We start from the raw sequence: 72,089 nt of genomic DNA, 5'->3' as shown, positions 1-72,089 counted from the left end.
TGTGAATTTTTATCTTTCTTTTGGTATATGAGTGAATTTGATGAAAAAATAATACAGAGGTATGCAACATGCAATGCAACGTGCTGCAATGAGTTTCCGCGCGGCGCTACGGGCTACAATCCATGTTTTCCCCCCTTTTTAATTATATATTTTTTTTCCTTGGTCTGTCATTAAACTCTAAGGTTCTTTCTCATCACTAGCTCAAAAAATGGAAAATTTTACCACTCACTATTATATTTTTATATTTATCCATAATATATTTTTTTTTCATAAATCCAACAAAATACTCTGTATCCGCCTCAAATGTCTTTTTTTTTTTAATATATTTTATTGATTCTACACAGTAGAACACTGGTTTTTACTTTGAAATATGGCGAAATATGGTAAAATTCGAGTACATGGATTTATGACCCTGTAAAAATGACGTAACATTGGGTAAACAAAGCAGCCTGTTTACACAATCAATGAAATTAAGTAAGGGAAACCATGTCTGCCTTTTTCTTCATATCCTGATGTATATATCCTGTGGATATCAAGTCCCTAGGTGGAATAGGTAAACTTAAAAACAATATTTAAACTTCATCGCTTGATATCTCAAAACCATGATTTTGCACTTTAAAAATACATCTCCTCCTTTGCACTTCTTGTTATACACATATCTTTCACTGCAGCTCATAAAAGTATGTATAAGGAATAAAGGCTACTCTCGAAACTATTGTTTGAAGTTGATTTTAATTTTTGAGAAATATTTATATGTCAATTTTTTTTTGTATTATTTCATCGAACTTTACAAAATATTTTTTACTATTGTTTAAAACCAAAAGAGAGTAGCCTTTAATTTCCTATTGTTCTTGATTAAAATGCTTTTTAAATGAAAGAAATCGGCCCATACATAAGGGAGGAGATACAATTTGAACATAAGGAATTTAACATGAAACTTGAGATTTTACCCCCCCCCAACCCTTAAGCCGCGAATTTTGGAAAATCAACCGCTTTGGTGCGAATCCCCATAATTCTGTTATTTCTTGGGCTACAGAAATGTTTTTGGTATCAATCGACGGCAAAATGAAAGGGCTATATTTCGTAATAAGCGGTTAGGCCAAAAAACGGACTCGAAGGGGTAAAAAAGCGAATAAATTCGCAAAAAAACGACTCTGAAAAAAAACTATTTTTGAGTTCCCAACCTTGAAACCCACTCATTCTTTGAGAATTTCAAAATACGTATTTGACAAATAATTTAGCCCTACCAATGTGCTTTCCAATATGATGCATAACATTTCCCTACTCCCAACAGTTTCGCCGTCATAGCTCGAAACGTAAACCCGTTTGAGAGCGATTTTGACGACCTCCAGACACTTCGCCGTTTTTGTCTAGTGTGGCATTGCTATTGCGTTTAGAAGGCTGTAATTTGGCATGTAGCTCCTCTTGGCAATGTAGTTTGACCAGCCCGAAGGAGTTGTTGATAGCTAGGTTCCAAATTTGTTATCGAGCCGTCACAAAATAACCTGTTTTTCGGCCCTTTTGCCGCGATTTGGGCACGTCCTATTTTTTTGCTTATAACTTTTTTTTATTTACTTAGTCCTTTCCAATCTGTTTTTGTATTTATTATTAATCTGTATTAATAGAGCGTTCATGTGCCACCAAGCACGCCGTCCTAGCTTCAGTAGTAGTAGTAGTAGCTTGACCAGAAATCGCGAGGAAAATTCGCTGAATCTGACACATTTCACGCGCCACGACGAAAAACCTTCCTGACGCCACAAAGATTAATATATCTGCATAAAAATTCGTATATGAACACTTCAATTTGCTGACTATTTTGTATTGAAATCATTTTAAGATATCTATATAAAAAGTTGCTGTTTTTATATAATCATTTCACTATATAAATCAACCTATATTAAGCGCTTTATTATATATGTTATTTTTTTTATTTAGTATTCAACCCTATTTTATCCCCTTTACGAATAATACATTTAATATGCTTTATATATATATATATATATATATATATATATATATATATATATATATATATATATATATATATATATATATATATATATATATATATATATATATATATATATATATATATATATATATATATATATATAGATATATAGATATATATATATATATATATATATATATATAGTATCAAAATAAAGCAAATTAAATGTATTATTCATAAATGGGAAGAAATAGGGTTGAATACTAAATAAAATAAAAATAACATGTATAATAAGGCGCTTAATATAGGTTGATTTATATAGTGAAATGATTATATAAAAATAGTAACTTTTTTATATAGATATCTTAAATTGATTTTAATACAAGATAGTCAACATACTGAAGTGTGTGGCCCAGACCTGACCGAGGTCAGACGTGAGTCACGGCGCTCCGAAAGGAGCAGCCAGGGGCCAGCCTGTTGCCCCCCCCTCCCTTTCCCTTTTCATCAAAAACCCAAAACCGTAAGAAACATTTGTGACATCAAGCTTAATCATGGAGACAGACAGTGAGTGCAGTGCGTTTGTGGTGCCGGGAAGACACGGAAGAGGAGAAATAGTCAGTGTCGGCCAGGACGTCGACGCGGCCTTATCATCCGCCCCATGTGCCCCTAGGTACACCAGCCCTACCATCATGCTGCTGGGAGAATTCAGTTCAGTTCAGTGCAATGTTGAGTTCCGTCACTCAGGTGGAGTCAAGGTTGCGGCAATCAGCAGGCAACTCAACATACAAGGCAGTGCAAACGTTAGATGTTCCCACGCCCATACTGCCGCGCAGTCCATCTCTTCCTATCTTGTCTCATCGGCTGGATAGATTAGCAGGTCATCGCTAAGCCCATAAGCTGAGTGACGCCCGACACCACTTTTACCTGCACCCCTGCCATCAACTGCGACCTGACCCTTTTTTGACCTGGGGTTGACCTGGGGCTTAACACCTGACCCGTCACCCGGAAGACCACACCGCCTCCTACCGCACCAACGCACTGCATTCCACCACCTCACCTCCCCCCCCCCCGACCCCCCGCCACCCCAGACCCCCTATACCCCTTTCATATTGTACATTTTCCTTTTTTTTTCAATTATATTTCAATTTTTTTTACATGTATATTTTCAGCTTTACAGCTGCAATCACTTAATTAACCGGTTATTATTATTATTATTATTATTATTATTATTATTATTATTATTATATAAATTTTTATACAGATATATTAATTTTTGTTGCGTCAGGAAGGTTTTTCGTCGCGGCGCGTGAAAAGAGTCAGATTTGGTGAATTTTCGTCGCGACTTCTGGTCAAGCTCGAGCAAAAAATACTGAATCTAGGAAGGCGTGCTTGGTGACAAATGAAAGCTCTATTAATACAGATTGATAATCAGAAAATAAAAGTGGACAGCACTAAATAAATACAAAAAAAGTTATAAGCAAAAAACTAGGACGAGTCCAAATCGCGGCAAAAGGGCCGAAAAACAGGCTATTTTGTGACGACTCGACGACAAACTTGGAATCGAGCTATCAAAAACTCCTTCGAGCTAGTCAAACTACATTGCCAAGAAGGGCTACATGCTAAATTACAGCCTTCTAGAGGCAATAGCAATGCCACACTAGACAAAAAAGGCAAAGTGTCTGGAGTTTGTCAAAATCGCTCTCAAAAGGGTTTATGTTTCGAGCTCTAGTGACGAAACTACTGGGAGTAGGGAATTGTTATGCATCATATTGAAAAGCACATTGGTAGGGATAATTTATTTGCTAAATACGTTTTTTGAAATTCCCCCCAAAAATGAGTGGGTTTCAAGGTAGGGAACTCAAAAAATAGGTTTTTATCAGTGTCGTTTCTTTTGCGAATTTATTCGTTTTTTTACCATTTCGAGTCGGTTTTTGAGTCCAGTCACTTATTACAAAATATAGTCCTTTCATTTTGCCGTCGATTGATACCAAAAACATTTCTGTAGCCCCAGAAATAAGGGAGTTATGGCGATCCGCACCAAAGCGGTTGATTTTCCAAAATTCGCGGCTTAATGACAGGGCTGGGGCAAGTTTCCGGTCCATAGTGTAGGGTTCACTGCTTCTATTAATACACAATTAGTTACCAAAATAGTGATAACCTTATTTTCCTAAAGATGGCAACGGTTCCATACGGCTTCTGGGTGTGTCCAGAAGCAAGACTCCTGTTCAAGCGTGGTGTCACATTTGGTTCAGCCCAGAGGATCCACCACATCCTGTGCGGGTAGCTAATATAGGTATGTTTTTCAGTTATTCAAATGAAAAGTTTGGAATTTTGTGTGTTTTTGTCTACTTTATTTACAGCAATTGAGGCAGCTCAGGGAAAAAAAAAACTGAAAAAAAAAAAAAAAACGCTAGACGCCTCGATGAAAAAAAACAGAACAAGACGCCTCAACAGAGGTCTGTTTCGGTGGAGATGTGAACAAAAGAACATAAGGGTAGGCGGTGGCCGAGTGGTTAGCGTGCGGGCCCCGCATTCACCGCGTGATGGACGACGCGGGTTCGAATCCGCCGCCACAGCCGAGTGGCTTAAGACTACCCACATGCTGTCCTGAAAAACACCCATCAACCCGGACTCTAGAGGAAACCGTCCAAGTGAATCAAGAAGAAGCTCCGGGGGGCAGCATGAGCCAAGAAAAGATGGCGCCACAATAAAACACTTGCCTGCGCGACGACGGGCTGAGGCCGACTATCATCCAGGCCCGTCAAGAAAGCCTATCGGCGCTATAGGCTGGCACGTAAAAATAAAAAAAGTCTGCAAGAGGATGGTGGGCCTATAAAAGGCACCTCCTAGAATCTAACCCCACCTAACATAAATATCCATGAATTTATGTAATATTTTTTATTGTTACTATCGTATTGGCAGTCACATGACTGGCAAGCCTGTTGCGCATATCCACCACTGTTGATAAACCAATTCTTCTTGCCTTGTCCTTGCTGAATCTAAATTTATCTAGTTTTAACCCATTACTACCTGTTTTACCCGGTTCTCTTTCCATCATAACTTTATTAATATCTTCCTTATTAAAGCCCTTCATCCATTTATAAACTTCGATCAAGTCAAGCCATAAGGTAGAAGGAAACGCGTTGGTAGTGCAGAGCGTTTACTAGTGCTTTGTACAGAGGTCTGAGTTGTGTGGCGACCAGTGGAAGGCTGCCTGCCCGGAATGTGGCGGAGGCTCAGGTCGCCTCCGCTGAACTACCAACTGCCCGGCCGGTCGTCTGGTGGTTGGGTGCTGACGCCATCTCCCCTCCCCCTCACACGCTCGCACGAGTTGTTGGCTCGTCGCGGGCGGCCTGTGAAGGTTGGGGTGCAGAGATGGGGCGTAGGAAGCGGCGGTTGCGTATGGTGACACGGCCGGAGCCATCGAGACGCACCGTGTACTGGCGGTGCGGCTGGATCTCCACTACAGTACCCGTGCGATCCCAGCGTTGAGGGCGGTTGGTGCCCTGGTTTTGCACGGCTACGTGGTCGCCCAGCCGGAGCGTGTGGAGCTTTCTGGAGGCTGTGTTGTAGTGGGTAACAAGCTGCATGTTGCGCTTGGCGAATGCGGCTTCACGTTCCTCCGCCGAGTGCAGCCAGTCTGGGTGGAGGTGAAGGAGGCGTGGATGGGTGGGGAGGTGGTCGCGCAGGACACGACCAAACAGCAGCTGAGCGGGAGACTTGTTGATGTTGGCCAAGTGCGTGTTGCGGTACTGCAGGGTGGCCTTGGCTACGGCATCAGTGTCGACGGATCCACCACGGCCCGTGCAGTCTGCGATGATGCGCCTGGCGGTCTTCACGGCGATTTCAGCACGGCCGTTGGACTGCGGATAGTAAGCGGAGCTGAGTCGATGATGCACGCCCCAGTGGTTGAGGAAGTCACGGAAGTCCTTTGACACCAGCGTGGGCCCACCGTCACTTGCCAGCTCTCGAGGGGCGCCGTACTGCAGGAAGAGTGACCTGCATGACGAAATGAGGTGACGGGCGTCTGCCTGGCCTGGGGGGAAGTGAAATATGTGCAAATTACCAGAGAAACGATCGACATATACTAAGTATGATTTCCCTGCATAGTCAAAATAATCCACTGCCACATGGTCATGTGGCCAGGAGGGTGGGGGGACAGGACCATGGGCTCCCGGGGCTGAGATGGGGCGGTGGCGCGGCAGTAGTGGGACGTGTCCAGATAGTTAGCAGCGACTTGTCGATTCCTGGCCAGTATGCGCTGAGGCGTGCCCGCGCCTTCATACCGGCCACTCCCTGGTGTGCCGAGTGGAGGGCCTCCAGGACTCTGGCACGTAGTGCTGATGGGATGACAGGGCGCGAATCCATGAGGGCCACCCCGTCCACTGTACTCAGGCGATCACGCACGCCCCAGAACGGGAGGAGGGGTGCAGTGACGTCTTTGCGCTGCTGTGGGAAGCCGTCTTGGATCGTACGAAGTAGCGATGTATAACTTGCATCCCTGGCGCCTTCTGACTGCAGCTCGCTCCACGAGATGAATCGGTCCGGACAAGCTTCGAGGAGGGCTGCAATGGCGGTGGTGGAGACTGCCTGATCCACGTCGTGGCGGTCTGGGGTTGTGAGGCACGCGAGGGGGGAAGCGGGACATAGCGTCGGGGCCTCTGTGCCATTTTCCGCTTGCATGCTGGATGGTAAAGTGTAGCGTAGCGTGCGTTCCTTAAGACGAAAGATTCGAGGGTTGGGGATGCCCTCCATGGTTCTGTCACCGAGGATGGCCAAGAGTGGGCGGTGATCGACGGTAACGATGAGTGTCGGGCAGCCAAGGACGAACATGCGGCATCGGTGGAGTGCGTCGGCCACAGCCAGTGCTTCACCTTCGATGGGGGCGTAGCGAGACTGCAGGGGTGGTGAAGCGGGAACCGGCGAATACCAGCTTCCATCCTTCGCGACAGCACGTGGGGAAGGAGGCCAGGGGACAGGAGCAGTACTGCTGCAGCAAGAGAAAACCAAGGCCTGTCTTGCTCCAATCGGTGGCAAGGCAGGTTGGGCAGCCGACGTCAAAGGAGCGTACGCCTTCCTCGACCATGGCCAGGATGTGGTGTTTGGAGGAAGTGAATGCGGTGGCGAGGCTGTCGTCCCAATAGAACGGTTTGGATGTAACGGGCTTGCCGGGGGGCGTTTAAAGGGCGTTGATTAAGACTTCAGCTTCCTTAAGGCGAATATATTTGTAGCCTATGTACAGGAGCGTCGGAGCGTGAGCGACTGTCGTTGTGTGTCAGTCGGACTCTCGTGAAGGAGTGACGAGTTACAGGTTGGAAAATATTTGTTACAATTGGTCACGTACGTCAAGGTGACCTCTGCGCACCATGAAATGCGAAGTATACAAAACTGAGACGGTAAACACTGACGGACGACATTCCTATAAGGTGGCGTGATCTATCTGTCGTGGGTTTTTTCCATTGACAATTGTATGCCTAATTCGTGGTGATATTAAATAATAATAATAATACATTGATATCCTACTCTAACACTGCTCGGTCACCTACCAGTGATCGCGACCTCGCGATATATAAAAATCTAAATAGCAGTCTAGTTACCATGAACATACATAGTGGGAGTTTGTCAAGCAGACTGCCTATGATACAATTACATTTAAACACTGGCTATGTAAGAACATATGTGGAGTTATAATATAAATAGTGAGAGGTAAAACACAACGTGTGTGACATGAAACATAAGAAATCTCTCAAAAGATAAATATAAGGACACCTGTATAAGAAGCTATCAACTGGCCTAGTTACAGACAATGAAACGTTGATCTAGCTCCTAAAAAAAATACAGTAGTGAAACATAGCACAATGTTAAGTATAGGAGCAGGGGAATGCCAAGTTTCTGTCCCCTGACTTGCCTGAGAAAAGGAAAAACTACCTTGCCAGTGGCCTCCCGGCATCCAGTTGCCGTGTCTGCACAACCAAATAATCGTGCAGGACAGAGTTCCTCCTAATAAGGTAGCACATGACGACGAGACTGACGAACATAAAAAATATTGGTACAAAAAATCCAGGGTACAGGTAGGGGAGATGCAAATAATCAGGCAGCGTTTCCTCCAGGGTTTCCGCAAACTCTGTTTTGTTTGCGAAAGACAATGAATTAAGGGAATTAGTCACATAAGAGATGCTGGAGAAGTGAATGTTATCGAGAGACCGTAGAGGAAACACTCGATGGGAAATATTGGCCGTGAAAACCAGACGGATCCGGGACGGGTACGTTGTTATGTTAGTGGAGCGGATATAGCATGCTTCCGCTATGGCATAGTGACGAGTAACCCGTTGATAAGTGGTACCCTCCGGGCAGATGACTGATACATAGAATGAGTGATGGAAATAAAAATAATGCAGACCCTGAAAGTTCTTATGGAAAACAAGCGTTGATGTTAGCTGCTTGTAAGGCCACAGGGAAAGAGCGTCAGACGCGTTCACGCGGGTGAGGGCGATCTCGCATACCCCTCCCCGAACTGGTAGGAAGGCAAAGAGAGACGCAGAGCAATAGAATCGCCCGAAGACTGTCTCCTTGCAATATTGCAAGATTGAGTAGCTACCCGTTGAATACAGAGCGAAATCCTTCGCGATTAGAACAAGAGACGGGGACGTGTCCAGGGCCAACACACTGTCCTTAGCTGAAAAAGGGAACGGGACAATTTCGTGTGCCTCAAACACGTCCGCCGTCTGAAATGGAACATGAATGATTATGGCCTCGGGGGTGAGGCTGGACTCAATCAAGGGGTAAAAATATTGACTCATGTCTGGGGTGAATAAAGGTGTCAGGCTATAATTTTGATACCCGATATGGACAGTCGTTCTCAAATCGTGTAGAGGGAACAAGGCAGGTGTGACTCTATCGTGCGCTGCATCAACCATGTTGCTAATAACCTGCTGATTTGCCGTTGCGACAGAGTTAATGACGTTTTCCAATACATGCAAGGCCTGATCTAGGAGGAGAAACTGATTCACCTGGTCGATCTGTTTGACAACTATGTTGATAACCTCTACCATCTTATTAGTCTGCTCCAGCAGTTCCTCAATGTTAGTATGCAACCGCGCAAGTTTTCTACAATTGGCGTTGATCACCCTGCGATTTCGGGCAGCAAAGGAAAGTACATGAGCGTAGTGGTCCCGCAAATCGCGTACGTCCTCGTCGGTAGCCGTACCGAAAAGGAACTTTGAGGCGGACCCAACGATGTTGAGCAACCCCCTCTTTATCCGAGAGTGAAATGAGTGAAAACTATAATCCATGTCTACCTCATCAACTTTTCCCCGTAAGAACAGAATCCTATCCTCCAGTAGTTGAAAAAGAGTCAGAGAGTTGGTACTTGAAAGTGCCTTTGATTCCCTAGTCTTGGTAGCCCGTATGGCGTCCGCCATGCCGAGTAGTTTTTCTGAGACTATCCTGATTGTGTCAGTGGTGTTGGTCAAGGAAGTAAATGGATATTTTACGAGGAGCACATCTTCTATGAGGAAGACCTCTCCTATGTGTGCCGTGAGGGCACCAGGCTTCAGGTGGATGGGTGTCGTTGCAAGCAGGGAGCCGAGGGACAACAAGATGATCAGAAAACGCAACATCATGATCTGAAAGTGGTGAGAATGAAGTATTTAAACCCGTGGTCTCAAGTTATAGCTATGGGTGTTGGGATTATCTTGTTGAACATTTGACTCTGAAGGGGAATTACCAATATCAAGGTCCAAAGGTGAGGGAATTACTTTCAGACGATCACTGTGAACTTCTAGACTGACTCCACTATTGGGCTCAAGAACCTCGAACCGATTTCCCCTGACAATCCGAACAACTCGGTAAGGACCCACAAATTTAGCCCCCAGTTTCGAACTCCTTTCCGCTTGCTTAATCATGACTGTGTCACCCTCTTTTAATTTCACCGGGACGGCCTGTTTGTGTTGTTTTGACATCATTTCGACCTTCGTAGCTTTTAACGTACACCTACCTTCTGAGTGTATCTTGGAAAACATATGCATCTGCTGTTGTGCGTACCTATCAATGTTGTAGAGAGGTTGTTGTGGGATTGTTAGGAAGTCGTACGGAAGACGTTTCTCCACCCCATATAAGATGTAGTAGGGAGACTTCCCCGTAGAGTCGTTTACCGACATATTTATGGAAGCGGCTATATGCGATAGCCAATCCTCCCAGTTATCGTGGAGATCGTTCACGATAGGCCTGAGGACCTGAAAGATTTTCCTATTAGCCCTCTCCGCCAACCCATTAGCAGCTGGGTGGTAAGCTGTGATGAAGGATTGCGTGATGTTAAACTGAGCGCATATTTCGCTCAATACTGAGTTCCTAAACTCGGTGCCATTGTCATTCAAAAGAATTCGAGGAGACGAATGTGGACACAACACGTGAGTCACGAGGGCATGGGCTACGCGTGTGGCTGTCTTGTCCTTGAGAGGCGCTAGAACTAGAAACCTAGAGAACTGGTCGACGCACATCAATAAGTAACGCGAACCATGTTGGCTCTGGGGGAGCTGTAATAAGTCTATATTAACAACATCCCATGGCGCCTCTGGTACTGGGTATTGCAACATAGGTGCTGGCCCTTTGACGGACCCCTTGTGCGTAGCACAAACGACGCATTGTGCGACATGTTTTTCTACACCAACCCGTAATGTGGGCCAGTAGAATTTTCGTCTGGTGACAGATAGCGTCTTGTCTTTTCCTGGGTGACCCGCAGTGGGTGTGTTATGGACCAGCTTAAGCGTCACGGGGACGTATTTGTCTGGGATGACCAGTTGTTCTATAGGTACCGGTTTGGTTGGCCATGACCTACAAAGGAGGTTGTCCTCTGATAGGAAGAATTGTGAAAAGGGAACTGGCAATTCAGGAAGGTTTGATTCGTCTCCCGACTCGAGGGCGTAAATTAACCTCTTCCACACAGGGTGGTCTCGCTGAGCAGTGTGTAGCTCAGGCGAAGTGAAGTTGTGGATGACCTCTGGGGTGGTAATCGCGCCTATCGGAATATTCCAAGATAAGGCATCTGCGACCACATTTGTTTTCCCGGTGATATATTTTATCTCCGGATTGTATGCTTGGATCGTTAAGAACCATCTTGCCAGACGACCGTGTAGGTTTTTTCCCTTGAAAAGATCAGTTATGGCCGCGTGGTCCGTATACACCACAATTATGTACCCCATCACTATGTCTCGAAAATGCTTCAGAGCCCACACAATGGCAAGAGCCTCTAGGTGGGTAACAGAATAGTTCTTTTCCGGAGCTGTTAGTACTCGACTGGCGAACGCTATCACATGCTTTTTGCCGGACTTATCTGTTTGCATCAGAGCGGCTCCTAGTCCACTAGCCGAAGCGTCGGTACAAAGCTGAAAGGGGTCCTTGAAATCCGTAAAGACAAGGACCGGAGCCTGTGTAAGCGCTTTCTTTAAATCCTCAAAGCTCGTTTGTTGAGCTGGGAGCCACTGAAATGGTACGTCTTTCTTTAATAGATGGGTTAGGGGACTCGCGCGTGCGGCGAAGTCCTTTATGAAAGGCCTGTAATAACCTGCGACACCCAAGAAAGACCGTACCTTGTCCGCAGACGTTGGCTGAGGGAACTCGACAATGGCTTTTATTTTGTCGTCCACTGTGTGGATGCCGAATTCGTCCACGACATGCCCCAAGAACTTGATCCGAGGCTTTAAAAATTCACATTTGGTGATTTTGAGCTTTAATCCGACCTCTTGAAGTCTGTGTAGGACTGCTTTTAGTGTTTCCATGTGTGCATGCACGTCTTTACTCGCTATGATGATGTCGTCTAAATACACATAGACAGAGTTGCCCAGCAAGTCACCAAAAACACTGTTCATTGTCCTTTGGAAGGTCAAGGGAGCTCCTTTGAGCCCGAACGGCATCCTCGTCCACTCATAGTGGCCATGAGGCGTGCTGAAAGCCGTTATTTCACGTGACTCGGGGGCCATGGGCAGTTGCCAGTAGCCACTGACCAGATCAAGACTCGTAAAGACTTTATTTCCTCTACCGAGACACATCAGATCTCTAAGAACGGGAAGCGGAAAATGATTATCCACGGTCGCGGTGTTCACACGCCGGAAATCAATCACAGGACGATAGGAACCGTCTTTCTTTGGAACCAGAAACAAGGGTGAATTCTACGGGGAATTCGATTCTTTGATGACACCTTGTTCTAACATTTCAGAGATAAGTTGCTGCACGACCTCCCTCTGACTGTGGGGGAGCTTGTACGCATTGATATATACAGGATTTGTATTGGGTTTTAACTTAATGTGGTCTTCAGCACACTGCGTAACTCCAAGCGGCTCGCCTGGTAGAGCAAGCGCCCCCCTATAATGTTCCAGTAGCTGGACTAAGGTTGGCTTAATTTCGGAATAGTGTGCAACTTTTAGGAATGCCTCTAAATGAGCTGTGCCTTGTTCGGGAGAAGCCTGACACGCCGAGGTTATGCCTGAGACTTGGGCGGAAGGGTATTCAGCTGGTTCCGGGGCGACATTTCTCCCATACACTAGACACTGGCATAATCTAACATCGTGTTTTAAGGATACAGGGGATCCAGACGTGTTTATTACCAATGCCTCTGCAAAACCTCCCTCCTTGACTGTCGCAAGAGTAACCTCCACCGTCACGCGGTGTATGTGAGGAGCTCCGTCGATACACACATCACTGCCCGTTGGAGGGGCGTTAGGCAAACGGATTTTGACAAGTTTTGCAGCACGATCCGGAATTATTTGAGGACCTTCTACGACTGCCGTTACTGTCCGTCACAAGTCTGCAATGTTTTCGTGTGGTGTGACCGTAAGAGGTGACACTTGGGCGGTGGCAGTCCCTGAGTCTGTGGTGGGTTGGTCATTTTCCCCCTCTGAGGGTGGGATTACAGGTGACAGAGGCGATAGATTTACTATCCCCTTTATGCGTCGGCCTTGATACACGACCGCGTTGCTTTCAGGGTTTATGGTTATGTGCAGGTCTTTCATAGCGTTTAATCCTAAGATCCCATCCACAGGTAAGGCAAACCTGCTAGAGACATAAAAGAAATCTCGAAAGGGACATACTTTTTCATGTAAGCTGACTGTTAGTGGTACTCGCCCAAGGATTCCCAAAGTGGTGCCCGTCACGCCTACCACATTCAGGTCGTTCTCTTGGAGCGGCCAGTTTTCCCCACTCGCCTGTCGTGTCAGTGACCTGTAAGCGGAGTCGGAGATGATATTGACTGTCGCACCTGTGTCAACTGCTAAGGTGAGTGAAATTTTGCCCACCTTGCAAGGGAGGGCAATTTGGTTTGCCCGTCCCAAGGCGGCAATGACGGAGTCAAGTTGTTCCCAATTAGTATTGTCCTGAAGGGACACTTGGATGTACGCCTTGGGGCTGTCACGAAGTCATGTCTTTTTATTCTGAGAAGCGGAGTGTGGTTTACTGTCCGCCGAGGACTTGTACTTCTGTTCCTCCTTGGCCTTTTGTATTGCAGAACAACTGTCTGAATCATGAAAACAATTCCCGTGGATAAGGCAAAAGGCAGCCTTCCGCTGATGGTGTGGCCTAGGGTTCCTGTGTGATGAATGATGCCCGCCCCTGTAACCTCCTGATCTCCTATCTGAGCCCTGTCTTGAATGTGTTGATTCCCTACGTTTCGCGAAGCAAGAATGTTCAGAATGTCCTGATTGCTTGCAAAAACTACAGGTGAGAGATACATTACTTTGAGCCTGCAATGCTGCGGCTGTTGCGAGGGGTTGATGGTGAGGGTGTTCTTGAATCTTGAGTGGGTTGTAAGTATTCAGACGAACCCGGGGGTAAACGAATTCTGCGGCCTGTAATTGATAAATAATGAGTGCCTGAACATAAGATTACCTTAGTAAATTCACCGGTTGTGGTATCGTGTTCCGTACCCCTTCCGTCTGTGGTCTGTGTTAAATGCATAAAAGTGTCGCCGAGTTTAGCGAGAGTGTCTTTGTTCATACTATGGTGTAATCATTTACAAAATAGGAGCATATTTTGATAGCTGTAAATATTAACCAATAAACGGAACGTGTATGAACTAATAGTTTGCGTCGAAACCCTAAAAAGCAAGAAAGAATGGCTAGCAAGGTGTCTGTTAGACGTAATAGAAGTTAAGGTTATAATGGAATGCTATAATGCTATGGGTATATGAAAAGATAACTCTATAAACACTGGTATTTTAAGTGAGTATACCATTGAAGCTCACATTTTCCCTCGAGCGGCGAAGAGAAAACGGAGGCAGGCACACTGAGGGAGATAACCTTGATCAGGGAACTCAATATACTCAATATACCCGCTAGCAAACAATAAGAAGGATCAATATCGTATGCGAATGAACGTTACTCTCACAATTATGACTGATTAACAGTGTTAGGAACACAGAAATAAAAAGGTCGTGCCTCTGCACGGAACAAAACTGAAATAAGCCGAGCCGGCATATTTTGACAAGAAAGGAATATCCACAAATACCAAGATTAATCAGCTGATGTAGTGGAGAGGGCAAGGGTTTGTGATCCCCTGGGGTACGTGCAGTCGTTGGAGTCTCGTCGGGAAACCTCGGCCTCGGCAGCAGCGGCGGTGAGAGATGAGGGAAGGGCGGACATCGGAGGACTCGTAATGGCTGCTGGAAACTGCTAACCCAGCGATTTGAGCGGCCGCGAATGGGGGCCGGAACACTGCCGCCAGACGTAGGACGGCTGCGGCGTTCTTGTTATATTGAGAGATGGGCCGCGGTGGCAGATAAGACGACTTGGGTGTGTAACCTCTTGAGAAGACGCCTTGCAGGAAACGGTAGTGGTAACTGCTTGCAGTCACCGGGAGATGTCCGCGGGTACCCTTGCTGACTGTTTGCCGGAAGAGGTTTGGGCCGATGCTCCCGGCAGCGGCGGTGTTGCCGCCCGCTGTGGTGCGAGGGGCATGTGGGTTGTTCCAAGGTCAGCGGGGCGTGCCTCCTCCCGCGGGCGGAGGCCCGAAGGTGTATCGTGGAGGGCTTCGAGTGAGCTATGAGTGGCTTGTAGTGCTCGTAGCAGTGCTGGCTTGAAGCGGGGGAGCGGCTTGTAGATTGTGGCCCTCGCTTTCGGTTGCGTAGGCCTGTTGGTGGCTCGAGGCTTGTAGGCTTGACGCCTGTAGAGTTGCCGCGGGTGTGCTCGAGGCTTGTAGGCTTGACGCCTGTAGAGTTGCCGCGGGTGTGCTCGAGGCTTGTAGGCTTGACGCCTGTAGTGTTGCCGCGGGTGTGCTCGAGGCTTGTAGGCTTGACGCCTGTAGAGTTGCCGCGGGTGTGCTCGGGGCTTGTAGGCTTGACGCCTGTAGTGTTGCCGCGGGTGTGCTCGAGGCTTGTAGGCTTGACGCCTGTAGAGTTGCCGCGGGTGTGCTCGGGGCTTGTAGGCTTGACGCCTGTAGTGTTGCCGCGGGTGTGCTCGAGGCTTGTAGGCTTGACGCCTGTAGTGTTGCCGCGGGTGTGCTCGGGGCTTGTAGGCTTGACGCCTGTAGTGTTGCCGCGGGTGTGCTCGAGGCTTGTAGGCTTGACGCCTGTAGTGTTGCCGCGGGTGTGCTCGGGGCTTGTAGGCTTGACGCCTGTAGTGTTGCCGCGGGTGTGCTCGAGGCTTGTAGGCTTGACGCCTGTAGAGTTGCTTGTAGCTGGCACCTGGTGAGATGCTTGTAACTGGCGCCTGGTGAGTTGCCTGTAGCTGGTGCCTTTTGAGTTGCTTGTAACTGGCGCCTGGTGAGTTGCTTGTAGCTGGCGCCTGGTGAGTTGCTTGTAGCTGGCGCCTGGTGAGTTGCTTGTAACTGGCACCTGGTGAGTTGCTTGTAGCTGGCGCCTGGTGAGTTGCCTGTAGCTGGCGCCTGGTGAGTTGCTTATAGCTGGCGCCTGGTGAGTTGCTTGTAGCTGGCGCCTGGTGAGTTGCCTGTAGCTGGCGCCTGGTGAGTTGCCTGTAGCTGGCGCCTGGTGAGTTGCTTATAGCTGGCGCCTGGTGAGTTGCTTGTAGCTGGCGCCTGGTGAGTTGCCTGTAGCTGGCGCCTGGTGAGTTGCCTGTAGCTGGCGCCTGGTGAGTTGCTTGTAGCTGGCGCCTGGTGAGTTGCTTGTAGCTGGCGCCTGGTGAGTTGCTTGTAGCTGGCGCCTGGTGAATTCTCGTGGCTTGGAGCTTGGAGGAGAACGAGGTAGCGAAGGCACAGGCGCGGTGGTGACCGCTGCCAACCAAATGTAACGGGCTTGCCGGGGGGCGTTTAAAGGGCGTTGATTAAGACTTCAGCTTCCTTAAGGCGAATATATTCGTAGCCTATGTACAGGAGCGTCGGAGCGAGAGCGACTGTCGTTGTGTGTCAGTCGGACTCTCGTGAAGGAGTGACGAGTTACAGGTTGGAAAATAATTGTTACAATTGGTCACATACGTCAAGGTGACCTCTGCGCACCATGAAATGCGAAGTATACAAAACTGAGACGGTAAACACTGACGGACGACATTCCTATAAGGTGGCGTGATCTATCTGTCGTGGGCTTTTTCCATTGACAATTGTATGCCTAATTCGTGGTGATATTAAGTAATAATAATAATACATTGATATCCTACTATAACATGGAGGACTGCACCAGCTCCCGAAAAGGAGGCATCACAGGTTTGATGCAATATGCCCAGGCTACTTGCTCCACCAAGCCAAACCAAGACCAGGCTCCTGTGATGTCCTGCGGGGCAGGAAAGTCTTGTATGGCGCGCAACATGTCTGCACATGGCTTGATGGAAGTGGCGGTGAGTGTGAGGCCTGCGAAATCCACTGCAGTTCTCCCAAACACGAACTTGTCGGGGTTGAAAGTGATGCCGTTTTTCGCGCACAAAGTGAGGTAGTCAAAGGTGTGCCAGAACGAACTTTCGATGTCGTCGTCCCAGAGAGGAGTGTCGTCCACGCAGTTGACCATCTGTGGGACGTCGCGGACAATTTCATCAAAGCAGCGAGTGTAGGCGTTCCCGGCTGCCAGGTATCCTTGCGGTGCCCGAATGTAGCGGTAGCGACCGAATTCGGTGATAAATGTTGTCATGTCTCGGCTGTCTTCGTCGAGGAGCACGGCGTGGTAACCATTCCAGGCATCGAGTGCAGTCTTGGGGGTCCGGGGGGAGACTGACTGGGCAAGGTTAAACGGGCTTGGTGTGTGGTGGGTTTCGCGAAGACAGTTTTTGTTGAGAGCCTGGAGATCAACTGTCCGTCTTGGCTGGCCGTTCTTCTTTGCTACCACCACCATCCGGGAGCACCAGATTGTCGGGGTGCCCACAGGAACTGGTTCCAAGATACCCATATCCACGTCCCTTTCGAGGTCTGCTTTCACCTGTTCCTTCCAGTGGTGAGGAACAGTGGCGGGGGTGTGCACGGCGTGTGGAAAACAGTCAAAGACAACAAAATGACCATAAAGTAATCAAGCCACTGTAGTGTGCAAAGAGGTTGGCCTGCTGAGTCACCGGGGTTGGGTGCACCAGTTGTAATCCTCTCAGCTAAAGGCCAGGGAAGTGAAGTCCATAGGCTGGAGTGCAGTGGGAGACAGCAGTGGTGACTTGGTCGGGCGGTACAGCCAGGGGAGAAGCAGCAAGAAGCCCAGACACGCAGCTTTCCCAGTGAGACGAAGGACCAGCGTGAGGTTGAGAAGGCGAGGTGTGCACTCTGTGGTGGAGAGCTGGTGTCTGCCTTAGCCCGCCAGCCGGGCTATGACGTCGGCTCGTAAGTAGGAGGAGCCAGGGCGGTAACGAGGCCGGCAGACTTAACGAGGCCGGCAGACTTAACAAGGCCTGCAGGGCGTAGTTACACCCTCACAGTAACCCACGACCTGTAGAGGTGTGCCACCCACAGCCCGAATGGGTTGTGTAATGGGTAGTGGGCGTTTACCGCCGAGGCCCAATTGCGACAACAGTGATGGGCCTGCGATCGACACCTGGGCCCCGGTGTCGGGGTGAGCAGTGATGTGCGAGGGGCTGGGGTTGCCAGGAAGCTGTTCGTGGGTGATTGGTGCCATCGTTACGTCCAGGGAGGGCAGAGGTGTAGGTGTGGCGGATTGAAAGCTTCCCTTGTCGTCATCCCAGACTAGGTGCGCTACCAAGCTGGACGCTGAGGTAGTGGGGGCGGGGGGTGATCGACACCGAGGCGAAGTGGTTTAGCTTCCCGCAGGAGTTGCAAGTCTTTCCCCAGGCTGGACACCCAGATTTGCGATCACCACGACCATGTGATGTGGCGCCACACCCAACGCAAGGCTTGCCCGATCTAGTTCGGGGGTCGGTGGAGCGGCGTGGAGGGGAGCGCGTCGGTTGAGTGCTACGTGGGTACTCCCGGGCGCTTGTTGAAGGTGAGGTAGCCGAGTGTACAGCGGAGGGTGCGTGTTCAGCCGTGTGTAGGCGGAGGGCAGACTCAAACCCCAAACAGTGGTTAAGTACTGTTGCCAAGGTGGGGAGGCTGCGATGCTTGGTGAGGAGGTCCTGTTGGAGTGCTGTGTTAGCCACACCGATAAACATTTGATCGCGTATATGTTCTTCCGACTGATCGGCACCACACGAGCAACAGGAGAACTCACAGTCCATTGCTGCTTGCGTCACTCGAGTCACAAAGTCACGGATGCATTCGCCAGGCTGCTGAGCGAGGGGTCGGAGGTGGTTCCGGGCTGCCGCGCGATTATGCTGCTTACTGACGATTGAAGTGATGAGTGTCGTTAGTTGCGGTTCCGTGAGACTGGTGAAGTGCTGGTTGGCGGCAAGGACGGCTGACTGGAGTGCGCCGTCGCACGATAAATACAGCTCCACCGGCGCCTCGTTAGGTGGTACACCTGCCAAGTGCTTATAGATGGCCCAGTCCGTCCAAAATTTCCGCAGTGCATGGCTGGGCATGGAGTGGGTGGCGATGGGCCGGGGTGGAGGCTTTCTGCGGGTATGCTGGAGTGCTAGCAGCGTGGGCGGGTGCACGCCAACTGTGGCGGGCATGGGGGCCGAAGGCGAACCAGCCATGGCGGGCATGGTGGGCAGTGGCATGAGAGCCGTAGGTGGCATGTGGGCCGGAGGTATGCCAGCCGTGGCGGGCATCGTGGGCATGGGCATGCCAGCCGTGGCCGAAATAGTGGGCGAATGTGTGCCAGGCGTGGCGGGGATGGTGGCCGAAGATATGCCATCCGCGGCAGGCATGGTGGGCAGGGGCATGGCAGCCGTGGTGGGTATGGTGGGCGGAGGCCTAGACCAGACTTGTTGAGTAGCAGTTAGTGGTGTACCGAATTGCAGGGTGGTGGGTGCGTAAGCTGGCGGTGGGGGTTTATGAAGGGGCGGTGGGTACCAATAGTTGGATGGTGACACGCCCTGAGGTGGTGAGGTGAGTAGCAATGCTACGGTTTCGTAGAGGTGGTTCACCCGGTGTGTGAGTGCGGCCACGTCGGGGCTTGGCGGCTGCTGCGGTGGCGGTGACGACTAGCTTGCTGGTGTTGCCGTGTACACGGAGCGCGGGAGCCCAGGTGTCGACGTGCGAGGTGGGGCGGGGCCGACAGGTGTGTGGTGGTCGGTGGTGTACGGGCCAGCAGAGTCGTCCATCCCGTAGGCCAGGGCGGCAGCGGCCAAGTCGTGAAGCGTGGGGCGAGGCACGGCCATCACTGCTGCACCAGGTACCTCTCACTGCGCCATAATGTAGAAGGAAACGCGTTGGTAGTGCAGAGCGTTTACTAATGCTTTGTACAGAGGTCTGAGTTGTGTGGCGACCAGTGGAAGACTGCCTGCCCGGAGTGTGGCGGAGGCTCAGGTCGCCTCCGCTGAACTACCAACTGCCCGGCCGGTCGTCTGGTGATTGGGAGCTGACGTCAGCACCCTTTGCCTTCTAGGGAATGCAAGTTTAACTGTTTAATTCTCCTTATTTGTCAAGTTTCTTTACCCGTGTCATCCTTCTCTGCACCGATTCTAACATTTTGATATCCATTTTGTTGTAAGGTGACCAGAACTGACTGGATAAACTAATGCTAAATATAACTTAAGGATGCTTTATTTTTCTTCTATTGCTTACGCTCCTTAATATGCAATTCATCACCCTATTTGCACGATTTCTAGCCTGCATGCATTGTGCCCTTGGACAGAGATCAGAGTGCCTCGTGATGCACTGAATCGAACACCTTCTTGAGGTCGACAGAAGCTGCAAAAAATCCCCTGTCTAAACTCATGGTGGCGCTCCACCAGTACGCGAAGCACTAGGATACGGTCAATTGTCGACCTATCAGGTGTGAACCCAAACTGCTCGGGTGTCTGCAGTTTCAGCAACTCGATGCAAATCCGCATCTGCAATAAGTGGGCAAGCACCTTGCCTGTCACACTGAGCAGAGTTATACCATGGTAGTGGTTGCAGTCCGGACGATTCCAATTTCCTCACCAGATAGTGTCGACCAACCCCTTTTTCCAGTCAAGAGGAATGGTATCAGATCGCCGTACGGCAGTCAAGACTGTATGCAACCCGCGGATCATGGCCTCATCTCTGGCTCTGAGCAGCTCCGACTAATGTTACAGATGCCAGATCCTTTTCCACCCTCAACTTTGCCACAGCCTTTCTGACCTCGACAATAGAGAGTGGGCTTTCGTCAATGGGTGGATCAGCATTTGCCACCTACATACCAGCAATAGGAAGCTGTCCACTCGTAAGGTCCGCCATGTACAACTGCTCAAATTATTCAGCCCAACGAGCCCTCTGCTAATCCATGTCCGACACGAGGCAGCCGCCAGCTGTTCGGATAGTGCTCACCTGGGGGGAGACTTGGAGCAGAGCTTCTTCAGGGCTCAGTAAGCAGGTCGGAAGTCATTCGCATTTAAATGGCCCTCGACTTCCTCAGCGAAACCCTTCACATACCTCTCCTTGTCTCTCCTCAGGAGAGCTCTAGTCCTACGCGACAGAGCCTTATACTGGTCCCTGCTCCGAGCAAGCCTGGCAGTGCGACTGTTTTCAATGTTCTACAGCGTCACGGCCGAAGGAGATTCACTCCTGGATCTCGGGCGCTCTCCAGTGCACTTCTTGGCAGCTCAAAGGGTCTAACTTTTGAAGGTATCACACAGGTCTATAGGGTCTTCAAGGGTGCTGAGCACATTGAACCGATTTGAGACTGCCACTGCATACAACTGAGCACTTATCAGGCTTTTCACCCTGGCAAGTGCTCAGGAGCCTGGCCTGACCTCGGGATGGAATACAGTATTGTTGCCTTTCGAGAGTCTTCTTGACCAGACATGAAACTTGAGTGTGACACAGAAGTCAGCCATTCCACGTGGTGGGCATTGAAGTCACCAATAAACATGTGAGAGGCTTTCCTATCAGTCTCTTGTGTCTAATCTATATATAACAAAAGACATTTATATATGGAGTCATCCAAATCAGGGCTTCTATAAAGAGATAAAATGTATAGGTTATTGAAAGTAGAAGTTACTTTGATTTTCATGATTTCATGGCACTTGTAGTCACCTATTAGAGAACTAGCACCGCAAAAGCCGGAGCAGAGGTAAATGCACATGCTTGATGCGCGGGAAATTTTGTCCCTGCATAACAGGAAAGTTTTTTAAAACCCCTGGATACCTCTGAAGAATGTCTAAAATCAGAGAGAAGTGTTTCCGAGCAACAAAGAACGTCAAGATTAAACGTCGAAAAGGAAAGCTCTCTCAGATTTCCCTTAACTCACGGATATTAGCGTACTGAACTCTGCACTGCTTTCCAACAGGGCCAGGCGTTATTGTGAATATTGCCAGATGAAATAATTATAGAATTGTAAAACAAATACAATAACAAAATAATATTAACAGGAGCAAAAATAATGAAATCGTAGAATGCCTCACTGTTCATATAGAAATGATGGAATGACTGAAGAAAATGGTTCATCTGATGAAGCCGTTGCACCAGATAAGATTCAGTTTGCATAGTACATTACTGGGCTAAAAAGCAGCGCAGGCAATCAGAGTGGCAAACTGAAAGATTATCTGTTGCCACCTTTCATCCCATATCCTTGCCTGACACGGGTTAGGATTATCAGAAGACCTAGAAAAAAATGACCATTGGTGCCTCAGGCTGAGAAGAATGGAAGAGCTACGAACGCTGGGCACCCAGTAATGGCGACACCATCCATACCCAATCTTCAAAAACAATGAGCAAAGAAACAAGAAGAAAAATATGAAGAATGAACAATAGAAGGTAGAGGACACTCTTCTCATCACTCAGATAAAACCTGCCCACCACTATAAAGTAATATTTCTTTTCCCAAAACTAATTAGGTTTTACTTGTGTGCCAACATGACACTGATTTGAAAAGCTTGTCATTTTTTTCATTTTTACGTCTCGGACTTTGGCGCCGGTAGGCTTTCTTGGTGGGGCATGATGGTCTGTCTCAGCCCGTTATAGCGCACAAAAGTGTTAATAGTGACGCCATCTTGCTTTGGTCATGCTGCCCCCCGGAGCTCATCTCTGAGCCTCTCTGTAGAAATAATTTAAAGTCCGGTTTGATAGGTGATTATCAGGACAGCATGTAGGTAGTCTTAGGTTACTCGGCGGTGACTGAAAAATCCCAGCTGTGGCAGCGGGCAGGACTTTTTGACGCGGCGCCAGCACGTAACCACTCAGCCACCGCCTCCCCATATTACGGTGAGTTCATCTTGTACTAACTTAGCATCATACTCGTTGTGTTATATTAGCGTCGGCAAAACATTTATTTATATCACCACTGACAGCCTAATAGATACAACTGATATATTTCGTGGATAATAATGGACAGTGTAGGTAGACCAAAGGTCTTGTAACTACTATAGGTCTGCCCATCATTGTCCCAAGCAGGAGTCGCGTAGATGTGTGACTGTGACATCATAAAGGGGGAGGCATTTATGCCATTAAGAATTGAATGCTACAAGCTATAGTTGATACCTTTAACTCGCAGATATATTGCAAACCAGTTGCCAGACAGGAAAGTTGAGTTGCCATGGAAAAAGCTTGTATTATCCCTGCCCTTTGCTTTAGGTAGGGACAGGTCTATATGGATGAGGAATGCAGCGTCCTCAACCTCTCCGAGCTGTTTTTCTTTCTCTTTCGCTCTCTCCAGCTCATGCTGCGTCCACCCTTGGAACCAGGCTCGGGGTTAACCTGGAACGTCCGGAGCCTCTCGGACGATGATCGATTGCCATATCTATCAAATGAGCTCAGAAGGCTGAGGGTGGACATGTGGCACTCTCTGAGGCGAGGAGGCCTGGCAGTGGCGAGATAAGTAAGGAGGGATTCACTTTCTACTAGTCCGGCATGATCAATAGCTTCCGTCTCAAAGCTATGGGCATCTCTAGCCAATTGGTGCCATTTGTGGTTGATATTGCTCCGATTGATGAGAGTATAATGCGAATGAGGCTGAAGCACACATTGGGCTTCATGTCTCTTGTTGCAGTGTACGCTCCTACCGATATGTGTAAAATGGAGGATATGCTATACAGCAAACTCGACTCCGTATTAGACCAGTGCCCTTCCCGGGACACACTCATTGTCTTGGGCGAATTCAGTGCTACTACTGCCACATACAGGGTTGACTACGAGCTATGTGTTGGTCCCCATGGTTCTGGTACCAGGAACATCAAATGTTCTCTCCTCATGAATTTTGCAAGATCCAGAGAGTTGAGAATTGCGAGTTCCTAGTACCAAAGACCAAAGCTGCACCGCTGGACATGGTATAGTGATGCCAGAGGGGTAGCTAAGGAGATTGACAACATCCTTGTAAGTACTCGTTTCAGGATCCTTCAGAATAGCTGAGTTGACCGGAGTGGTGAGTTTTTTTTTTTTTTTACAATAAAGGAGACAGCTCAAGGGCACACAAAAAAGAAAACAATAATAAAAAAAGCCCGCTACTCGCTGCTCCCAAAAAAGAATCAAAAGAGGTGGCCGAAAGAAAGGTCAATTTCGGGAGGAGAGGTGTCCTGATACCCTCCTTTTGAAAGAGTTCAAGTCGTAGGCAGGAGGAAATACAGATGAAGGAAGATTGTTCCAGAGTCTACCAGCGTGAGGGATGAAAGAGTGAAGATGCTGGTTAACTCTTGCATAAGGGGTTTGGACAGTATATGGATGAGCATGAGTAGAAAGTCGTGTGCAGCGGGGCCGCGGGAGGGGGGGAGGCATGCAGTTAGCAAATTCAGAAGAGCAGTCAGCGTGGAAATATCGATAGAAGATAGAAAGAGAGGCAACATCGCGGCGGAATTTAAGAGGTAGGAGGAGGAGAGCTGATGAGACGATTGGATTGGACTGGATTTATTTAAATTAGGCGCCGCAACAGCCAGGATCATATGGCGCCGCATTCAATGGGTTAAAAACTTTTTTTTTAAAACTTTGTATAAAGGCTAAAAAAGGAAACAAAAACCAAAAAAAACTAAGAGCAAAGCCAAACAAAACGAGACAAAACAAATCACACATAAAATGGTCATAACTCATGGAGAAGGCCAGCCTTCTCCATAAAGAGAAGTACTTCATGTCCCGGGGAAAGACATCTCCCTCCCAGCATCAGCGAGAGACGGAATGATCCGTCTTCTCCTCGACACTGCGACAGGTATCACACTCGCAGGTCCCCCAAACTGGGGCACTCGACCAGCAAGTGCCGCACGGTCAGGGGAACCAAGCAGTCATCACAATAAGGCTGCACTCCCCGGGACATGAGGTAACCATGTGTTAGACGCGTATGACCCGTGCGAAGACGGGTCAAGGCTGTCTGCGAGCGACGGTCACGGACACTGTCGTATGACCAAGGACGAGACACAGTCCTGGTAATCTCTCCCATTTTGGAAGTCGCACCCCGAGGATTCCACCTCTCCTGCCAACTGGCAAGAATTGCCTTGCGAATCTCTGGAAACATATCTGTATATGGGACAGCACTAGGAGGGGCAGCTCTAGCTGCTGCCTCCCTTGCAAGTCCATCAGCTTTGTTCGTTCCCGTGTACGCCAACGTGTCCTGGAACCCAACAAAACCCAACGCGGTATCCCCTGTTGCTGAGCAAATACAGCCACTCGAGAACAGATAAAACTAGGGGATTAACAGAGGGAGTAAAGGAGCCCAGCGCAGAAAGAGCGCTACGAGAATCACTAAAAATCATAAAAGAGTCCACAGGAAGCGTATAAATAATCTGTAAAGAGAGGACTATTGCAGACAGCTCTGCAGTAAATACAGAAGCAACTGAAGAAAGACTACCTCCCCGACAGAAGGAGGGGAACACAACACCAAAGCCAACTCCAGCATCCAATTTAGAGCCATCAGTAAAGACAGGGATGGAGTCCGAGTGTTCAGTGAAATGCTCTAAAAATAAGGCTCGGGACGCAGATGGCGGTAAATCCCTCTTACTATCTATAGTGGGAGAACACACGGATACACCGGGCAACTGGCAGTATCCAACCCTAGGTACTCGATAAGGGCAGATAGGAATGGGAGGGAAAGACAACGGTGGCATGGCAGACGCTACCCGAAACCCAAAAGGTTTAGGGAGACTAGGTCGCTCATCATATGCAGGCGAACGGGAATCCCGCAAAATTGACACACAAGGAACTGATTCTGGAAGGCGTTGGACGCGGAACCAGCAACGGAATAGAGAGGACTGGCGTCTCAAATCCAGAGGCAGGACGCCAGCATCCACGAGGAGGCAAGGTATCGGTGAAGACCGGAATGCACCAGTAGGCAAGCGGACCCCGGCGTGATGTACTGAGTCCAACACGCGTAGGTGAGCCTCCTTGGCGGAGGAGTATACCTCGCAGCCATATTCCAACGTGGAAAGGATGAGTGTTCTGTGGAGGAGGAGTAGCGTGTCCCTGTCTGCACCCCAAGAGGTATGAACAAAAACACGAAGGAGGGACAGGGCTTTCTGACAAGCCAGCTGATGAGCCTTAGACTCCACTCTGTCCAGAAGAGCTGTGTGAGTGGAGCCTCCCCACACGTGAGATGCATACTCCATACGAGGGCGGACAAGGCCCCTGTATATGGATAGCAACTGCGCGGGGAGAAGAACTGGCGGAGACGATACAAAACGCCCAACCTCGAGGAAGCTGATTTAGCGAGAGAGGAGATATGAAGTTTCCAGTTGAGATTTTGAGTAAAGGATAGACCGAGGATGTTTAGTGTTGAAGACGGTGACAGCTGAGTGTTGTCGAAGAATAGGGGATAGGTGTTTGGAAGATTGTGTCGAGTTGATAGGTGGAGAAACTGAGTTTTTGAGGCATTGAAGGACACAAGGTTCCTTCTGCCCCAATCGGAAATGATAGCAACGTCTAAGGTTAAGCGTTCTGCAGCCTCCAGTCTGGAGTCGTGTACTTCTTGTTGGGAGGGTCTTTTATTGAAAGAAGTTGAATAATGCAGAGTGGAGTCGTCGGCGTATGAGTGGACAGAACAGTTTGTTATTGAAAGAAGATCGCTGACGAATAACAGGAAGAGAGTGGGTGATAGGACAGAGCCCTGTGGAACGCCACTGTTGATAGGTTTAGGGGAAGAGCAGTGACCGTCTACCACCGCAGAGATAGAACGGCCGGAAAGGAAACTGGAGATAAAGGAACAAAGAGAGGGATAGAATCCGAAAGAGGGCTGTTTAGAAAGCAAAGACTGGTGCCAGACTCTATCGAAGGCTTTCGATATGTCTAGCGCAACAGAGAAAGTTTCACCGAAACGGCTAAGAGAGGATGACCAAGAGTCAGTTAAGAGAGCAAGAAGATCGCCAGTAGAACGTCTCTTGCGAAATCCATACAGGCGATCAAATAGAAGGTTAGAAGTGGAAAGGTGCTTTTGAATCTTCCGGTTAAGGATTGATTCAAAAGCTTTAGATAGACAGGAAAGTAAAGCTATAGGGCGGTAGTTTGAGGGATTGGAACGGTCACCCCACAGGCTGTACAAAGGCATACTTCCAGCAGGAAGGAAAGATAGATGTTGATAGGCAGAGACGAAAGAGTTTGACCAGGCAGGGTGTCAGCACAGAAGCACAGTTTTTAAGGACAATAAGAGGCACTCCATCAGGTCCATAAGCCTTCTGAGAGTTGAGGCCAGAGAGGGCATAGAAAACATCATTTGGAAGAATCTTAATAACAGGCATAAAGGAGTCAGAGGGGGGATGAGTAGGAGGAATATGCCCAGAATCGTCCAAGGTGGAGTTCTTACAGAAAGTTTGAGCGAAGAGTTCAGCCTTAGAGACAGATGAGACGGCAGTGCTGCCGTCAGGGTTAAGGAGAGGAGGGAAAGAGGAAGAAGTGAAATTGAGGAGATATTTTTGGCTAGATGTCAGAAGTCACGGGAAGAATTAGAAGCAAGGTGTTGACATTTTCTATTAATGAAAGAAGTTTTGGTAAGTCGGAAAATAGATTTGGCACGATTCCGGGCTGAAATGTAAAGATCAAAGTTAGCGGTTGTTCGAAGGCTCTGGAACCTTTTGTGAGCTGCTTCTCTATCTTTAATAGCACGAGAACAAACATGATTAAACCAAGGCTTTTTAGCATGAGGAGTAGAGAAAGTACGTGGAATGTATGCCTCCATTCCAGAGACAATCACCTCTGTGATGCGCAGAGCACACACAGAGGGGTCTCTCTCCTGGAAGCAGTAATCATTCCACGGGAAATCGGAAAAGTACATCCTCAAGTCGTCCCACCGAGCTGAAGCAAAATGACAGAAGCATCGCCTCTTCGGTGGGTCCAGAGGGTGTACAGGAGCGATAGGACAGGATACAGAAATAAGGTTATGATCGAAGGAGCCCAACGGAGAGAACAGTTTGACAGAGTAAGCAGAAGGATTAGAGGTAAGGAAGAGGCAACTGACCATAGGCTTGTTGTTGCAACACTTAAGCTTCATGTCAGGTCAAGAAAAAAATCGAGATGCAACAATACTGTGCTCCATCTCGAGAGGCTGAAGGACCTAATTTGTGCTCAGGAGTATGCAGTGACAGTTTCAAATCGATTCAATGTGTTCAGTGCTCTTTTTTCTATTTTTTTAGTGCACTGGAGAGCACCTGAGATCTAGGAATGAATTTGCTTCGACAGAGACGCTGGAGAATATAGAGGAGAGTCGCGCTGCCAGACTTGATGGGAACCAGGACCAATACAGGGCTCTGTCGCGTGGGACTAGAGATCTCCTGAGGAGAGACAAGGATAGGTATGCCAGGGCTCTCGGTGAGGAAGTCGAGGGCCTTGGTTTAATCACGCTTGTTCTCGTGCTGTCAAAGATAGAGAGGCAGCTCACAAAAGGTACCAAAGCCTTCGAACTCCCGCTAACCATGATCTTTATATTTCCGCCTGGAATCGTGCCAAATCTATTCTTCGACTTACCAAAAACTCCTTTATCCATAGCAAATGTCAACACCTTGCTTTCTCTAATTCTTCCAGAGACTTCTAACTTAGCCAAAAATATCTCCTCCAATTTCACTTCTTACTCTTTCCCGCCTCTTCTTAACCCTGACGACAGCACTGCCGTCTCATCTATCTCTAAGGCTGAACTCTTCACTCAAACTTTCTGTAACAACTCCACCCTGGACGATGCTGGGCATATTCCTCCTACTCATCCCCCCTCTGACTCCATGCCTGTTATAAAGATTCTTAAGAATGATTTCTATGCCCTCTCCGGCCGCAACTCTCAGAAGGCTTATGGACTTGATGGAGTGCCTCCTATTGTCCTTAAAAACTGTGTTTCCTTGGTGACACCCTGCCTGGTCAAACTCTTTCGTCTCTGCCTATCAACATCTACCTTTCCTTCTGCTGCAAGTACGCCTTCTTACAGCCTGTGCCTAAGAAGGGTGACCGCTCCAATCCCTCAAACTACCGACCTATAGCATTACTTTCCTGTCTATCTAAAGCTTTTGAATTAGTCCTTAACCGGAAGATTCAAAAGCACCTTTCCACTTCTAACCTTCTATCTGATCGCCAGTATGGGTTCCGCAAGGGGCGTTCTACTGGCGATTTTCTTGCTCTCTTAACTGATTCTTGGTCATCCTCTCTTAGCCGTTTCGGTGAAAATTTCTCAGTTGCGCTAGACATATCGAAAGCCTTCGATAGAGTCTGGCACAAGTCTTTGCTGTCTAAACTGCCCTCTTTCGGATTCTATCCCTCTCTATGTGCCTTTATCTCCAGTTTCCTTTCCGGCCGTTCTATCTCTGCTGTGGTAGACGGTCACTGTTCTTCCCCTAATCCTATCAACAGTGGTGTTCCCCCACTCTCTTCCTGTTATTCATCAATGATTTTCTTTCCATAACAAACTGTCCTATCCACTCATACGCTGATGACTCCACTTTGCATTATTCAACTTCTTTGAACAGAAGACCTTCTCAACAGGAACTACATGACTCAAGGCTGGAGGCTGCAGAACGCTTAACCTAAGACCTTACTATCATTTCCGATTGGGGTACAAGGGACCTTGTGTCCTTCAATGCCTCAAAAACCCAATTTCTCCACCTATCAACTCGACCCAATCTTCCAAACACCTATCCCCTATTCTTCGACAACAGTCAGCTGTCACCATCCTCAACACTAAACATCCTCGGTCTATCCTTAACTCAAAATCTTTACTGGAAACTTCACATCTCCTTTCTCACTAAATCAGCTTCCTCGAGGTTGGGCGTTCTGTATCGTCTCCGCCAGTTCTTCTACCCCGCACAGTTGCTATCCATATACAGGGGCTTGTCCGCCCTCGTATGGAGTATGCATCTTACGTGTGGGGGGGCTCCACTCTCACAGCTCTATTGAACAGAGTGGAGTGTAAGGCACTTCGTCTCATCAGCTCTCCTCCTCTTACTGATCGTCTTCTACCTCTTAAATGCCGCATCGATGTTGCCTCTCTTTCTATTTTCTATCGTTATTTTCACGCTGACTGCTCTTCTGAACTTGTTAACTGCATGCCTCTCCCCCTCCCGCGGCCACGCTGCACACGACTTTCTTCTCATGCTCATCCCTTTACTGTCCAAATCCCTTACGCACGAGTTAACCAGCATCTTCACTCTTTCATCCCTCACGCTGGTAAACTCTGGAACAATCTTCCTTCATCTGTATTTCCTCCTGCCTATGACTTGAACTCTTTCAAGAGGAGGGTATCAGGACACCTCTCCTCCGAAAACTGACCCCTCTTTCGGCCATCTCCTTGGATTCTTTTTAGGAGCAGTGAGTATCGGGCTTTTTTTTATTATTGTTCCCTTTTTTGTGCCCTTGAGCTGTCTCCTTTGTTGTAAAAAAAAATATATATAAATGCGAATGACCTCCGATCTGCTTACCGAACCCTGGAGAAGCTCTGCTCTAAATCTCTCTCTCTCAGGTGAGCCCTATACGAACAGGGGATAGCTGCCACGTGTCGGGTATGGATGGGCAGAGTGCTCGATGGGCTGAGTACTTTGAACAGTTGTACACGGCGGACACTCCAAGTGGACAGCTTCCAGTTGCTGGGTTGCAGGTGGTGGATGCTGATCCACTCATCAACGAAAGTCCGTCCTCTCTTGCCGAGGTCAGAGAGGTTGAGGCAAAGTTGAGTGGTGGAAAGGCCCCTGGCATCATTAACATCAGTGCGGAGTTGCTCAAAGCTGGAGGCGAGGCCATGATCCACCGGTTGCATGCTGTCTTGACTGCCGTATGGCAATATGGTACCATTCCTCCTGACTGGAAGAGGGGGCTGGTCGTCTCTATCAGGAAATGGGAAGGGGACCGCCAAGACTGCAACAACTACCGTGGTATTACACTGCTCACTGTGCCAGGCAAGGTGCTTGCCCACCTATTGCTGATGCAAATTCGCAGCCAGCTGCTGAGGCTGCAGAGACCTGAATAGTCTGGGTTCACACCTGATTAGTCAACAACTGACCGTATCCTAGCGCTTCGCGTACTGGTGGAGCGCCGCCGTAAGTTACGACAAGGGATGCCTGCAGCCTACGTCAATCTTAAGAAGGCAATCTTGGATCCCCTGCGACTCCGTGGGATTCCTGCAAGAGCTATTGGGTTGGTGACTGGCCGGTGTTCTGGGACTGAGAGTGCTGAGAACTGTGGAGGTTAGCTTGTCTATCTTCTTTCCCGTGAATGCGAAAGTGAGGTAGGGCTTTGTATTTATCCCATCGCTTCTTGACACTTGTATGGACTGGGTAATGAGCAGAGGTGCGGACCAGAGTCATTTTGAAGTATCCAATATCACTGACCTTGTTCTTGCTGATGATGCAGTAATCCTGGTGGAGACGCTAGAGATTTTGGTGATAGCTCTCGAGGCACTACACGAGGAGGCGAAGCCCTTGGGGATTCAAGTATCTTGGGCCAAGACCAAGGTACTGGTGTTTGGAAGATGCTAGATGAAACAGTATAGTCTGTTCATGCGTGTGGCGAGGACATTGAGATCTTGGAAAATTTCACATACCTTATTAGCGTAGTTCATAACAATGGTGAGTCTAGCCAGGAAGTGTTACGGCGGATTGGCTTGGCCTGCGGTGCTATTGACTCGCTCAGCTCGAGTATATGGTGTTGTCTATACCTGTGCAGAAGGACATAAATCCGGATCTTCAAGTCCCTTTTGCTTCCTCTTTTACTTTATGGCTGTGAGACATAGACAGCAGATGGGGACTTCTTGGAGAGGCTGATTGATGCCTTTGCATAGACTTCACAACTAGTTGACGGGAAATCTCTTCAGTCTTGGCGCGCTGGCTTCGCGTAAGGGGCCGATTGTTATGGCGACTTTCACTGCGACAACTCAAACAACACACACTCTGCTCTTTCCGAATTTAAGTGGAAACAGGACGAAATCTTCAAGTTTTAGTGCATACAAGCAGGCAGGAGTGTCTCTAGAGTGATTTGGTCGAGGATTCAAGGTAACTTATATAAAATAGCACCATGCGTGCACTTTGAAAACGTTGTGTAAAAAATGGCAAATTTGCGTAACTTTAGGTTGAAATCTTTACGTAAAATGAATGATAACTGTAGGATAGTGAAGTCCACAGTTTTACGTATTAGGAAACAAGAAATGTACGTTTAGTTAGTGCCTACATGGCACTCTCAGCAGTTCCCGCGCACGCAGTCAGCTGGGCACTTCTTATTCATCGTCTCTGCCCACAACTGCAAGGATCCAGAGGACGATACAAGAAGACACAGAAGGCAGTGGATCGAGTGGAAGTGACGGAGGAGACACAAGATATGAGGACGCCGCGACCCCGTGGAGTAAACTGTGGAGGAGCCGTACTACGCCATCAGTGCAGTGACTCAGTGTTGTGTGCAGTGCAGTGGTGTGTTCAGTGCAGCACCATGTGCGGCGCCAACTACTGGACGAGCGTGCAGAACTTCATGGTGAGCAACAGGTTGCAGAGGAGAAGGAGGACGACGAGGTGATCGACGGACGAGTTGCTCCTCGCCGCGGTCAACTACGCCGGCTACCTGGCCAGGAAGGTCCAGGCCAACTCCTCTGTGGCCGAGTGCTGCAAGCAGGAGCTTGCCCAGCAGGAGGAGATGAAGATTACCGTGGAGCTGGAGAGGGCGACCCGCCCTCTGTGATGTTCGACGCCCTGGTCGAGCTGGTCGACAGGGGAGAGCTGGAGACGGGCCGGGCGTCCTGAAGCGGCCATCTCTCCAATGGCCCCCATGGCGTCCTTCACCCGACCTTGCAGGGGTACAGGTGCCAGGAGGGGGCAACCTGGCCAACACCATCCAGGAAGAGGAGCAGTATCGAGGAGGGCAGGAAGGAGACGGCGAGGAACAGGGACGTACAAGTCCAGGAAACTGACCAAAAGGCTAAAGTGATTGTTCAGGGACTAAGGCCAGATAGCCGGCAAGACGTGCTGCGGCAATAGTGACATCAAATTCAACCAAAATAAGTTGTGATTGTATATAGAAAAATGAATATTTTGCTTTTGTTGAGTAAAATTAAGATGTTTCTGCATGCTTTCCTCAAGTATTAAGTTTCTAATGTGAAAATTAAGTGATTTATTATATGTTATTGATTCTGAAAATATAAGTGATTATCTCTGCATTTGGTGATGTTTGTGCATCTAGCGTAAAATCTGAGGATTTTATAGCCAAACAATTAATCTTTATTAGGAACGACTTTGAATTTTTTGATACCGCTGCTCATGGAGACTCATATATGCCTAAGGGAGGTGCCTGTTTTAGTTTCAGGTCGCTAGCTGCTTTGGTTTTGAAAATATTTAAATTTTAAATTTTTGAAAATCGGCCCCCTGCGAATCGGCCCCGCGCCCCGTTTCCCGTCAAGAGATTGTGAAGTCTATGGCCTTTGGTAATAAATGTCTACGCAAAATCATGGGATATCGCTGGAATGACTTTGTGTCAAATCGGCGACTACTCCGAGAGACTGATGCTACATATATTACCTGCATAGTCCGTCAAAGTCATCTCCGGCTATACGGCAATGTGGCACGCTACCTAGAAGCTAATCCTGTCCATCGGGTTGTCTCTGTAAGAGACAATCCTAAGTGGAGGAGGCCAAGGGAACACCCACGGAGTTCGTGGCTTGACTAAGTTCATAGATCCTGCCAGGAGGTACTCATGATGGGGTGGGGACCTGCATGGAGACTCGCCCGGAGAGACCCCCGGAGTTGGCGTCGTAGGGTGGGCGAGGCGACACGCCCCCCGCCGTATTCTCCCATTATTTGATTGATTTGCTTTTCAGACTACCTTGACTACCAGAGCAGGAACAGCGGTCGTCAGATGCCCTTCCTCCTGAGGTGCCCTCTACACCCAAACACGACGAATGTACCTCTTGCTGTCTCGCTCACCGGAAAGCCATGTGCAGAAGCTACGAACTTACTAAGGGTGAGAAGAATGCATCTTCTATAACACACCTAAGACAAATGTACATAAACAAGCAGACATAAACAAAACAAACACAGACCTCTGTAGTGTGGTGTAGTTGTTTAGTACTCGCTTCACAACAGAGACCCTGGTTTCGATTCCCAGGCAAGTACCCTGTCCACCTAAGAAGGAATGAGTACTGGGAGTCCGACAGGTGTCTCACGGGTGCCTGTCGGGTGTGTGTGATTGTGATGGGAGATCCTTGCTGTACCCAATGATCCTTCAACATACATCTCCAAGCTCAAAACGAGGCTGCATTATTCAACATCTTTTGACAGAAGACCCTTCCAACAGGAGATACATAATTCCAGGCTGGAGGCTACAGAACGTTTGATCTCAGACCTTACTATCATTTCCGATTGGGGCAAAAAAAACTTGGTGTCCTTCAACGCCTCAAAAACTAAATTTCTCCATCTGTGAACTTTATACAATCTTCCAAACACCTATCCTCTATTTTTCGATAACATTCATCTGTCTCCTTCTCCCACAATAAACATCCTCGGTCTATCCTAAACTCAAAATCTAATGTGTGTGAGGGCTCCATACACAGCTCTTTTGGACAGAATGGATTCAAAGGCTTTCCGTCTCATCAATCCTCCCTTCCCTTGCTGACAGCCTTCTATGTACCTCATAAAGTCCGCCGTAAGGTTTCCTCTCTATCTGCTATCGGTATTTTCATGCTGACTGCTCTTCTAAGCTTATTAATTAACTGCATTCCTTCCCCCCTCTTGCGGCCCCGCAGCACTGGACTTTCTGCTCTAGCTCATCCCTATACTGTTCAAATCACTTAGGCAAGTTATAACAATGATCTTGATTCTTTCATACCATACACCGGTAAACTCTGGAACAATCATCCTTTGTCTGAATTTCCTGCTTCCTACGACTTAAACTCTTTCAAGAGGAAAGTGTCCAGACACCTCCCCTCCCGGATTTGACCTCTCTTTTGGCCACTCTTTTAACTTTTTTTTTAATAGTGGCAGTGATTAGCGGGCTTTTTTTCTCATTATTACTTTTTTTGCCCTTGAGGTGCTTCCTTAGCTGTAAAAAAAAATAAAAAAGAAGAAGAAAACAGGAGGCTAGTGGGCGGGGCTTCTTCTCTGACGCAGTCTCACCTGAAGCTAAACAGACTACTCTGTTCAGCCATAGGTGAGAAGGTGTCTGAGACAAAGCATCGCCCTCAACCTTCCTACTCACTCTACCTGAATATGTACTTTTACTTTGATAAAGTTTTTAATTCTTTGTTTTAGTTTTCATAACCTAAAGTTCATGTAAGATATTTGCCAATGAACTAGCTAATTACGATTGGATGTTTGGGGAAAGGGGAGGTGCAACATAATATGCATGAGTTCATTTTGGTGACGAGCAGGGAGTACTATCTGTTGACGAGCATACACGCATGCAAACACACACTCTCTCTCTCTCTCTCGTGCGCGGCCTGATCACCTGACCCGACGTTAAGAACTAAACCTCTCACTTATATTTTCGTTTGTTTTCCCAGATTAATAGAGCAATGGCGTTGAAGAAATGTTCATCGTGTTCCGGGAACTTTTCATCCCATTTTTTTACAGGACGCTCCTCGGTTTGAAAGATTTGTCTGTTGAGAGAGCAAATGGAAACCAGACTTCTTGAGCAAGATGACAGGCTAACAGCTGGCCAGATCACTGAACTAACCCAAACTGTTGAAACCTTGCAGGAATTTATCCAGGCCAACATCGTCGTACTACCACTGATCGTCCCATCACCCGCCACGCCTGCTCTTCAAGCCCCGCCAGCACCCCCCACCCCCCGACCCCAGCGCCATTTACCCTACTCATTGCTTCAACAGATTTGCCATACTAGAAGAGGAGGAAGAGGAGCAGAACGCTTTCCTGGTTGGGGACTCTGTGATTCGCCATCAGGTGGTTGAATTCTGTGGAAGAGTCTCCCGTTTTAGGCGTAATTATTGTTATCTTATTCGCGACAATATGGTGAAATTCTTCGAAGAAAATAATATAATAAATAATTCGCAATATGGCTTCCGTAGTAAACGTTCGTGTTTAACTAACTTACTTGATTTTGTTCATTATATTTTTGAGGTGTTCGATGAAAGTAGATCAGTAGATATCATATATCTGGATTTTCAAAAGGCATTTGATAAGGTCCCCCACCAACGATTGCTCAGCAAACTATTGGCGCACGGTATCTCGGGTAACATTCACAATTGGCTTGTGGACTGGCTCTCTGACCGGAAACAGAGGGTAGTTCTAAACGGTGTTACATCTAATTGGCTCGATGTCAGAAGCGGCGTACCTCAAGGATCAGTGCTTGGCCCCATGCCTTCTTAATTTATGTTAATAATATCGATGATGGGCTCACTTGCAAAGTATCAAAATTTGCTGATGACACAAAAATTGTTAGTAAAGTAACTGTGACACTCGACGAAGAAGCTTTACAATCAGATCTAGATCGACTTGCACGTTGGGCCAATCAATGGCAAATGAAATTTTACGTTGACAAATGTAAAGTGTTGCACATCGGAAAAAATAACAATCGCGTTCGGTACGTAATGAATGGCAAACAACTTTCTGCAGTAAGTAAAGAAAAGGATCTTGGAATTACTATATCAAGCGATTTAAAGCCCGGTCAGAATTGTTCAGAGGTAGTTAAAACTGCAAACAAATTGGTTGGCTTCATCGGACGAGTCTTTAATAATAAATCGGAAAAAAGTAATATTAAAACTGTATAATTCGTTGGTTCGACCCCGTCTAGAGTACTGTGTACAGTTTTGGTCTCCCTATTACAGAAAATACATAGAAAAGTTGGAACGAGTTCAACGAAGAGTAACAAAGATGATTCCTAGGTTGAGAAATTTATCATATGAACAAAGGCTTAAAGAAGTAAATTTATACAGCCTATCAAAACGAAGAATGCGAGGCGATCTAATAGAAGTGTTTAAAATGTTTAAAGGATTCAGTGATATTAATGCGGAAGATTACTTTACAATTGATCGATCAAATAAAACAAGAAGAAATCGCAATTTGAAGATAAGTGGTTAAAGATTCTCGTCGCACGAAGCTAAACACTTCTTCTTCAATCGAGATGTTAATGTTTGAAAGTCTCTACCCTGTGATGTCGTTGATAGTACAACAGAGGCGGTGGCTGAGTCGTCAAAGTAACGGCCCCGTGTTCAGGAGAACGCGAGTTCAATGCCGCCGAGTGGCTTAAAACTACCCACATGCTGTCCAGAAGACCACCTATCAACCCGGACTCTAGATTCTAGGATCAAAGATGAGCTCTGGGAGGGCAGCATGAGCCAATGCAAGATGGCGCCACTATAAACACTCGCCTGCGCCAGAACGGGCTGGGCCGACCATCAGGACCCACCGGGAAGAAGCCTACCGGCGCAATAGGCCGCAATGTAAAAAAAAAAAAAAAAAAAAAAAGAAAAGTTACGGCCTTCAAGAATAGACTAGACAAGTATTTTGAATCCAACCAGCAACTAAGATATTACTCATTGTCGTAATAACGTTAAGTTCTTTCGAATACTGGTGTCCTTGTCCGCTTTTATCGCCCGGTTAGTGGTAGCAGTAATGGTAGTTCTTTCTTCTTTCCTATATAATTTCCATGCAGTTTTTCCATGCTGCATGGTTATTTTTCCTGTTCTGCCAGCTTTGGCTGGAGGGATGGGGGGTGGGGAGGAGCCTTCGCCTTTGCTGTCCTTCATCTTCCACCTTTGATTAGATAGTTAGTGTAGCTTGTCACAAACAGCCTCGTGAGGACCAGCAGGTCTGCTGTTGTTTGTTCTTCCTTTGTGTCCTTTGTGCGTCCTTTGTGACATCACAGCTGCCCTGGACGAGGTCTCCCCTGAGTCTTCTGATGACTCTCTTTTTGTTATCCAAGCAGGTACGAACGACTAGATCCTCCAACATCTTAATTTCAGGAATTCTACCACGGATATTGGCGGCGAGCGACTTATTCAGCAAGGCCTTCAGCCTTAATTAACAGCCGTTTACAGACTCTCTGCAGGGAGCTCGACGTCGAGTTCTTAATGCCTGGGACAATTTCTACGGCCAGGGTGGGCTCTTCCAAAGAGACGGACTCCACCTGTCCCCCCGTAGGAACAGCCAGATTCGGAAGGCTCCTTAACGATGCAGTACGTGACACCCGGACAAAAAACTTCTCTCGGCTGCGTCTCTCCACCCTGCTCTTGTAAACAGATGGCATACAGCTCAACAAACACCAAACCGTGGAACTGCAAGTAACACCACCTCCATTATTAAACCTCAAGATAATCTAAAAGTCATAAGTCCTAAGAATCAAGTTTGATGAATTGTGATGTCCTGTTACAACATAAAACAATGACGTAATTGCTATAACCGAAACATTTATTGATACCACAAATATTGTTTTAAGTTCAGAATACAACACAGATGGCTACAGATTCGTCAACAAAGATCGTGTCAACCGTACAGGTGGTTGTGTCGCCCTTTTCGTCAAAAGCTATTTCCATCTCACCGACAGAACACCATAGAGACAGTAACGTGGAACATTTGTGCGAGCGAGTAAATATTGCAAAAAATAATCTAAATATATCCGTCACCGGAAGCCTCCGGGGCAATCACTCGAAGATGAAGTTGAAATGTACAGTGTTTTAAGGCAGTCACTTAATAACAGCGACTCACTGATATTAGGAGACATTAATCTCCCTAATATTGACTGGGTGACACTGTCGGGTACAAAGGACGAGTCATATAGAATGACCGAATTTTTAGAAGATAATGACCTAAGTCAAATGGTTACTGAACCAACTCGACAAAATAACATATTAGACCTTGTTATAGCGACCGAAGATATCCTAGTCAGTTATGTTACGGTAGGAGAACATCTCGGTTCTTGCGATAATAAATTAGTGCGCGTCGACATTACAGCTCAAACAACAGCCACTGAAAATAAAGTAATGGTGGCCAATTTCAAAAGAGCAAATTTCGTAGAAATCCGGCAAAAGCTAACAGAAATACAACTAACAGATGATTGCAACATGGAGGAAGCCTGGCTAAACTTTAAAGATCAACTACTCACTCAGCAGAACACATTTGTCCCATTCGGCGAGAAGCGAGGTAAGACTAATAAATGTCCACCTTGGCGAAATTAAACATTCGATTGAGGAGAGAAAGTTGTCTTACAGGCTAAAGAAAGAGCAAAACACGCCCGAAAACATTAAACTTTAACATGAAGCCAGGCGGCAAGTTAAAAGATTAGTATGTCAGGCAAAGCGTAGATATGAAGAAAACATTGCAACCAACCGTAAAAATAATTTGAAATCCTTCTTCAGTTATATAAACAACAGGGAGGCGAACAGAGGTGTAATTGGACCTCTAACTAACAGTGACGGGGAATTAGTGTCTGACAGCCAACACGTTGCGAACTTGTTAAACAGTTATTTTTCCTCGTTATTTGATATTAGCAGTCTTCCCACCATTACCACCAACACCTGCAACAGTACTAACGAAAAATCTCGTTCATGCATTGTCTAACTTTGTCCCGGACCTGACAAAGTATATCCTATACTTCTTAAAGAAACAAAGAGAGAAACTTTTGGATTAGAAAAAGGCTAACGTAACACCTTTAAAAAAACAGGAGATAACAAAATACTGAGTAATTACAGACCCATTAGTCTAACTTCAGTTGTAGGTAAGCTATTCAAAAGCATAATTAGAGACAAAATTGTGAGTTACCTTGAAAGCCACTAATTGATTAAAGATTCAAAACATGCCTTCCGCAACAAAAGATCATGCCTATCCAATCAACTGACCTTTTACAACGACCTCTTCTTAGTTTATGAGGTAACCATATCACTGGACGTAGTCTATCTTGATTTCCAGAAAGCGTTTGATAAAGTTTCATGCCAAAAATTACTTTATAAATTAAAGCAACAAGGTATTGACGGTTAAGTTCACCAAAGGATCGCGATTTGGTTGAGTAACAGACATATGAGAATGGTGATCGACGGATTTAATTATCTCAGAGTGGAAGCCCGTCACTAGTGGCGTCCCTCAGGGCTCGGTTCTTGACCCAGTGCTCTTCATTATTTTCATCAGCGATGTGGACGTTGGAATCAGTAATCTCATTGGTAAATTTGCAGACAACACAAAGATTAGTAACTCGGTTCTCATTGACGAAGACAAAGCCTCCAAGAAGATTTGCATAAAATTTCAGCTTGGTCTGCTGGATGGGAGATGCCCTTTAATATAGATAAGTGCCAGGTTCTTCAAGTTGGAACAAGAAATAAAAAGTTCGATTACGAAATGCTTGGCCTTGAACTCAAAAGCGTTCAATTCGTCAAGGACCTGGGTGTCAAAATCGCGTCAAACTTGAATTTCTCACAGCAGTGCATCGATGCAGCAAATAAAGCAAACAGAATGCTGCGCTTCATCAAGTTAAGATAAACTTTTTATTCAAAAATAAAGATGCAGTACTTCCGATTCACAATAGTTTAGTCAGACCCCACTTTGAATACGCGGTACAGTATTGGTCTCCCCACCATGCAAAGGACATTGTTAAGCCTCATTGAAGCACATAGTAAAGTAATAGCTATAGGCTTCTTAGTATGCTACAGTAGGCAGTTTTAATTATTATATCCTTAAAATATAACTTTTTCTATAATATGGTCAACTAGACTTTTCACATTTATTATCATTATTTTTTTATTATTATAAAAAAATAACAGAAAAAAATATTAAGAATTCTTAATTTCAGATTCTAGGTAAGCCATTTGTTAGTAGAAAGGCTGAATATGAAGCCCGAGTAATATTAAGAAGATTGGTGAATAAATAAAGAAGTTTATGATTTTAACCTTGGAGGAAGAATAGATGGAGTGGCCCTCAGCGGGCGCCGCTCTTCACTGCGAGGTGAAGCATGGGGGGTAGGGGTGGGCGGAGCCTAGCCGGCGAACAAGTCCACCCATAACATTAGCTTTCTCGCTCCCAGATCGTGGGAGTAAATGAGCTTGTCTGCCTTATTTCTTGCACATATCATATGTTTTTCGTTATTTAACTGCTGCAGTATATGTACTAAGGATGTATGAACAGGTTTTCATAGAAAAAACATCAGCATTTCCTTGTTTTAGACCCTTCTTTTCTTGTATTTAATCTTTATATTTTATTTCATTTGCATTAACTTGTATTAAAACAACTCTTTTATCACTTATTAATTACTCCATAAATGATATCACTGTCTCGTATCCCTGGTAGCGTGATCCGGCTTAAGTTGTTATTGGAGGCTGGAGTTCGGGGATAAACAAGGGAAAAAGAAAATATACATTTAATTAAAATTAAATGAAAGTAATTGCCTTACGCAATATTCTATGCTCTGACGATCATAACACTCTGGCATATTCAGCAATGGATGCAACATATGACAAACGACATGTCTTAAACATAATACTACAATATGTGCTCAGTTGTTGCCAATAATAACACTCGTCATTTCACAAGCAGTGGTTTGTATGTCTCTGCTTACATCACAATCATTATGTACTCTCCTCACAAATTCTAATAACACACTCATATAGTATAATCTACTACAAGTCACGGAAGCACCAAATTATACCACACCCAGTGGTTTTACCTTTGCTTTACATCGCAATAAAATAATCACAATCCTGTCCCACTCATAATCCTACTACACATCTCCTACAATATAATCTCCAGGACAATACAGTCGGTTTCCCTTAGATTCTCGAATTTCTACTCACGCTTAAGATCACAACAGCCATTCTCAGCTGATTGAGTAGCAGGTCTGCTTGAGGCGAGAACCAAGCTCGGTCTGCTCATACCACTGATATCTAGGTCATATTTTTCTTTGCTTGAGGCGGACTTACATCCTTGACACGCCTTAATTTTCTACATAACCAGTGGCCAATACTTCCTGTCACACCCATTGGCTCGCTCATTATGTTGTATTGTTTTACTTTTCCTGCTATTCGTGATTCACCCTTAAGACACTCCCACAGTGACTTTTCTGTTCAGTTATTTGCTTTAACATGTCGTCACGACTGACGTCACAGGTTTAGAGTCTTTTTCAATGGTTGTCCACAATTCTGACCACGCCTACTGGGTATCTATTTTTTGTATCTGAGTCTGGGTATCTGTTTTCCTTTACCCTCGTTGTTTCCCCTCTTTGTTATCGTTTGTCCTATGAGATGTTTACACTGTTGTATATCTGTCACCCTACTTGTTAGTGTTTGTCCTGTCAGATGTTTACTCTGTACTGTTATGGCTATTCCTCTTGTTTGTTCGTTTTCTGGGTCCCGACACTTGTCTTTATTCCGTAGAAGCTGAGATGAAATGTTCCACACTCGCCTTGATCCCTCACACTTCCTCTGTATAGTATTCACTATATATTGACCATGGACTCACTTTTAATGTAGAAGGATGTACAGCCTTCTATGTAGAGCGTCTCAAATGTGATCAAAGCTCACTACGAGAAAAAAGAAGGAAGTCTTGGGGCAGGAAGGAGAAATTCTTACCCATGCGCAAATAATAGTTTATATTTGACTCGACGTCAACCAACCGTGTTACACAATCATGCATGTCATTACTAAAGGTGTATTAACCAGCAAATGGAGAAAATACAACATACAGGTCAAGGACCAATTACTGAGAGGGGTTGGTTACATGTTTTTAGGGGGAGAAATGGTTGTGGAGTGGTGGAGATGTCTTGATCACCAGAGATAAAAAAAGACTTACAAGAGTGGAGTAATTAAATATTAGAAGATAATTCCTGTAAGAGAGAGAGAGAGAGAGAGAGAGAGAGAGAGAGAGAGAGAGAGAGAGAGAGAGAGAGAGAGAGAGAGAGAGAGAGAGAGAGAGAATTAGAGATTGGAAATGAGGGGGAATGATAATGATAATGAGAGAGGGAATGAGAATGATAATGAGAGAGGGAATGAGAATGATAATGAGAGAGGGAATGAGAATGATAATGAGAGAGGGAATGAGAATGATAATGAGAGAGGGAATGAGAATGAGAGAGTGAGAGAGAGAGAGAGAGAGAATGAGAGAGAGAGAGAGAGAGAGAGATAATGAGAGAGGGAATGAGAATGATAATGAGAGAGGGAATGAGAATGATAATGAGAGAGGGAATGAGAATGATAATGAGAGAGGGAATGAGAATGATAATGAGAGAGGTAATGAGAATGATAATGAGAAAGGTAATGAGAATGATAATGAGAGAGAATGAGAGAGTGAGAATTAGAGAATGAGAATGAGAGGGAATGAGAATGAGAGAATGAGAATTAACGTTGTCAGGCAAATGAGTGCCCGTGGGTTGAATCGAGTCGGTAAGTTGCCCAGGTTTACACTCTTATTTTACATGTTTTGCAAAACAACTATGTGTTCATTGTACTTCTTATATTACCTAAATACCTTTACATTCCAGTAATGTGACCTGTTTGTGTGTTAAAGCCATGGGAGATGAATTACATATGATTTCCTTCAAATTTCCACCAAGGAATCATTCGCATTCTTTTGTGACGCTCTTTTTCAAGCTCAGTTTTCTCGCCTCCTATATAATGTTTCACCACAAATATAATTTTGTCTTACCAATAAAACCTTATGCTGCCATCCCCGCCTCTGTGGGCGCAACCAACGGCAGAGCAGGCCGGCATGAAGGCAAAATGTTGAGGTGTGTGAGTGTTGCGCGTCCGGCCAGCCGGGCAGTGTTATGGGTGGACTTGAGGGAGTGGGCGGAGGAAAGCCCAGGCCAAGACTGCTTCACTTCTGTGACGTCATGCCCTCTCCTTCCATCCTTCCTCCAAGATTTTAACTCCCAAAATTTTGAGTTTTCCGAGAAACGAGCCTATTTTTTTTTTTTTATATTACCTCATATCTCAGAAAGTTTTATGCCTAGAGGCATATTATTGGGCACACTTCATATTTGTCTCATGGACAACTATCTCTTCCAAAATGATTGGTTTAGCTTTATTATCATGGAAGTATGAGGGATTTTTGTTTTTGGCTTCTCCCGGCACATTTACCGCACCTCTGGGAACATCGGAAAACGAGTTTCGTTGTGTGTTTATTTACTTGATCTGGGCCGCTTCCCGACGCTCCACTCATGTTCTTAAACAGAAATTAGTACCTTTAAATACTCTCCTGGGGCATAGCCTACTCTCTCCCCACAGCTGACAAGAGCGGTATGAATATTTCATGAATCATGTCGTCATTACTAGTCAAATATGGACAAGGTGCCCTTTCGCAAGGCTTCCTTGGTATTGCCCACATACCTTCTTATTGCCTGGAGATAGTAGTGATAATTTTTCAAGGGCCTTATCTGTCATTTTATTCATCCTCGCTATGCGGTAATTTACGCCGATAATATTAATTTACATTTCTTATTTTCCTAAGCTTTCTGAGGAGGTTTCTAGACTCTTAATCACCTATTTGATGTAGCCTTCTTAATTCTTTACCCCCATAAGGCCTCAGCTCAAACAGGGCCCGATAATAACTATTTGGAGTCCATACCACCTCTTGTTATCTATCAGGGACAAAATACGATACATCCCCCTCGCATTCACTCTCTGACGCCGCTAAATGTCGAAGAAAACCTTGCAAATAATAGTCGACTAAAATATAGCGGAATTTTTTTCATCTGCATTCAGTGACATTTAAACGTCCAGCCAAGCGCAAGAAGGGCCATTTAAACTTTAAAAGGAATTTCCCTGACAGAAACAGTAGTGTTTTCTGAAAATATAGATCACATACTATCATATGAAAAAAAAAGCTGATTAATTTATTTTGAAAAATGTCACGATAAACAGTTACCTATAATGTGTTCAACAGAAACACGCCAGTCCTCGTCGACAGACCGACTTGGTCGGCTAGATTTCGATCGCCGATAGAGTCGGTCTGTCGGCATCCTGCTACGGGCCGCTATTAGGCTAAGCCCGTGCTCCCCCCCCCCCCCCCCCCCGCGCAGGGAGGGAGCATTTTTCCCGTTTCCCCTCGTGATGCTAGGGGATAAATCTTGGAGGAGGTGTTCAACGTCAGGCAAGAAAAATGATCCTTACCTTGCGCAATAAATCCTACGATGAAAGGCTCTCAATTCTTACCTTGTTCTCTCTTGAGAAACGATGCCTCCGAGGAAAACTGATCAAATGTTTTAAAATATTTAATGGCTTTACGAATGTGGACAAATCAAAATTGTTTATGATCGATTAAACTGCGAACGAGAGAAAATATGACACAAAACTTAAATGTAAACAAGTAAATTCAGACTGCACCAAATTTTTCTTCACCAACGTTGTAGTGCGAGACTGGAATAAACTCCCACCTTCAGTGGTCCAGTGTAACATGTTTGACTCCTTTAAAAACAAGCTCAACCGACACTTCCTTCAACTTAATATTAACTAAAGCAGAAATGCAAAGTTTTGGAGATATCTGATTAATGTAAAATCACTTAGGTTTAAGGTCAGACCACCTAGTCTGAACCATAGGGTCTGTGTGGTCTGAATTTCAATGTAAATCTCTCTCTCTCTCTCTCTCTCTCTCTCTCTCTCTCTCTCTCTCTCTCTCTCTCTCTCTCTCTCTCTCTCTCTCTCTCTCTCTCTCTCTCTCTCTCTGTGTGTGTGTGTGTGTGTGTGTGTGTGTGTGTGTGTGTTACTTAAGCAAGTAATGCATTTCAAATTTTACAAATTCACTGTCGGTTTAACTTTAATAATTAATGAAAGGTGGTGAAGGAAACACGGACTACGGAACGAGTGTTTACTCCTGACTAGTTTCGCCTTAGTGGGCTTCTTCAGAGGAATTCTTAACTCCTCTGAAGAAGCCCACTAAGACGAAACTAGTCAGGAGTAAACACTCGTTCCCTAGTCCGTGTTTCCTTCACTACCTTTCATCACTTGTCATAATGTCTACACATTTAATAATTACTTTTTCTCGTAACCCAGTATCAAAAACACAACAGGGATGGAAATATGGAGCAAGTTACCAGTTCACAGGTTATAGCGACTGCCCTGTGTATTCAGTCGTTGTAGAGAGGCTGAAACATTTCAGCCTCTCAGATTTATCTGCGAATTGCCCAACAGCGCAGGCTAAGTTGGCCACATTGATTTGGGTATTCAGATGATACATGTAACATTTACCCTTAGTGAACCGTTACGGATGCACAGGGAAGCGCTTGATAGGAGTAACCTCCTAATATGAGACAACACAGGTCGGTGCTAGTATCTTGCTAGCTGGCTACTGGCGCTGCTTTCTTTATGTTTTTACCATCAGAATGTTTTCTTTCTATTTTTACACTAAGACTGATTTATGTTGCAGGTTGTGGGAGGAGGGAAGCGAGCAGCTTTAGTCTCCAAAAGCAAGTGGATGCCAGTAGAACCAACGTCGTAAGGCATTTTTTATTTTCCTCTAGTAGAAGCGAACTCACATCGTATTAACTTTACTGCTACTACTGCTACTACTCCTACTCCTACTCCTACTACTACTATTACTGCCACTACTACACCAGATTTTAATATACTGGTACTGATACTGCTTCAGTTGCAGCGTGTAGTGTATCGTGATGATAGGCGGGCCTAAGTCCTCCAGAGTTGTGCGAGATTAGGTGTGTGTGTGTGTGTGTGTGTGTGTGTGTGTGTGTGTGTGTGTGTGTGTGTGGTGCAGTGGTAATATGACCATGGAGGTGTTGATCGTTTTCACCATCGAACCTATTGGCTCTGGCTTTGACAGGGATAAGAGTGATATTGTGTCAGGTGGGTCAAGTTGGATTGTGAGGGCTGGTAGGAGCAGTTGTCTATGGCGTGGGTTTCGGAGGAGGGACTTGCCAATTTTAGTTAGGTTTAACTGATACCAATCCTGAAGTTTGGGCAGAGTCAGCCGGGCGAGCGTGCTTTCGTAGGTGGTACAGGTGTTGCCCAGAATCTGTCTGCAAGACGGCTTTTGAACTCTCTCTAGTTGGCGCTGATAGGTCTTATTGACGGAGGTTGCCAAAGCATGGAAGGTGTAGAGGAGTGTGGGAATGATGAAGATGGTGTAGAAGTCCTTTATCGGTCGCTCTGGTGCTCCTAGTGACTTCATGCGCCTCATGTGCCTGCTGGCTCTCGCGGAGTGTGGACGTGTCTTCCCTCTCCTTCCTTCCCTCCCTCACCCGTCCCATCACAAAGCTAAGTGAATTCACACATACACACCACTGTTTTTAATTACATACATACTGTTTTGACTTGTTTTTAGGATTTTAATAGTTTTAATCTAGTTTTTTACCCTTTATTATATAATTTTAACTTTTTAATTGGAAATGGCCACTATTCTTACGTGCCGAACGAGGCTGTTCCAGCCCACGAAGCGGCACAGTTAAGGAGGCGTCACACAGGGCAAATTTCTCCCAATATGTTGCGTTAGAGGAGTGGCCGAAAGATAGGTCAATTTCGGGAGGAGAGGTGTCCTGATAACCTCCTCTTGAAATAGTTCAATTCATAGGCAGGAGGAAATACAAATGAAGGAAGATTGTTCCAGAGTTTACCAGCGTGAGGGACGAAATAGTGAAGATGCTGGTTAACTCTTGCGTAAAAGATTTGGACAGTAAAGGGATGAGCTTGAGTAGAAAGTCGTGTGTGGCGAGGCCGCGGGAGGGGGGGAGGCATCAGTTAGCAAGTTCAGAAGAGCAGTCAGCATGAAAATATCGATATAAGCTAGAAAGAGAGGCAACATGGCGGCGAAATTAAAGAGGTAGAAGACTATCAGTAAGAGGAGTAGAGCTGATGAGACGAAGAGCCCTAGACTCCACTCTGTCCAAGAGAGCTGTGTGAGTGGAGTATCCCCACACGTGAGAAGCATATTCCATACAAGGGCGGACAAGGCCCCTGTCAATGGATAGCAGCAGTGAGGGTGAGAAGAACTGGCGGAGACGGTACAGAACGCCCAGCCTCGAGGAAGCTAATTTAGTAAGAGAAGAGATATGAAGTTTCCAGTTAAAATTTCGAGTTAAGGATAGACCGAGGATGTTTAGTGTTGAAGAAGGTGACAGCTGAGTGTTGTCAAAGTATAGGGAATAGTTGTTTGGAGGATTGTGTCGAGGGATAGGTGAATAAACTTTGTTTTTGAGGCGTTGAAGGACACCAGGTTCTTCTTGCCCCACTCGGAAATAATAGTAAGGTTTGCGGCTAAGCGTTCTGGTGCTTCCAGCCTGGAATCGTTAAGTTCCTGTTGGTTGGGTCTTCTTTTAAAAGACGTTGAGTAATGCAGAGTAGAGTCACCAGCGTAAGAATGGATAGGACGGTTCGTTTTGGAAAGAAGATCATCAATGAACGACAGAAAGAGAGTGGGAGATAGGACAGAACCCTGCGAAACACCACTATTAGTAGGTTTAAGGGCAAAACAGTGAACGTCTACCACAGCAGAAATAGAAGAGTCAGAAAGGAAACTTGAGATAAAGGTACAGAGAGAAGGATAGAAACCGTAGGAGAGTAGTTTGAAAAGCAAAGATTTGTGCCAGACCCTATCAAAGGCTTTTGATATGTCCAGCGCAGTAGTAAAGGTTTCACCGGAACGGCTATGAGAGGATTAATAAGAGTCTCTTAGGAAGACAAGGAGATCACCAGTAGAACGCCCCTTGCGGAACCCATACTGGCGATCAGATAGAAGATCAGAAGTGGAAAGGTGCTTATGAATCTTCCAGATAAGGATCTCTCTCTCTCTCTCTCTCTCTCTCTCTCTCTCTCTCTCTCTCTCTCTCTCTCTCTCTCTCTCTCTCTCTCTCTCTCTCACTTTGCCGGCCAGGCTGCTTCCCTTCATACCTACGCAATATTACATATAGTACATACAGTTACACACTTCAATACATACATACATACTTTTACAAATTTACATGATACATACATACTACATAGTTACTATGTAAAATTATCTCTTTCCTGCTGCCCTTCCGTAAAAATCTTGACATATTAGTTTGTGTAAATTTGAAAGGAAATGAATAGAAGGTGTAATTTTAGTAGAAAATTAATATGCATTAATTCATTTTATTTAACTTTGCAAGCTCTGTATTCTGCATTGTGTAGTGCGGATGCGGATGCAGATGTTTATTTCATCACATATGCGGATCCGGATGCAGATGTATCATTTATCAGAATTGAGGATGCAGATGCGGATTCGGATATGAAAAATTACGCGGATGTCCCGTGGATGCGGATGCAGATATATATATATATATATATATATATATATATATATATATATATATATATATATATATATATATATATATATATATATATATATATATATATATATATATATATATATATATATATATATATATATATATATATATATATATATATATATATATATATATATATATATATATATATATATATATATATATATATATATATATATATATATATATATATATATATATATATAAATATATATATATATATATATATATATATATATATATATATATACCTGGAGTAGGTAGGAAGACACCTACCGAACGGGCGCAAGCCACTCCCGGTGAGGTATATATGGGAGGTGAGAAGGGAGCTGAAGCCCTCCAAAGACCCTTCCCATGTCCTCACTAACCGTTTCTCTATTGTCTCACCAACACCGGAGAGTAGTTCAGCATGCTCTCTAAAGACAGAGCCTCTCTTTATCCACACCACACTACATTCACACAACATATAGGCTACACCTTTTCCCAAAATCAAAATTTCAAAATGGCGCACATACATCAAGCCTAGGAGTCCCCGCCTGGGGGGGGGACCAATAATTCCCCCAGGGAGGACTCCCCTTCATGCTGCCGACCCGAGAGGTGTCTTGATAACTCCTAGAACTTCTTTCTTCTCAATTTCTGCAACATTCGCGGTCTTCGCTCTAATTTTCATTCTGTGGAACATCATCTCTCCTCCTCTAAACCTCACCTTCTCTTCCTTATCGAAACACAGGTTTCTGAGGCTACTGACAGCAATCTCTACTCTGTTCGCTCCTACTATCTCTATCCTAAATTTCAATCCAAAGCTGGATGTTGCGCCTACGTGCGCAACGACATCACTTGCTCTCGTGCCCACGACCTTGACTCTTCTGAATTTTCCACCATCTGGCTAAGACTTCATTGTCATTCTATTACTAAATACATCTGTGCTGTTTATCTCTCACCTAACTCTACGACCTATGTAAAATTCTTTGACTATTTGAATTCTAAGGTGGAGCACATCTTGACCCACTTTCCCTTCGCTTTAATCTCCATCTTAGGAGATTTCAATGTTCACCACCAGCTTTGGCTTTCATCCTCTTTCACTGACCATCCTGGTGAAGAAGCCTACAACTTTGCTATCCTCAACGACCTAGAGCAGTTGGTCCAGCACCCTACACGTATTCCCGACCGTCTTGGAGATCGGCCCAACATTCTAGACCTCTTCCTTACCCCAAACCGTTCTGCTTATTCTGTCAAACTGTTCTCTCCGTTGGGCTCCTCCGATCACAATCTTATTTCTGCATCCTGTCCTATCGCTTCTGTACACCCTCTGGACCCACCGAAGAGGCGATGCTTCTGGCATTTTGCTTCAGCTCGGTGAGACGACCTGAGGATGTACTTTTCCGATTTCCCGTGGAATGATTATTGCTTCCAGGATAGAGACCCCTCTGTGTGTGCTCAGCGCATCACAGAGGTGATTGTCTCTGGAATGGAGGCATACATTCCTCGTTCTTTCTCTACTCCTCACGCTAAAAAGCCTTGGTTTAATCACGCTTGTTCTCGTGCTGTCAATGATAGAGAGGTAGCTCACAAAAGGTACCAGAGCCTTCAAACTAATACTAACCATGAACTTCACATTTCTGCCCGGAATCGTGCCAAATCTATTCTCCGACTAACTAAAAACTCTTTTATTAATAGAAAATGCCAAAACCTTGCTTTCTCTAACTCTTCCCGTGACTTCTGGCATCTAGCCAAAAACATCTTCTCCAACCTCACTTCTTCATCTTTCCCTCCACTCCTCAGTCCTGACGGCAACACTGCCGTCTCATCTATCTCTAAGGCTGAACTCTTCTCTCAAACTTTTTCTAAAAACTCCACTCTGGACGATTCTGGGCATATTCCTCCTACTCATCCCCCCTCTGACTCCTTTATGCCTGTTATAAAGATTCTTCAAAATGATGTTTTCTATGCCCTCTCTGGCCTCAATCCTCAGAAGGCTTGTGGACCTGATGGAGTGCTTCCTATTGTCCTTAAAAACTGTGCCTCCGTGCTGTCACCCTGCCTGGTCAAACTCTTTCGCCTCTGCCTGTCAACATCTACCTTTCCTTCTTTTTTTTTTTTTTTACAGCAAAGGAGACAGTTCAAGGGCACACAAAAAGCAAACATTAATAAAAAAAAAAAGCCCGCTACTCACTGCTCCTAAAAAGAATCCAAAGAGGTGGCCGAAAGATAGGTCAGTTTCGGGAGGAGAGGTGTCCTGATACCCTCCTCTTGAAAGAGTTTAAGTCGTAGGCAGGAGGAAATACAGATGAAGGAAGATTGTTCCAGAGTTTACCAGCGTGAGGGATGAAAGAGTGAAGATGCTGGTTAACTCTTGCATAAGGGGTTTGGACAGTATAGGGATGAGCATGAGTAGAAAGTCGAGTGCAGCGGGGCCGCGGGAGGGGGGGAGGCATGCAGTTAGCAAGTTCAGAAGAGCAGTCAGCGTGGAAATATCGATAGAAGATAGAAAGAGAGGCAACATTGCGGCGGAATTTAAGAGGTAGAAGACTATCAGTATGAGGAGGAGAGCTGATGAGACGAAGAGCCTTAGCCTCCACTCTGTCCAGAAGAGCTGTGAGTGGAGCCCCCCCACACATGAGATGCATACTCCATACGAGGGCGGACAAGGCCCCTGTATATGGACAGCAACTGTGCAGGGGAGAAGAACTGGCGGAGACGGTACAAAACGCCCAGCCTCGAGGAAGCTGATTTAGTAAGAGATGAGATATGAAGTTTCCAGTTGAGATTTTGAGTTAAGGATAGACCGAGAATGTTTAGTGTTGAGGAAGGTGATAGCTGGGTGTTGTCAAAGAATAGGGGATAGTTGTTTGGAAGATTGTGTCGAGTGGATAGGTGGAGAAACTGTGTTTTTGAGGCGTTGAAGGACACCAGGTTCTTCTTGCCCCAATCGGAAATAATAGTAAGGTCTGAGGCTAAGCGTTCTGCAGTCTCCAGCCTTGAGTCATTAAGTTCCTGAAGGGTGGGTCTTCTATTTAAAGAAGTTGAATAATGCAGAGTGGAATCATCTGCGTAGGAATGGATAGGACAGTTCGTTTTGGAAAGAAGATCATCAATGAACAACAGAAAAAGAGTGGGAGATAGGACAGAACCCTGTGGGACCCCACTGTTAATAGATTTAGGAGAAGAATAGTGACCGTCTACCACGGCAGAAATAGAACGGTCATAAAGGAAACTGGAGATAAAGGTACAGAGAGAAGGATAGAAACCGCAGGAGGGTAGTTTTGAAAGCAAAGATTTGTGCCAGACCCTATCAAAAGCTTTTGATATGTCCAGCGCAATAGCAAAAGTTTCACCGAAACGGCTAAGAGAGGATGACCAAGAGTCAGTTAAGAAGGCTAGGAGATCACCAGTAGAACGCCCCTTGCGGAACCCATACTGGCGATCAGATAGAAGGTCAGAAGTGGAAAGGTGCTTTTGAATCTTCCGGTTAAGGATTGATTCAAAAGCTTTAGATAGACAAGATAGTAAAGCAATAGGACGGTAGTTTGAGGGATTGGAGCGGTCACCCTTCTTAGGCACAGGCTGTATGAAGGCATACTTCCAGCAAGAAGGAAAGGTAGATGTTGACAGGCAGAGGCGAAAGAGTTTGACCAGGCAGGGTGACAGCACGGAGGCACAGTTTTTAAGGACAATAGGAGGCACTCCATCAGGTCCATAAGCATTCTGAGGATTGAGGCCAGAGAGGGCATAGAAAACATCATTTTGAAGAATCTTTATAACAGGCATACAGGAGTCAGAGGCGGGATGAGTAGGAGGAATATGCCCAGAATCGTCCAGAGTGGAGTTTTTAGAAAAAGTTTGAGAGAAGAGTTCAGCCTTAGAGATAGATGAGACGGCAGTGTTGCCGTCAGGACTGAGGAGTGGAGGGAAAGATGAAGAAGTGAAGTTGGAGATGTTTTTGGCTAGATGCCAGAAGTCACGGGAAGAGTTAGTTAGAGTGCTGGAAGTATGCCTTCATACAGTCTGTACCTAAGAAGGGTGACCGCTCCAATCCCTCAAACTACCGTCCTATAGCTTTACTTTCTTGTCTATCTAAAGCTTTTGAATCAATCCTTAACCGGAAGATTCAAAAGCACCTTTCCACTTCTGACCTTCTATCTGATCGCCAGTATGGGTTCCGCAAGGGGCGTTCTACTGGTGATCTCCTAGCCTTCTTAACTGACTCTTGGTCATCCTCTCTTAGCCGTTTCGGTGAAACTTTTGCGATTGCGCTGGACATATCAAAAGCTTTTGATAGGGTCTGGCATAAATCTTTGCTTTCTAAACTACCCTCCTACGGTTTCTATCCTTCTCTCTGTACCTTTATCTCCAGTTTCCTTTCTGACCGTTCTATTTCTGCCGTGGTAGACGGTCACTGTTCTTCCCCTAAATCTATTAACAGTGGTGTCCCACAGGGTTCTGTCCTATCTCCCACTCTTTTTCTGTTGTTCATTGATGATCTTCTTTCCAAAACGAACTGTCCTATCCATTCTTACGCCGATGATTCCACTCTGCATTACTCAACTTCTTTTAAAAGAAGACCTACCCTTCAGGAACTTAACGGGTCAAGGCTGGAGGCTGCAGAACGCTTAGCCTCAGACCTTACTATTATTTCCGATTGGGGCAAGAAGAACCTGGTGTCCTTCAACGCCTTAAAAACACAGTTTCTCCACCTATCCACTCGACACAATCTTCCAAACAACTATCCCTTGTTCTTTGACAACACCTAGCTATCACCTTCCTCAACACTAAACATCCTCGGTCTATCCTTAACTCAAAATCTCAACTGGAAACTTCATATCTCATCTCTTACTAAATCAGCTTCCTCGAGGCTGGGCGTTCTGTACCGTCTCCGCCAGTTCTTCTCCCCTGCACAGTTGCTGTCCATATACAGGGGCCTTGTCCGCCCTCGTATGGAGTATGCATCTCATGTGTGGGGGGGCTCCACTCACACAGCTCTTCTGGACAGAGTGGAGGCTAAGGCTCTTCGTCTCATCAGCTCTCCTCCTCATACTGATAGTCTTCTACCTCTTAAATTCCGCCGCAATGTTGCCTCTCTTTCTATCTTCTATCGATATTTCCACGCTGACTGCTCTTCTGAACTTGTTAACTGCATGCCTCCCCCCCTCCCGCGGCCCCGCTGCACTCGACTTTCTACTCATGCTTATCCCTATACTGTCCAAACCCCTTATGCAAGAGTTAACCAGCATCTTCACTCTTTCATCCCTCACGCTGGTAAACTCTGGAACAATCTTCCTTCATCTGTATTTCCTCCTGCCTACGACTTGAACTCTTTCAAGAGGAGGATATCAGGACACCTCTCCTCCCGTATTTGATCTTCCTTTCGACCACCTCTTTTGTTTCTTTTTTAGGAGCAGCGAGTAGCGGGCTTTTTTTTTATTATTTTTTTCTTTTTTTGTGTGCCCTTGAGCTGCCTCCTTTGTTGTAAAAAAAAAATATATATATATATATATATATATATATATATATATATATATATATATATATATATATATATATATATATATATATATATATATATATATATATATATATATATATATATATATATATATATATATATATATATATATATATATATATATATATATATATATATATATATATATATATATATATATATATATATATATATATATATATATATATATATATATAGAGAGATAGAGAGAGAGAGAGAGAGAGAGAGAGAGAGAGAGAGAGAGAGAGAGAGAGAGAGAGAGAGAGAGAGAGAGAGAGAGAGAGAGAGAGAGAGAGAGATATCAGTAGGGGCATACTCCAGGGGTTCCGTCGCCTCGTCCACCCTACGACGCTAAGTCCGTGGGTCCCTACCTTGAGTACCTCCTTGCAGCATCGATCTACTTGCTCAATCCACGAACTTTGTGGGCTCCCCACTGGCCTCCTCATCTCAGAATTGTCTCATTCAGGAACAACCCGATGAACAGGGTAACCTTCTGGGTAGCGTGCCATATGCCTGTATAGCCGGAGTAGGTGTTAACAAACTATACGGGTAATATATGTCGAATCAGAATTCCCGGAGTAGTCGCTGGTTTGACACTGTCATTCCAGCAGCATATCATGATTTTGCGCAGACACGTATTACGAAAGACATCAATCCTCCTCTCCAAATTCCTTTTTAGTGTCCGTCTCACAGCCATCCAGTGAGACAGGAAGCGCAAGGGACTTGAAGATCCCAACCCTTTTCTTTCTCCTTCTCCTATCGTCAACGCTACTTACTCGTGCTGAGCGAGTCCATAACACAGTGGGCCAAGCCAATCCGTCGTAAGACTTGCTAGCGAGACCCACCGTTATTCTGAAATACGCCACCAATATATGTGAAATTTTCTAAGATATCAAGGTACTCTTATTTTGTTTTTGGCAAAGGAACAGGGTCCCGTAACCCCTCCTTTTGTTTAGGGGTGGACGAGGTGGTGCAGAAGCAGAACCGGGATTAACCTTTGGAAGGCTTTGCGTATGGACTCCTGGAACGTCCGGCGCCTCTCGGAGGATCACCGACTGTCCTACCTATCAGATGAGGTCATAAGACTGAGAGTGGAGAAAGTGGGACCCTCTGAGACGAGGAGGTCTGGCAATGGCGATATTAGTAGGGGAAGGGGGAACACAGACTACTGCTCCGCCATGACCATTGGTCCCGTCTTAAGGGGGTAGCCATAGGCTTCTCCAGCCATCTGCAGCCATTTGTGGTGGAGCTTACTTCGGTTTATGAGCGTATAATGCGAGTGAACCTGAAGCACACACTGGGCTTCATGTCTCTTGTTGTAAGGTATGCTCCTACCGAGATATGTGTAACTGAAGAGAAGGAGATGTTCTACGCCTAACTCGACTTGGTATTAGAATTGTGTTCACCTCGGGACACATTCATTTTCTTGGGCAAATTCAATGCTACTACTGACACTGATCGAAACAGAAACAGCTCTTGCCTCCTTAATTTTGAGTATCCAGGAGGTTCAGAATTACGGGTTCGTGCTACAAGAGACCAGAACTGCACCGCTGGATTTGGTACGGCAATGCAGAATGGGTGGCTAAGGAGACTGATCACATCTTCGTAATCACTCGTTGGAGGATTTTTCAGGACTGCATAATTTTCCGGAGTTTTGAGACATTAAAGGACACAAGGTTCCTTTCACTCCAATCGGAAATGATAACAAGGTCTGAGGTTAAGCGTTCTGCAGCCTCCAGTCTGGAGTCTTGTAATTCCTGTTGAAAGGGTCGTCTGTTGAAAGAAGTTGAATAATGCAGAGTGGAGTCATCAGCGTATGAGTGGATAGGACAGCTTGTTATGGAAAGAAGATCATTGATGAATAACAGGAAGAGAGTGAGTGATACAACAGAGCCCTGTGGGACACCACTGTTGATAGGTTTAGGATAAGAACGGTGACCGCCTACCACAGCAGATATAGAACGGCCGGGAAGGAAACTGGAGATAAAGTAATAGAGAGAAGTATAAAATCCGTATGAGGGTGATTTAGAAAGCAGAGTTGTGCTAGACTCTATCGAAATCTTTCGATATGTTTAGCGTAACTGAGAAAGTTTCACCGAAACGGCTAAGAGGATGACCAAGTGTCAGTTAAAAGAGCAAGAAGATCGCCAGCAGAACGCCCCTTGCGGAGTTTATACTGGCGATCAGATAGAAGTTTAGAAGTGGAAAGGTGCTTTTGAATCTTCCGGTTAAGGATTGATTCAAAAGCTTTCAATAGAAAAGAAAGTAAAACTATACGGCGGTAGTTTGAATGATTGGAACGGTCACCCTTCTTTGACACAGGTTGTATGATGGTGTACTTCCAGCAGGAAGGAAAGGTAGATGTTGATCGGTATAGGCGAAAGAGTTTGACCAGGCAGGGTATCAGCACGGAAGCACAGTTTTTAAGGACAATAAGAGGTACTCCATCAGGTCCATAAGCCTTCTGAAAGTTGAGGCCAGAGAGGGCATAGAAAACATCATTCTTAAGAAGGAATGAGTTCCTACACTTGATTCCAGGAGTTGAGGGGAAAATTGAGAAGATTTTTAGTAAGCCTGCTGCAGGCAGCACATTGTACTATATTTTTAAATGTGATCCAACTGTTAGAGAGCTGATTCATAAACATCATGACAAGATAAAACTAGATTGGGGAGTGTATATCGTGAAAGATAGATACCATGCAATAGTATATTATCACTGTCAGAGAAATGGCCATCTTGAGGAGTTGGTACTGCCAAGAACAATAGAGAAGCCCAAAAATGTTACAAATGTGCTGGGGATCATAAATTAAAGGATTGCACCTTGCCTGATAAGAAATGCATAAATTGTGTGAGGTTTAAGAAGCCTGCAATTTATCACTCAGCGAGTGACCAGTGTTGTGTAGTTCTCAGAGGGAAATTGAGAGAATTCGTAACATAACCGATCATAGCTATTAAATAATGTTTGAGACTCGAAGATAAACTGTGGGTTTAATGTTCAGTGAGTTGGAAATAATCGTTGGATATTTAATGATGATATTATAAAGAAAATATCATAAATTAAAAAAAAGACACAATGGATATTTGTGGCACTATAAAAGGGAAATATATTAATATTAATACGAACCTTACCATGGGGAAGTGACTATGATGATGCCAAGTTTATCAAAAGAACATCAGTAGGCTATTCATGAAAGCAATTAAGACTCACTTATTCACTACGACGGTGCGAATAAGTGCATCGATTATTATTTTTTTGAGACTAACATCGACATTGTTGACGGCCCTGCGGAGTACTGCGCTGGCAGCAGTGCGTTCGCGTGAAACCTCATCAACGGTAAACGGTAAACGGCAAGTAACTACACAGTATTACTTGATATCGTTGGAATGACTTTGTGTCAAACCGGCGACTACTCCGTGAGACTGAATCGACATATGTTACCCGCATAGTCCGTCAACGCCAACTCCGGCTATACGATCATATGGCAGGCTACCTAGAAGATGACCCTGCTCATTGGGGTCTTTCTGTAAGAGACAATTCTGAGTGAAGGAAACTAAAGGAGCGTTTACAGAGTGGCTTCAGTAGTCGATAGATTCTGACCGGAGGAGGAGCAGGCCTTCATGGAGCCTGGTCCGAAAGACTGCCGGGCTTGGCGTCATAATGTGGGCGAGGCAACGCGACCACCGACGATTGTCCTTATTGACAGATTGATTTTGGATTGAAAAAAAAAAAGGAGGTTTGACTATAAAATATGATTTGTGAAACTAAATAGCGCACAGTCTTAAAATCACTTCACCAAGTCTATTGATGGTTTATCTTTTTTCTTCTTATATTTCAGCGTGTGCATGAATCGTAATCGCTAAGTAACAGAAGTGCTTTCCCCCCCAGGTTGGCGAAGATGTGGGTCCCCGCAGTTTGTGGTCCAGCACTATATTACTATCATGAAGACTTTTCCGTACGCCTGGTAGAGTGGCTAGAGCTACTGAGGGCCCAAGGTTTTAATCAGGTGTTTCTCTACGTTACTGATGTTCATCCAAACATAACTTTGGTCCTACGTCACTATGTTCAAGAAGGATTTGTCCAAATTACTGACTACACTTACCCACCACCCTACGTGAACGAGCCCAGTCTGAGACGGTGAGACTAAAAATACCTTTACTTTTGATATAGTGCGTAATCTTAAACCAGTGTCCTAGCTTGACAATAATTTTGGATGTTTGTTTCTTCTTTTATTGCGAGTTTTTTTTTGGCACATTTCAGTTTAAAAAAAAAAATAAGGAAAACTATATTGACTGGCAATTTAATCATATTGATAAAGTAAAGAGAATTATTATCTTCATGATATGAAATAATCGTCACAATCATTATCATGATAAGAATACAAAGGGAGGAGTTGGTGGTTAAGGTGCTGATTGTGTTGGTAATGCTTTAAATATCACAACCACTATAGAAAATAATGAAAATCTATTTTATCTGCGCGTACATTGGTCCTCGTGTCCTTTTTCATTATCACCAATAAACATTACCTATTTTTTTCTATTTTTATATGACATATATATATATATATATATATATATATATATATATATATATATATATATATATCTATATATATATATATATATATATATATATATATATATATATATATATATATATATATATATATATATATATATATATATATATATATATATATATATATATATATATATATATATATATATATATATATATATATATATATATATATATATATATATATATATATATATATATATATATATATATATATATATATATATATATATATATATATATATATATATATATATATATATATATATATATATATATACAGTGGTGGGCACCGCTAACCTAAAAGTTAGCTTCGCTAATTGGTAATCCATTAAGGAAAAAGTTAGCTTCGCTTACGCTAAACTGCTAAACTGGTAAAGAAATTAGTGTAAGCTAACGCTAACCGCTAACTTTGTTGTGTATGGATTTAGCTTCGGTTTAGTATTTTGCCTCTAAAACCCTTAAAAACAGACCTAATGACCTAAAATTTCAATATGTTTTAGCTTAGTCATAGAGATTTCGAGAACGGTATAGCATGTCAAAATTAGATGATGAACAAACTGCTTGGCATGTACTGGGTGTGTCCTCTTGACATGTGACTTCAAGTTGTAAAGGCTCGCCGTCTATCTGTTAATGATGGTCCTCTTGGGATGGCACATGACGCAGCAGAAGTGCAAGACATTGGCGTTCGTTATATCTCTTGATTTAAGAACAAAGTACTTCTGGTTGGGACACGGGTTCTGGAACTTCTGGCCGTCAGCTTGTGTGTCCTCCGCCGCATCCACATCTGCTGCCGGCTCCTTAACAGGTTCAACATCCTCAGGCAGAATAAAAACGTCCTCATTCGGGTCACCTTCCATGACGTCGATAAAGATTAACAAGGCGACAATAATGAACGTGATGACTACACGGTGATAACGTCGCAGCTGAACTGAACAAAGGGCCCAGTAAGCAACAACAAGAAGAGAAGAGAGAGAAGTCTCCAGTTTATCCTAAATCCGTATATTTTACCTAAGATTTCCCGCAAATTGATGCATTTTTTTCTTTTTTTCCATAACTGACACTTTTATATTTATTATTTTAAGTTTACTTCTTGTCAGGTGGAAACAATCGAATTCTTTTTATTAAATCCCGAGTTCAAAGAGTTGGAAATGGAAGATGCATAACCCTAAAATACCCAAAAGTTTCCCTAATAATTGTCCAATTACCCAATTTTACGGAGTAATTTACCCAAAAGTGGAAGCCCTGGAATTATTCCGCCATGTGGCTGAACTGGTGCTGTGTCCGCCCACAATGGACAAGAACAAACCTGTAAGAATTTTTAGCGGACTTAAGATAGCAGAGGAAGAACTTCATTTAGCGGAAGCTAATTGGTCCGCTAGCTGTTTCCAAATTTAGTGAAAACGCTAAAAAACTAACGAAAAAGTTAGCTTCGCTAACTAGCGGTTAGCGGATTAGCGGAACCGTGCCCACCATTGTGTGTGTGTGTGTGTGTATATATATATATATATATATATATATATATATATATATATATATATATATATATATATATATATATATATATATATGGGGAGGCGGTGTCTGAGTGGATAGCGTGACGGCACCGCGTTCAGGACGACGCGGGTTCGCGCCCCGCCCGGTGCCACCAAGTCGGGATTTTTCAGCCGTCGCCGAGTGGCTTAAGACTATCCACATGCTGTCCAGAAGTCCACCTATCAACTCTAGATCTTAGGTAATCTAGGATTACAGATGAGCTCCGGGGGGCAGCAAGAGCCAATGGAAGATGGCGCCACTGTAAACACTTAAAATAGGGAATTGGACAGTTATTGGGGAAAACTTTTGGTATTTCAGGGTAATGCATCTTTCATTTCCAACTCTTTGAACTCGAGATTCAATAACAAGAATTCGATATATTCCACCTGACAAGAAATAAACTTAAAATAATAAAAAAATATATAAATATCAGTTAAGGAAAAAAAGAAAAAAATCGTAAATTTGCGGTAAATCTTGGGAAAATGTACGGATTTAAAATAAATTGGAAACTTCTGGACAGCTTCTGGAAAGGTGTATGCCAAAGCTACAATATATTGAAATTTCAGTTCACTTCGTCTATTTTTAAGGGTTTTAGATCCAAAATACTATACCAAAGCTAAATTCATATATAAAAGTTAGCGGTTAGCGTTAGCTTCCACTAATTTCTTTATAAGTTTAGCGGTTTAGCGTAAGCGAATATATATATATATATATATATATATATATATATATATATATATATATATATATATATATATATATATATATATATATATATATATATATATATATATATATATATATATATATATATATATATATATATATATATATATATATATATATATATATATATATATATATATATATATATATATATATATATATATATATATATATATATATATATATATATATATATATATATATATATATATAGCCTGTGATATGTGATAATCCATTAACCCAGGAGAGAGTACAGAACAACATCCTCGTTACCACAGTTACCCTTTCCCAGCTTTCAACATGAGAAGTTGAAGAGCTGGGGAAACTACGCGAAGGCTGCCCAGGCCGGGATTCGAGCCCAGGCCCGCGGATTTGTAGTTAGCCGCGCTAACCACTGCAGCACGAAGATGTACCACGGAGTAGTGATATTCATAAAATTATAATGGGCATGACTGAAGAAACCTTGTATGGCAGAAGCATGGAATAAAAGAAGATACGACTGGGCATTAGCAGACATCCTATTTGTTTGCGAAATCATGCAAATGGCAATGTCACAAATAACATGAAAAAAGTAGATAGAATTGCGGAAAACTTCTTTACAGAATTGTCCTGTTTTCGACAGTGGGATAGGAGTGAGAACGAATATTCCCTGAGTTGGGTTCCCAGTGTAACCGTGAATGAAGTAGGAAAATCTTTGAAGGGAAGGAACGAGTCAGGAAGTGGCGGAATTTGATAAAAATACTAAGTTGAGATGGATCAGCAGGTGTCACTAAAATGAAAAGAGGTGACCTATGAAACGTATAGATATATCAACGACGTGGAGTAACAGCAAAATCGCCGGATAAAGTGAAATTTCTGAGTGGTGATACAAATGAAACGGTATGAGTAGGTGCAGTGAGCGTTTAAAAAAAGTCACAGTAGAACAAAGAATGCTAGATTATCCTTTTACACCAAGACACAGACTACTGAGGAAATAGGTTGTAGAGACACTCTCTTTATAGATAACCTATACAATAATTACTATTTAAGCGCACATGTCAGATCCAAATAAGATAATATGTATAGTATTAAGCTGAACTAAAGCCTAAACAAATAAATCACTTGTTTTTTGACAATTTGATATCTTGGGCCGCTAAATATTGGAAACTGTTTCAGTAATGAGGAAGCAAGACGTGAAAGATGACGAAGAAAATAGAACGAAAAATACATGGGGAAAAAGGAAGAAAAACAAGAGAGATCGGATGGAGGAAAGCAGAGGAACAGACTAATTATTCTTTTATTCTTTTACCTTTACCATTTCGTCAAGAATTTTTCTTAATCATTGTTTCACCCCAGGTTGTGGACGCTGGTGGAGAGAGAAAAAATGTTTGCACAGGAAAATGTCTACTTCACTGACTGCGTTCTACGTCACATGCATCAGTACCGCTTCATTGCACATTTTGACACTGACGAAGTGCCCATTTTGCCCAAGCATGACAGCTTTCCACTCTTCCTTGAAGACGTCACTAACAGGTATGTGAGTCACTTTGGGATTTGAAATTTATATGTTCTGCATTAGTTGCCTTAAAAAAAAAAAAATGTCCTGGCCTATAGCACCGGTAGGCTCTCTTGGTTGGGCCTGGTGGTCGGCTCAAGCCCGTCATGGCGCAGGCAAGTGTTTATAGTGGCACCATCTATTCTTGGCTCATGCTGCCCCCCCCCGGACCTCATTCTTTATTTCCCTAGGACAGTTCTTCTAGAGTCCGGGTTGATAGGTGGTCTGCAGGACATCATATGAGTAGTCTTAAGGCGGTGTCACACTGGCCATTTTCCTATAGGCAACCGCGGTTGGCCGTACGCCCAACCGGGAGCGAGTTGTCGGTTGTCCGTACGGATGGAAAAACGTTGGGGATACGAGCAACCGTGCGGCTGTATGTAAACAGACGACAGTAGTGACTGAGGAGTAGAAGACGAATAGTGGAAGATGGTCTACCAAGAGAATCAAGATAAGAGAACACCTCGTGCTGTGACCACACATGAAAACTTCGCCAAAAAGAATTAAAAAAGATATGAATAGTTCATTATTGCTGCTGCTCTTCCTTCATTCTGGTATCTTGCTTGGATATGAGTGGGGTTACCATTTCCAATAGTTAATAAAAACTATTCTTTCTCCATTCGATGAAAATTGTAGGACTCCCGGTCTTCACAACACAGTACTCTGACGAGATTTGATTCAACACTCCTGTCCTCCCGTCTTTGAAGCCATGATCGAACCCACAACCGCTTTTTTCTTCCATATAACTGTAACAATAAGTCCATAAGATGAGTAACAGCAGCAAAAGTTGCAGCAGTCCTTACTTTTGCAAACCATATAGGTACAGGGCGGCTGGTTTGTTTACGTAGTGGATATGGGCAACCGACCTTTGTCGTGTGTGACGCACACCCGGAAAAGATGGGGTTGCCGGAAGAAGAAAAAGAAAAAGGCCTTTAGGCCACTTGGCGGTGACTGAAAAATCCCAGGTGGTAGCGTGTGATTCGAACCCGCATCATCCAAGACGTGGCGACCGAGGGAACGGCACGCTAACCATTCATTCAGTCACCGCCTCCCCATGTACTGTGTCTATGTCAGCATCTTAGATTCTTTTTATATAGCAAATAACTATGCTGTTTTCTTCAATTCTTTATTTTCTTGCAGCATCTTTTGCTTCTTTTTTTTAAAGTTTACCAGTAATGTCATACTTTATCCCTCTTGTAGTTATAATTTCAAGATTAATGATCCCAACATTCCTTTTTATTATCACTTTAGCAGTATGCATAATAAAATGAAGCAAGTTATAGAAAAAGGTATCAAATTATAATGTCATATAAGGCAAGAACATGTATCATTGACCTAATACGGTATTAAACAGCAACAAGTTATTATCAGAAACAGTCGTCTTAACTTCATATATCTATATTTCGTTTCTAACAAAACAAATATGTAGGGCAATAACCAGTTTCTACGTTTATTTCAGTTGGATTACTCAGGTTTTCACATATTCAAAACTTTGTGACGAAATCTTTCCCATTACAGCAGGAAACACGATTCTCCTCCTGGATACAGACTTCTTGGACATTACTTCTATGAAAATTTAGAGCCAAGTCAGGAGGCCAAAGATCTTCCCAAGTACCTCTGGGCGCTACGTCACACCAAGCGCCAAGCTAAGCCCAATGAACCTCCAACTCCCGGCCAATTCAAACCAGTTTTTGACATGAATGCTGTCAGAGGAGTTTTTTCTCATGGCACCCTTTTGTGTGTATCAGGTGGGTGACGAGTTTTCAGAACCATTGAGTCATGGTCTTTTCTTCCAAAGTTATAAACTTGAGAATGTCGAAACAGCTTAATTACCATCATCTCTTTTTTAGTAGAGGTCGGAGTCGCGGCGCGAGCCTCGACCCTGATCTGGTTCTAGAGGGGGGCGGGGGGTGGGCAACCGAGCAGCAGGATTCATCATTGCATCAGTAACAAGCGAATCTGCCACTAATGAAAGTTGCAGGACAATGCTTATGGGACCACTACCCCTCGAAAAAGGAAATGCCCCGTAATCCCTCTTTTTTGTTTCGAGGGTAGCCGGGTGTAAGGAGTGTTGGTTATAGAGTCGAGGCTTCACAACGCACCGGCACCGAAGCAACGCCAGCCTTCTTCACCAAGAAGCCGGCAGAACCCACCTGGCCGTCGCCCCTGCTACTTCCCACCATCTGCAGTCCACACTCCGCTTGTTATACGCACTACGCACCTGTACCAGCCTGCACCAGTAAACTTTGCACTCACACATCTGTTTATCGAACCTTACATGGTGCAGTGAGTAGGATGAATGCACAGTGACTTCAAGATCGCCACAACGCAGACGAGGCAACAAGCTCTTGGTGCGGAAACAGACATGACTCCAGAGGTGGCGATGGCGCAGGTTCTCGACAAGCTCTCCTCACTGTTGGAGGTGCAGGAAGCCCAAGCCACAGAAGATCACCAGGAGATGCAGGAGCTATTATCACGAGTGCTGATGACGCGTGACGGTGAACGTGAAGGAGCGGCAAACGGGGAAATGACACCGCACCGACCCATCAGCCGTTCCCAAGCCAAGGTTCCACATAAACTCTCACCGAACGTGTCACTGCAGAAGTTCAAGGCGTGGCGTAGTGCGTGGACAAACTACGAAGAACTTCCGCAGCTTCGGGACCAGCCAGCACGAACCCAGCTGGCACACTTCCACTCCTCTCTCAGCCCAGAGATGCACGGCACTTTGGCACATGCCATCGGGATCGCCGAGGACAACGACACCTTACCAGTGAGTGAGGTTCTTGAGCACCTCACTACACACTTCCAGTGTCAGCGGAATGTTGCCCTGCAGTGCGTGATGCTTGAGGAACGTCGGCAGCATGAGGGTGAATCATTTGAAGATTTCTTTGTTACCCTTAAAGAGCTGGCCAACGACGCAGAGCTATGCAGCAGTTGCTTGGACTCCCGACTGGTAACCCGCATCACGTCTGGTGTCACAGACCAAAACCTCCGACGGAAGCTGCTGGCAATCGACCCACCCCAAGCCTGCCCGAAGCCGTGCGGTTGCGTCGCAGCGAGGAGTCGGCAATAAATACCGAAACTGACTCAACAAAAGTTGGCAGGACAGCTGGGAGACTGGTGAGCAAAAGAAACCGGCACTGTAGCATGTCTCATCATCGCCAGAAAGTTAGTGATTCAAAGTGTGCAGGGTGCGGTGGTGAGCCACATCTGTGGGGACGCCAGGAGCAGTGCAGGGCCTGGGGCAAGAAGTGTCACGCCTGTGGCATAACAGGACACTTCTGTAGTGTGTGCCACAAGAAGTGTGTTCAACAAGGGGCGAGTGAAGCAACGCCTAGTATTCAAACAGCTTGGAGATTACAGATAAGGGACGTTCGACTTGTTGTGTCGGACTGCCAAGCGCCAAAGGTCTTAATCAACGTTTCCAGCACGGAAGCACCTATAGCTAGTAACTGATAGTTACAGTTCACCCCCGATACCGGCGCCGAGGTCAACGCGATTGGATTACGTCAGCTTAGACTTCTCGGCATCAGCGAGAGTGAGCTTTCACGCTGCCAGGAAAAGGTGTTGGCTGGTAACAAGAACCGGTTGAGCCCTGTTGGTTCGTTTAACGATACATTGACGCTCGGAGAAGCTACCATTGACATGCACTAACATTAGCGTGTTCCGAAGTGTCGACGATGCTCTACTTTCCTGGTATGACTCTCGTGCCTTACGTATAATCCCCGCTCACTACCCACAACTGATATCTGCAGTGCGGCGCAGCGCAGATATAAGTCAGGAGGAGGCAGGGCGCAAGGCTCTCCTGGAGGAGTTTCCAGACGTTCTGGTGGATCCCGGGGATTTCGACAACAGTGCAACGCTCGCCCTGACGCCCAGCCCTTCGCCAGACACACGCCCAACTCCGTCCCGTTGGCTTGGCGGGAGGAGACAAAGGCTCAACAAACAGGTGCTTCGACCAGCGCATCCATGCCCGTCATCCCACTCCGCAGTAATGCAGGTAACCCATGGCTGTCGTCTGGGTTATGAGAAAATGTCGCATGTACCTGCTAGGACTTCCTAACTTTCAGCTGGTGGTGGATCACAAGCCACTTATCACCATTCTCGATCACCACACGCTGGATTCCATTGAAAATCCCCGTATTCAGCGGCTGAAAGAGAAAGTCTCACCGTACGTCTTCACTACCATCTGTCATAAAGGTAAGGAGCACGAACTTCTAGATGCCCTATCCCGGGCCCCCGTTGACGATCCGACACCCGCCGACACCGAGGTAGAGTCTGCAGTGGGCCACCGCGTACGCAAGTGTATGTTGCTCAAGGCCTGCGAGATTTCGGAGACTCCTACAGACCCGTACGCTGACCCCATCATCACAGAGGTACGCGAGGCAGCAGAAAAGGATGACACATACCAGAGCTTAATTTATCATATCTCCACAGGTTTTCCAGCAAACCGGAAAGATTTACCAGCAACGCTGCGAGATTTCTGGAAGCTCCGTGATGACCTATCCACGGAGGACGGCCTCGTGCTATATGGTTCCCGACTATAGTCTATTCATTTGGGCAAGGCCACTCACGGTAGCTTAGTCCCAGCGACTCCACTTCCCTCTTCTGGCTGGGTAGCTCCGAGCGGGATGATGTAACCTACTTGTCATGTTAAGTAGTCAACATAAAATGGTTAGTAATAATAAAATGTTAAGTAGTCAACATAAAATGCATATCTAACACAAACTGCTTGTTTGTTTGCCATTTTATGTTGTGTGGACTACTTAACATGACAAGTAGGTTACATCATCCCGCTCGGAGCTACCCAGCCAAAAGGAGGAAGTGGAGTCGCTGGGACTAAGCTGCCGTGAGTGGCCTTGCCCAAATGAATAGACTATAGTCACCCCTGCCTATCTCAGACGCCAAGTCCTAACACGGCTGCACGACTCCCATAGGGGCGTCGAGGTGAGGAAACGTCGGGCCCGTCAGACGGTGTGGTGGCCTGGAATCACCAGCGACATCACTAACACGGTCCGAGCATGTGACGCCTGTCAAGAGATGCTGCCGTCACATCCGAGGGAGCCCCTGCTGTCGGACCCTCTACCGTTGCCTCCTTTCGAGGACACTTCAGCAGACCTCTTCACCCACGCCAGCAAGGAGTATCTAATATATTCTGACCGCTTGTCTGGATGGCCATGCATCGCGGAATACGGTCGTGAGGCGACGTCACGAGTCACAACTAAGTTACTGCGCGGCATATTCAGGGATGTGGGTGTGCCAGTCCGCCTTCGAATTGACGGAGGACCCCAGTTTTCTATTTCAGCTTTCCGGTCCTTCGTGAGGAGATGGGGCATTAATCATGTCTTGTCTTCCCCCAGTTATCCCCAATCCAACGGCCACACGGAAGCTTTCGTGAAGAAAGCAAAGCACCTCATCGCCAAAGTCTGCACCATCAATGGCAACGATGACAAAGCCTTCGAGCGGGGATCGATGGAGCTTCGAAACACCCCTCACCCCGACGGCCGCTCCCCAGCCCAGGTGCTGTATGGCCGCACTCTCTGCACCGTAGTGCCAGCCCACCGGCGTGCCTTCCCTCCTGAGTGGCAGGCAGCCGTCGAGGAGTGCGACACCAAGCAGTTTCTGAGGAGGGAGAAAGCAGAGTGGTACTACAACCGCTCTGCAAGGCTGCTACCACCGCTTTGCATTGACACACCTGTACGGATACAGGACCGTACTTCTAACCGCTGGGACAGGACGGGGACAGTGGTTGGCATTGGTAAACATCGAGACTACCACGTAAAACTTCCCAGCGGGCGGATATTCTGGAGGAATCGTCGCTTTCTACGTCATCGACATCAGCAAGTTCCCGATGCCGGATTGACGCCACAGACTTCGGGGACACAGGTTTCACCTTCCAACGAACCCCGAGCCACTCGCTCTGGAGCTGGCAATTTTCCTTGCCGACGCCTTCAGCACCGCGTCGGAATACACGTAATCGCCAATGTCCAGACAGCCTCGACCTTTCATCTCTCCGCCCGGGGAGGGAGATGTAAGGAGTGTTGGTTATAGAGTCGAGGCTTCACAACGCACCGGCACCGAAGCGACGCCATCCCTCTCACCACGAAGCCGGCAGAACCCACCTGGCCGTCGCCCCTGCTGCTTCCCACCATCTGCAGTCCACACTCCGCTTGTTATACGCACTACGCATCTGTACCAGCCTGCACCAGTAAACTTTGCACTCACACATCTGTTTATCGAACCTTACACCGGGGAGATGCGGAAGCGGTGCCAGTCCGTAGAACAAAGCCCGAGATTTACCTTCGGAGGGCTTTGTCCTGTAGGCCGCTGAAACGTCCTGAACCTCTCGGAGGATCACCGACTGCCTTGCCCATTGAATGAGCTCTGAGCGCTGAAGGTGGATATACGTAGTAAGACTTTTTGATGATGATGAAGCCTGCCACTGACGAGATCAGGAGGGAGCGTTCACCTACTGTTGGTCTGGCAGTGTTGACTGTTAGTTATGTGTTGGTCCCCATGGTTCTGAAACTAGGAAATCCAACAGCTTTCTCCTCCTGAATTTTGCAAGATCCAGGAGGTTGAGAATTCTAGGTTCTTAGTACCAAAGGATAAAGTTGCACCGCTGTACTTGGTATAGTAATGCTGAGGGGTAGCTAAGGAGACTGACCACATCCATGCAAGCACTCGTTGAATGATCCTCTAGAACTGCAAGGTTTTCCGTAGTGCCGAATAATTTGCAACTAATCATAGGATTGTTGTTGCAAGACTCAAGCTTCTTGTCAGGTCAAGAAGAATCTCGAGATGTAATTATATTATGTTTCATCTCGAGATGCTGAAAGACCTGGCAGAGACTGTCTCAAATCGGTCCAATGTGCTCAGGATCCTTGATAGCCCTGTAGAACTGTGGCATACTTCAAACGTAAAACTCTTCAAGTTACAATGGAGTGCATTAGAAAGCGCCCGAGATCTAGCAGTGGTTTTGCCAATGGGGAAACGCTGGAAAATATCGAGAGGAGTCCCGCTGCCAGGCTTGCTAGAAATCAGGACATATAGAGCCGAATAGGACCAGATCTCTCGTGGGGAAAGACAAGGAGAGATATATCAGGAGTCTCGCTGAAGATGTTCAGGGCCATCTCAGTGAAACAACCCCAGGTCTATTTACCGAAACCCGAAGAAGCTCTTCTCCGAGCCTCCCTCTCAGATGAGCGCTATACAAAGAGCAGACAGCTTCCTCGTGTCACACATATGTTATAATGAAATGCTTGGGAGAGCACCCAAGATCTATGATGAGTGGTTTTGTCTCGGGGGAACCGCTGGAGAATATCGAGAAGAATCGAGGTACCGGGCTTGTTAGGAATCAAGAATATTTAGTGAGTGTTTGAGCGAAGAGTTCAGCCTTAGAAGCAGATGTGACAGCAGGGGTGTCGTCAGGACATAGGAGGTAGGAAAGATGAGGTAAAATTGTTAGTGATATTTTGTCTAGGTGCCAGAAGGCTCTGGAAGAATTCGAGGAAACACGATCTTGGAATTTTCTATTGATGAATGTGGGGTTCTTGAAAGGTCTGGACTTCTGAAGATCTCGAAAAATTCTCAGTAATAAAAAATATAAAATAAAGTATCTGAAAATTGAGTTCTCAGACGCACAGCCCTCTTTAAGTCACTTATTTTTTAACCAATCACACGTCTCATAGGATAAGCAAAGGCCAGATGAACCTGCTCTTAAGTTTATTTAAAACAACAAGGAAACTCGCTGGAAAATAAGGAATAATTAATTAATTCCAGGCACACAGCAACCTAGCTAACTATCTTAAAACATCCTATGCAATAAGTGTACTTAACTGTAGGTGGGCGAAGCAGAAGCCACACCTGATCTACCACGTGGTCCTCGCCCACGTTGGTCCTCCTTCAGTCCTCTATCGTATCTCTCAGCAACACGCCGCCTTCTCGTAGCCTCCCAAGGGCTTCCCTCGCCTGCAGTACACAGCACCTAGCTTGTGGATACTATCAGGGCAGGAAAACCACCACTACGGACACGTGGCGCGGGAGGTTGGTGAGGGACGTCTGGTCACGGTGGTGTCTCTCAGGAGGATGATGGGTGCGGCCGCGACCCACGGTCACTCGGCCGCCCCGCGCTCCGCGGTCAAGATGCCAACACTCGCCACAACTGACATCTCGTTTTCTGTATAACACTTACACTAAACGCCCTAACGGCTATGGATTATTATTTATTAATAACCTAACACCATGCACTAGGTAATAGTGGGTCATGCATCCCACACCTAGTTCAGCTTTGGCACTATAACGGATATGATTTGAAATAGCCCTCTGCTCCCGCCTTCTAGTTTTCCCGCCTGTCCTGGGACTTATTTCCCGCTCTCTAAATCAAAATGGCGGGGACTCCCGCGGTATTTTCCACGGGCTATTTCTTGAATAATGAAATCATGACAATGAAATAGTTTTTGCTGTGTCGAAGAATAGAATTGTCGTGATTCCGCGCGGAAATGTAAAAATCATGGTCGGTAGGGGTGTGAAGGCTCAGGTACCTTTGTGAGCTGCCTCTCTATCTCTGTAAGTACGAGAACAAACGAAACTGAACCAGGGCTTTTTAGCATGAGGCGTAGAGAAAGTACATGGAATGTATGATTCCTCTGTAATGCGCTGGGCACACACAGAGGGGTCTCTGACCTGGAAGCAGTAATCATTCCACGAGAAATCGGAAAAGTACATCCTCAAGTCGCTCCACTGAGGTGAGGCACAATGTCAGAAGCATCGCCTCTTCGGTGGCTTCAGAGGCTGTGTATGAGCGATATAACTGAATACGAAAACAAGGTTGTGATCAGACGAGCCCAACGGAGAAAACGGTTTGACAGAATAAACTCAAGGATTATGGGTCTAGAATGTTGGGGGTGTCTCCAAGGAGGTCAGGGACACATGTAGGCTGCTGAGCTAGTTGCTCTAGAACACTGAGGAGAGCAAAGTTGTAGGGTGTTTACTAGGCTGGTCAGTGAAAGAGAATGAGAGCCAGAGCTGATGGTGAACACTAAAACCTCCTAAGATGTGCTCCCCCTTTGAGTTAAAACTGTCAAAGAATTTTACATAATTAAGAGCTTTGTGAGAAATAAACAGCAGTGGCGTGTTTAGGGATATAATGACAATTAAGTTCTTTCCTGATGGTAGATAATTCTGAAGAATCAAGATTATGGGCACGAGTATGGTCTCATAAGCTGTCTCACTATCATGAAGTGTCCCATCCTGATTTGTGTATGCGGGAGCCGTCATTGTT

At 45.5% G+C, this 72,089-nt stretch overlaps 1 long non-coding RNA gene across 1 annotated transcript; it reads left to right on the top strand.

The window, feature by feature from the left end:
* Positions 1-33,622: 33,622 nt before the first annotated feature.
* Positions 33,623-62,749, top strand: LOC126983156 (uncharacterized). The gene is made up of 3 exons (XR_007735560.1): positions 33,623-33,700; positions 46,036-46,103; positions 62,608-62,749. It is a non-coding gene; the product is annotated as an uncharacterized LOC126983156 (long non-coding RNA).
* Positions 62,750-72,089: the final 9,340 nt, after the last annotated feature.

This window comes from Eriocheir sinensis, chromosome 53 (genome assembly GCF_024679095.1).
Source record: "Eriocheir sinensis breed Jianghai 21 chromosome 53, ASM2467909v1, whole genome shotgun sequence".
Taxonomy (NCBI): domain Eukaryota; kingdom Metazoa; phylum Arthropoda; class Malacostraca; order Decapoda; family Varunidae; genus Eriocheir; species Eriocheir sinensis.
This window is presented reverse-complemented; position numbering and strand designations above follow the sequence as displayed.